Source organism: Notechis scutatus, chromosome 6 (assembly GCF_049901735.1).
Source record: "Notechis scutatus isolate UNSWTSFEM ecotype Mainland chromosome 6, rNotScu1.2, whole genome shotgun sequence".
In the NCBI taxonomy this organism is placed as follows: domain Eukaryota; kingdom Metazoa; phylum Chordata; class Lepidosauria; order Squamata; family Elapidae; genus Notechis; species Notechis scutatus.
In genome coordinates, this window is record NC_142014.1 from 63,865,720 (window position 1) to 63,937,808 (window position 72,089).

The 72,089-nt window shown below is 39.4% G+C and overlaps 1 protein-coding gene across 1 annotated transcript; it reads left to right on the plus strand.

The window, feature by feature from the left end:
* Nucleotides 1-6,028: 6,028 nt before the first annotated feature.
* SYT10 (synaptotagmin 10) lies at nt 6,029-53,547 on the plus strand. The gene is made up of 7 exons (XM_026693481.2): nt 6,029-6,320; nt 24,580-24,940; nt 36,981-37,545; nt 47,587-47,707; nt 47,945-48,116; nt 50,583-50,712; nt 52,060-53,547. Exons 1-7 carry the CDS (start codon nt 6,029-6,031, stop codon nt 52,129-52,131), a joined length of 1,713 nt encoding a protein of 570 aa, XP_026549266.2. The 3' UTR covers nt 52,132-53,547.
* The last annotated feature ends 18,542 nt before the right edge of the window (nt 53,548-72,089 follow it).

The following is a 72,089-nucleotide window of genomic DNA, read 5'->3' on the forward strand; positions in this document are numbered from 1 at the left end:
GGAGTTGAGGTCCACACATCTTCAAACTGCCAAGATTGAGAAATACTGCCCTAGAGAAAGTAGGCTCACATAGTTACCTAGTAGCATTAATCACTCATGCCTTTTGTCAGCTAACTTGGGTCCAGGAGAACCTCAGAAAAGGGAGAGGTGTCTTCTTTTTGATGAAGCAGTAAATACAGATTCGGTAGCCTACTGCCCCTTCCTGTCATCCTACTAGAATAGAGTAACAGAGTTGGAAGGGACCTTGGAGGTCTTCTAGTCCAACCCCCTGCTTAGGCAGAAACCCTACACCATTTCAGACAAATGGTTATCTAACATCTTCTTAAAAACTTCCAGGGTTGGAGCATTCGCAACTTCTGGAGGCAAGTTGTTCCACCGATTAATTGTTCTGTCAGGAAATTTCTCCTTAGTTCTAGGTTGCTTCTCTTCTTGATTAGTTTCCACCCGTTGCTTTTTGTCCTACCGTCAGGTGCTTTGAAGAATAGCTTGACTCCCCCTTCTTTGTGGCAGCCCCTGAGATATCGGAACACTGCTATCATGTCCCTAGACCTTTTTTTCATCAAACTAGACCAGGGATCAGCAACCTGCAGCTCTGGAGCCACATGTGGCTCTTTCATCCCTCTGCTGTGGCTCCCTGTTGCCATTGGCTCCACAATTGATAGAGTTTTTGGTTAGGACAGATAGAGGAAAAAGGGTGTCATGCTAGGAGACTATAGAGTCTGGTCAGCTCCAGAATTGAATGGGGTGCTTCCGGTTAGGACTTTTGTGGCTCTTTGAGTGTTTCAGATTGCTGACCCCTGAACTAGACATACCCAATTCCACCAACCATTCTTTATATCTGCAGCTGGAAAATTAAGAAGATCATCATGAAACTTTTGGCAGGGTATAAAATTCACTTTTTAACAAATTGATAACAAACCCCTGAAGAATCTTAGCTGAAATCCTAAAAAGATGGAACTAGCCAGAGATTCCTTCAAGATGAGGAACTACAGCTCTCTAATATTGGAAAACTATAGCTCCTGGCAACCCATGTTAGAATGGTGAAATATGTTAAGAAGTACAATTAAGGAACATCTGAAGAGCTACTGTACTACAGGTAACAGTAATCTAGGTAAAGCAATTATGAATCTGACCCAGTGCAATGTAGCATTATATATTCTTTCCTAATTTAATCTAATCCATCCCATGACATTTCCTTATTACAAAGCAAGTTCTGCAACCTATCAAAAGCTCCATGATCACTTGATTTTCTAGCTACGGAAGACAAGAGGAGGTAATAGGGCACCAAAATCTTTATTTGCTTGTTCCAGTAGTTTGCAGATATACATTCTAAGTCTTGGTCATTTTGCAATTAAAACTGGTTGTGCAACCCAATATTGAAAGTCATGTTGACAGTCTCCAGAGCACCTTCAAACATTCCAACCTAATGCTAATTTTTAATATCACTGTAATGTTTAATATTTTTTTAATATCACTGTAGGGCAGGGGTATCAAACTCACGTCATCACGGTCTCATCACGTGATATATCGTGACTTTTTCCCCTTCGCTAAACTGGGTGTGGGCGTGGCCAGTACATGACACATCCAGCTCGGAGGTTGCAAGTTTGACAGCCCTGCTGTAGGTGAATAGAACTGTACTGTAAATGCAACTCAATTGTTTTCCTTGGGGAAGACATTTCACTTCTCATCCAAGAAGCTTCATCAGTTCTGACAGGATGTGAGGAGGCAGAATCGAGGAAGCTTCTTGGATGAGAAGCAAAATGTCTTCTTCAAGGAAAAAGCAGTCCAGTTGCCTTTTGAAAAAGCACCTTTGAGACAACTATGCCCTGGATGACTGAAAATCTCCTGGATGACTGAAAATCTCCAATTGTGAAAATCTCCGCAATTGCGTTTACTTTCATTTAACAGTACTTTTCATACTGTTCGTATCATTTGGGATGGGGGGGAAGATAAGGACCTCCAATCACTTTTTGGTCCATAACTCAAAAATATTGCTTGTCTTTACACAAAATATGTTTAATAGAAGGACTCAGACAGCCTTGCATAATGATCTGCAAAGATGCCGAAAACAGTGGTCAGCTGGGCTTTTTTCCTTATCAGGCCCTGCCTTCTCCACATAGTATTTTTAGTGTCACTGAATGCAGAACCTCACAACGGTCTTCTTGTGTTCTCTGGTATTTTTGGAATGTTTCCATTCCAGCAGTTCCAAATCTTCTCTTTAGCAGGGATGCAAATTACTAGTAAGTAAAAGAAATTGACGGATGATCTCAGTGGTATACCATTATGCGTAAGAATCCCCTAGAGATATTTGTCATGATTCACTTGATAAATTGCTGTTTTATGTCGTGTTAAACACAGGGATGGTCCATGAAATTAAAAAGTGAGGACACAGTTCAAATCTGTTCAAAATCATCCAAGTTCACACAACATACTAAACTGCAAGTCTTCTTTTCTCCAAGCTGAAGATCCCACATTGGTCCTCATGGGGTGTCTTCCAGCATCTCTTTGGGCAAAAAGGCAAGATATCAATAAAAATATTAATAATCTATAACCCAGCCACTTGCAATGCGCTGAATACATGATAGTTAAACAGTTATGCAATACATGTGAATCAGGGCTTAGTATTTCAGTCTGTGTTTCAGGGGGTGACAGTAATAAACCCCTCTTCTAATGATCACAATGTAATGAATTAGATACTTAATTACATATTCCCTAAGCAAAAGCACAAGCTTTATCAAAATCAAATGACAAAGCAACAACTAACACAAGCACATTCTAAACAGAAGTCTGAACCTAATTGCAGCCACATTTTTTTACAAATCTTATGAAACCTTAGTTCTAAGAAAAGTTAATTTAGAATATCCTACAAAATGTATGAGCTAGTTTGGTGCAATGGTTAAGCTACCAGGGAAGGAACTGGGAAAATGTGAGTCCTGTTCCAGCCTTTGACAGGAAGCCAGCTGGGTGACTTGGGCCAGTCCAAAGCGGCAGAATTCACCTTTACTACACCTTTATGAGTTGACAAAAGTGCATTAGGGGGGGGGGGGGGGGGGGGGGGGGGGGGGGGGGGGGGGGGGGGGGGGGGGGGGGGGGGGGGGGGGGGGGGGGGGGGGGGGGGGGGGGGGGGCAACTAATAATTCACAGCTCAAACTTGGACAGCCTACATTCATAGCAAGTATGAAATTTAATATAAGAAGTAGGAGCAAACAATATGGCAGAGGAGTGTTACAACTATGTCCTGCTCACAGGTATCTGATGAGGATACCTATGCTGTATTTTGCTGTATTTTATTGCCTCCTAGACCTTGGTCCGTACATCACAGCTGTGGTTTTCTTAACCACGTTGTTCAATAAGCCAAAGCGGCAGAATTCATACTTAAACTACCCAAAGATCATACCTGTGATTATGAAAATGCATATTCTTTCCCTTGGAGATATTTAGAACTTCATATTTAGCCCAGGCTGTCACAAATGCAACCTGGGGGCTTTGCTCTGAGACTGCTTATAATTTCACACAGTTGTATCTGTTCAGTCGGTTCCTGAGAAGAATCAGCTTGTGAATTATCCATGTTCATCTAGTCTTCTCTAACAATGTCTCTGAGATACGTGAATTTCAGTTCCTATCATCCCATCCAGGACAGCCTTTAAAAAAAAAAAAAGGACTGTCTTTTGAAAACAACAGCTCTCCCTCCCTCTCTCTCTCTCTCTCTCTCTCTCTCTCTCTCTCTCTCTATCTATCTATCTATCTATCTATCTCTCTCTATCTATCTATCTATCTGTCTGTCTGTCTGTCTGTCTGTCTGTCTGTGTGTGTGTGTGTGTTTATCCATCCTGAATGTCCTTATAAAGTCCTATCAAGTCACGGTTAGGTTGCACGATGTCCTTCAGAGACTTTGGACTAAAGTACAGTTAATTATAAAGGACTCTAGAGATTGTATTCCAAAATATTTAATGGCATTTCAAATTGTTTAGTTTTGTAATTTATATCTTTATTCAACAGTTCCAGTATTATGATAGAGGAAGGAGGAAACCAGACAGACAGGCAGGAAAGGAGGCAGGCGGCAGGCAGGCCAGAAGAGATGTAGATAAAGATGATAGATAGATAGATAGATAGATAGAAGATAGATAGATAGATAGACAGGCAGGCAGGCAGGATGGATAGATAGATAGATAGATAGATAGATAGATAGATAGATAGATAGATAGATAGATAGATAGATAGATAGATAGATAGATAGATAGATAGATGGATGGATGGATGGTGGATGGATGGATGGATAGATAGATAGATAGATAGATAGATAGATAGATAGATAGATAGATAGATAGATAGATAGATAGATAGATAGATAAAAAGCTGACTAGCACTGATGATGTTACCTAGTCTGGGTAATAAAACATCTACAAGAAAACAAGCTAGCTCAGAGAGCACCAAGAGCCCCTCATGTCAACCTTGAGCTACAAATATTCTCCTTTATTAAAAAAAAAACAACGTTTTCAATCAGCTCTGATTAAATCTGTCAAATGTAGAGGCATCTGAATCCAAATGAGTAGCTGAATCTCCACCCATAGATATAGCTGCATCATTTAACCTGGCAAACTCTCCCAAACTGTTGACTCTGTTTCAGAATGGAAGTGTGTAATCAATACAACAAGGGAAAAAATGACAGTGCTGTCAAATCATTGACTTTAGCCTTCGCTAGGCATTAGAGGCAATAAAGGAAGAAAAAACATCTGTTGAATATGTTCCTCACTCACAGCTCCTCCTGAAGCAATATTTGCTTTCTCAACCTTGCACCCCACAAGGATCCGGGTCTCCAAATCCCACTACCATAACCAACTTAGCTCTGAAAAAACACCACATTGGGGAGAGTTATGGGCTTCATATCTCCCTGTCTCTTTTTTCCCTCTTTCTCTCTCTTTCTCTGTCTCTGTCTCTGTCTCTCTCTCATCTCTCTTTCTCCCTCTCTTTTCCTCTCTCTTTCATCTCTCTTTCTTCTTCTCTCTCTCATCTCTTTTTCTCCCTCTCTCATCTCTCTTTCTCCCTCTCTTTTCCTCTCTCTCTCTCTCCTTCTCTTTCCCCTCTCTCAACTCTCCTTCTCTTTCTCATCTCTCTTTCTTCCTCTCTCTTTCTCATCTCTTTCTCCCTCTCTTTCCCTCTCTCCCTCTTTCTCCTTCTCTTTCTCCCTCTCTCATCTCTCTCCTTCTCTTTCTCATCTCTCTTTCTTCCTCTCTCTTTCTCATCTCTTTCTCCCTCTCTTTCCCTCTCTCTCTCTTTCTCCTTCTCTTTCCCCCTCTCTCATCTCTCTCTCTCTCTCATCTCTCTTTCTCCCTCTCTCATCTCTCTCCTTCTCTCTTTCATCTCTCTTTCTCCCTCTCTTCCCCTCCTCTCTTCCAGCCACGCAGTCACTGATATAAGATGCCGCCTTTCTGCCAGCCCTCGGCAATTCCCACTGCCCATGTCCACCCCGGCGCCACGAGTTGCATCTCAGGCTTTCCAGAGACCGGATCGTCTCGAGAGGCTAAGCTGGACCAGCCGCTCGCTTCCACCGCGATGGGCTTCATCATCTCCCCCCAGCATTGCATGGCTCCTCCCTCCCCGATCCTCGGTCTCCCCAAGCGGATCCCATGCGACGGGCTTCCCAGGACCGGGCGCCGCGCTCATCACCTGTACTCCTCCCAAGCACCCGCGCTCTGCTGCCATTGGACCAACTGCCTACCTATGCCCTCGAGGCACAAAAGGCGTTGCTAAGTGCTGTGAGATTCCCCCCTCCCTCTGTGGCTTTTTTTTTTTTTAAAGCCTTTCCACCCGTTAGGCGTCCTTGTTCTTCGGAGGTGAATCTTGACTCACTTTGCAACGTGCGGATCGGGCTGTTCTTTCCTCTGCTGCTAAGCTCATCTCTGCTCCTCGTCCCTCCTCCTCCTCCTCCTCCTCCTCCTCCTCCCGCTCCTTTCGCACTGATGACTTGAAAGCTGGAACTCTCCCGGTTTCGCGGGGTGGGGAGGTGAGATGCCTCTTCTTCCCGGTCATGCCGCGGGTGGTGGTGGCCATCCAAGAGCAAGAAGGTGGAGCCGTCCTTTGCCCGTCGGGTGAACCATGGCTCAGATCGAGAGGAGAAAAGAGAAGGCTTAAAAAGAGAGAGAGGGAGAGTGGAAGAGCGCTCAAGAAGATGAGTTTCCCCAAGGAAGACGGGGTGAGCGGCTTGTGCCACAAAGCTCTGCAGATCATCTCCGAGCTGTGCTTGGGAGGCCAAGTGGAACTGGAGAAATGTTCGGGCATTTTTCCTCTGGAGACCTCCAACCAAGGTATTAGCCGCACAGGTAGAGTAAGCAGCTCCTTCGCTCGTCCCGGCTTCTTCTTCTTCTTCTTCCTCCTTGGTGCTTGCTCGCGTCTCCTCTCGTCCGCCTTCTGGGCGAGCGCTGCGCGGTTTGCTGACAAAAGGCAGGGGGACTCGCAGAGAGAGGCGTGGGGGGAAGAGAGCGAGAGCGAGCCAGGTTTCCTCCACTAATGGCATCGGGGTTGTGTGGGCGTTGGGAAAGTTGAAGTTTTCCCCCCTCTTTCCTGCCTTTTCTTCTCCCTGGAGAGGAAAAGGCAAAAAGGCGAAGCGCCTCTTTTTTTTTTTTTTTTTCCGGCTGGACTTGGATCGCGGGCAGGGACCGGGAAATCCCGGAGTCAGCCTGAAGCGTGTTGGCCGGCGAGAGGTCTTCACTTTCCAAGTCGGAAACTCTAACGATCGCGGGGAGAAACAAAGGGGAAAGACTTGATGCGGACGTTATGCTCCGGGTTTTTTTTACCCTGGACTAGTTAGTCCATTTCTACTGTCTTTTGGCCCTCTTGGAAGCACGCTTTATGTGCCCAGAAACATTGTTTAGGGATACTTTGGGCGAATTCCTGCTTGGGCATGGCGTTGGACTAGATGACCTACAAGGTCCCTTCCAACTCTGTTACTCTGTTATCTGTTATCAAACCGAGTAAGAAACGATAAACCTTGGCTTGTCTTTCTCCGCGGTGCTAACAATCGCTCAGCCGCCAGACAGTAAGCCTTGAGCAAGGTAGCAACATAGGTTAAACCTGCGTCTTCTACCTTACGTTTTTCCGTTTTTCTCCGGCTCTGCCTCTTGCTAACCCACTCTAAAAAGAATCACTGCTGCGAGTTTGTGTGTTTACAGTCCGACATATTTTTGTGGTAATCTCTCCCCCTTAGTTTCAAATAAGTGAGGATCAAAGCGTTTTATTGCAAAAGAGGAGACACTGCTTTTAAATTAAACTTCTGCTGTTGCATTTTGTTGTTGTTGTTGTTGTTGTTGTTGTTGTTGTTGTTGTTGTTGTTGTTGTTGTTGAAAGCTGTATAAGATCATTCCAACTAGGTTAGAGAGACATGAATATATAGGAATGGGAATGTTCCTATGCATTTAGTCTCTCTGCCCTTTTCATCCAGAGATCCTCCAAGCAGGGCTGTCCAAACTTAGGTGCAAGGCAACAGGTGGCAGGAATCAGTAGAATGCTTCAGAGGTGTTATTGGAAGAAAAATGTTTTGTGGGATAGGGAGGAGAGAGGAGGGAGAAAGAAAGAAAGAGAGAGAGAGAGAGAGAGAGAGAGAGAGAGAGAGAGAGAGAGAGAGAGCGCATTGGTCTGTGCAGATAGGATTTGTGTGTCCTTGCCCTCCTCTCAAAAGAAGGAGGGGGTATTTTCTTTTGTTTCCCATTGCATCTCATAAGGTCAGAATAATAGCATTGATTAATCAGGCAGCAATCTATCTTGTCCAGTATTTTGCTTCCAGCAGTGGCCAGCCAGATGCCTCCCCAATCTTGAGCAGGGAGGGCATAGATCTGAGGCAGGACACATGCTTTGCACGTAGAATGTTCCAGTTCCGGTAGCTTGCTTTTTTAAAAGCTAGGAAAGGGCCTGTCTCTGTTTGTTGCTAATTGGAATACATTAAAGTGAGCTATAGGTAGTTTTGGGGTAGGAGGGGAGCATACGAGCTAAATCTGGAACCAGATAAGACAGAGATGTTATAGCTAAAGGGTCAACTGCTCTAGGTGGATTTCCATTCATAGATAAGTTTGTATTTCCTCTGAAAGTTACCATATGCTTTATGGAGTTCTTAGGAACTCTATTCAGGCATTATCAGGGATTGTGTCTTACTTACGTGTATATGAAAGTGAGTGGACCTCTCTTCAGATTTGCTATTCAGTGTCGCCACACTGTTGGACATGCATGCCGAGGATGTAACATTGCCCAGATTAGAGATTTAATTTTATAACTCTTCCCAGTTTCAAATAGTCACACATTCCGGTGAATACTCATAATGAATAAACGGGGACAGCTCAGAACACTTTGGTCAAGTTAAACTCTTCCAATGATGTAGACTTACTTTAAACTTCTTTCGCTGGTTGTCTATTTTCTAGAGCAGTGCTTCTCAACCTTGGAAATTCTAAGATGTGTGGACTCCAAGAAGTGCAGTTTTGGAAATTGAAGCCCACACATCTGAGAGTTACTAAAGTTGAGGCACACTGTTTTAGAGAAATCAAGACTTTTTTCATGGCAAGAATTTTGGAAGTGATTTGCTATTGTCTTCTTCCTAGGGTTCACACAGCTTACCTAAAGCTCACAATCTCTCAGTTTCTAGCATGGTGCCTTAAATCTCTACAGCAAGCAGGATCTCAATAAAAGAAGACTAGAAAACTGAAAATCCTTTATGTTGAGCTACCATGAATGAAGTGCAAAGAGCAATTGGCTAAGGTCTAGGACAGTGTTTCTCAAACTTGGCAATTCTTAAGATGTCGGCACTTCAATTCTCAGAATTCCCTAGGCAGCACTGAAGTCCACACTTCTTAGAGTTGCTAATGTTGAGAAATGCTGAACTATTGTTGCCTCTATATTGGTTGCCAATTTGTTTCCAGGCCCAGTTTAAAATTTGGATTTGCTCTTTAAAAACTGACATTTATTTATTTACTCTCAATAAATTAGGTCTTTGTTATGAGTCTGTTGATTGAAAAACAGTCAGTTTTGTGGGTATGGGAAAAAAAAGTCTGTTTTGATGGTGACTTTATGACTCTATCATTCAGTTGGGTACTATTCAATCCATGGTTTTATGCAGAAGTAATATATTTGAACATGGGTGGTAATTCAGTGATGGATTCTTCAAGAAAGAAAGTATGTTAAAACTATCCTATCCTTAATTATATAGTAACTGCTTCCAAAATTCCTATTATAACCTAAGTTCTGTCAGACTTCACTAACCATTAGTAAATTCATAATTCATCATAAGTCATTAGACAAGGAACTTAGAGAGTTCTGTAAAGCATTATGAAGTGGTATGTAAATCTAAGTTCTATTGCTATTTGATGAATCCAGTTCTAAAAAAAAAATAGGCCACAATCCTGCAGACGTTCATTTTATCTTTAGTAATATCCTCAAGTATGCTCAAAATGAAAACCTATCAATAATAGGCCAGTATGAATGAATTGATCTTAATTGGAATTTCAGGATTCAAAGAATTTGTAATTCCAACATCTCCAAGATTTAAAAAGTTTCATTCCTAGCCTAAAATAGGGAAGCATCAAAACATATGCATATCAGTGGTGGGATTCAAATATTTTTACTACCAGCTCTGTGGGCATGGCTTGGTGGGCGTGACAGGGGAATGATACTGTAAAATCTCCAGTCAGAGGTGGTATTTTCCGGTTCTCTGAACTACTCAAAATTTCTGCTACCGGTTCTCCAGAACTGGTCAGAACCTGCTGAATAGCACCTCTGATGCATATGCTCACTTTTGCATGTAGATGGAAAAAAACAGCAGGAATGATAGCTCCCTTAGAAATTATTAACCTAGATTTGATTTGGTGAATAGTTTTGAAAACAACCACCTCTGCCCATTCTTTTAATGCAGAAATGCAAAATAGTACATCTGTAAGTTATCCAAATTTGTACTAAGCCAATCAAAAAAACAAAAAGGAAAAAAAGAGCTAGTTTGGGCTAGTGGTTAAAAAACAAGCTAGAAATCAGGAGACTGTGAGTTCAAGTCCCTTCTTAGCCATGAAAGCCAGCTGGGTGACTTTGGGCAAGTCACTCTCAACCCATTCTACTTCATAGGGTTGTTGTTGTGAGGAAAATAGGAAGAAGAAAGAATGTGCTATGTTTGCCACATTGAGTTATTTGTAAAAAATAATAAAGGTGGGATATAAATCAGTGAATAAATAAATGAAGTGCCCAAACTCAATTGAAAAAGAAACACTTTAAAATATTTTTTTGGTTGCTTTTCTAAGATATTGTTCTTGGCATGGCACTGAAATATTTTTATATCGCCATGATGTAAAAATGATGTTGAGACTAGAAAGTGTGCAGAGAAGGGCAACAAAGATGATTAGGGGAGTGAAGGCTAAAACATAATGAATGGTTGCAAGGACTGGATATGTCTCGTCTAATGAAAAGAAAGACTAGGGGTGACATGATAGCTGTGTTCCAATATCTCAGAGGCTGCCACAAAGAAGAGGGAGTCAAGCTATTCTCCAAAGCACCTGAGGGCAGGACAAGCAGCAATGGATGGAAACTAATGAAAGAGAGAAGCAACCTAGAACTAAGGAGATATTTTATGACAGTTAGAACAATTAATCAGTGGAACCACTTGTCTCCAGAAGTTATGAATACTCCAACACTGGAAGTTTTTAAGAAAAGATTGGACAACCATTTGTCTGAAATGATATAGGGTTTCCTACCTGAAGAGGGGGTTGGACTAGAAGACCTCCAAGGTCCCTTCCAACTCTGTTATTTTGTTCTGTTATTCTGTTAAATATAGTCAATTGTCCCTAAAATGCAACTTTCTTTGCTGCCTGTCATCACTAGGTTTTCTGGTCCAAAAGGTTGGCATATTGGTCAACTGGCTTGCCTCCCTTTCCTCAGAGACTGAGTGATATGCATTCGTAACATTTGATGTCTTTGGGGCAAAAGTAAGAATGACCACTCACTTTCCCTATGGGATAGTATAACAACATTGTTGCATGTGGCCACTGGAAAATGAGAGGAATATAATATAATTTATCAGAAAATTTCTTCCTAAAAGGACTTCCTCCCCGGGTATGGGATTTGACAATAACTTATGTTAATTAGCAAAGGCATCAGTGGGACTTGTGGTTGGCCATGCTGAAGCTGACAGCTGAGAAGCCAAATAGCAATAGACTTATATACTGCTTTACAGTATTTTACAGCCCTCCTTAAACAGTTTACAGAGTCAGCATATTGCCTGCAACAATCTGGGTCTTCATTTTACCCACCTCGAAAGGATGAAAGGATGAGACAATCTTGGGCCTGGTGAGATTCGAACTGCCAAATTGCAGGCAGCTGGCACTCAGCAGAAGTAGCATGCAGTACCGCACTCCAGCCACTGCGCCACCATGGCTCATGAAGCCTGAAGACTTGCTGGACACTCCCAACTTCTGTCTACAGAAATTCTCAATCAACCAGCTCATGGTTGTCCCAAAGGTGCTTTTCAAAAGGCAAATGGACTTTCTTGGTTGTTGTTTTTTTCTTGAAAATATTTCACTTCTCATCCAAGAAGCTTCTTCAGAATACTTGTTGGTGTCAGACAGTCTATCATACCCTCAGCTTTCCCCTCAGGGTTCTCCATATATGAAAGTAAAATTGTGTGGAATTGCATCTGTAAGCTTCCCAGAAGGACTCCAGAATTTTCACACAGCTACAAAAATTACAGAGCAATTTGAAATCACATGATTCAACGTGCAGGTTTCTGCCTTGATTTACAAACCTGTTACTCTGTTTCAGTCAGGTAGCTAGATCAAACTTCAGTTGCTTGTATGAAAGTCTAATATGATCAAGGTAGAAACAATTTTTACTTAAAGTATCCATCTGCTGAACTACTGATCTTGACAACAACATCCTGTCAAGCTTCTGACAGCATAACTTTGGTGGCTGTCATTGTACAGAGTCAGAAGTAAAAGTTATTTTCCATCCCTCCCCTGCCCCCATTCATTATTCCCACTTCACTTCTGTAAAAATGTTATGTCCCAATCATTAATACCACAGGATAACCTACAAGTAGATCATCTTTCAGCATTTAGGATAAAATCCAGGCAATTTTCTGTCACATTTGAGGTAACATTTGAGACACACTCATGATTGTCACTGTGACTTAAAACATATTAAATTGCCTCCTACATTTTAGGAGCTATTTTGACATGAATGAGAATGTTTTCCAGGACTTTAAGCATAAGAGAGTCCTCCTCATCAGCCCTGAAATTCTGATAAGCGATTTGGAAAATGGACATTGACCAAAATTGTCTAGCTGTAGTCCAAACTGTATTCACAAAGCTTCAAGAGAAATAATATACAATCCTTCATGACTGCGCCTTGGAAAAGCCTAATAAAACTTATTCAAAACTTATTATTGTAGCAGTTACAATGGTAGATTGGGAATAAGTAACCGAGAGGTTTAAGCTGGCTTTCCACTATGGAGTTCACTGGGTGACATTGGGACATTAACCCATCTACCTCTCAAAATTTTATTCATCTGGATAAAATGAAGAAAAGGGAAGACTCCTGTCTAACTGCCTTGAGCGCCCCACAAAAAGATGAAATATAAGCACAGTTATACAAAAAGCATTCAACTAAAAGCAATCCAGATTGCAGGCTATCTCTCCATTTTCTAAAGATTAATATTCATTTAGTATGCTCCTCTTTCCTGGGAAAAAGGATGGAGGCTAATGTGTCTAATATTTGCAATCACTAGCTGTCCATGTGTCAGTAAAGTTACAGATAGAAGAATACCATTTAAGTTATAAACACACAAAAACATCCAAAAATACTATGTGAGCAAAATACAAGTATTTTGATAGGTTCGGCACAATATTTCCGCTCACCATCCTTTCCCATTAGTATATTGTAGTTGCTAAGAAACCAAAGTGTGTTACAGGTAGTCCTGTTTCAAAATCATGTCTCTCTTCTTTAAATTCATTTTATTTGGGGAGGAATCGTAGCTTAGCTTTGATGCAAACATACCTTGTTTTCCAACATTTGTTTGTTTGTGTTGAAGGATTGTTGGGCTAAAACTCTGAAGATTAATTGCAAGACTGAAATATACTTTATTACTTTTTCTGGTCCCATATGTGATCTGGCAAAATGGCTTTTTTTTTCTAGACTCTCCATGATCATCCTTGAGATTTCAAAAAATTCACAAAACCTCTCACAAATTCTGAGATTTTTAACATTATTTCATTATCATGCAGGAGACAGGCACCACTTGGAGTTATGAAGCATTGCCAATTGTTTACACAGTTAATCCTGGAATAGATAGATAACATTTATGATCTGATACAAACAAAAGGCAGCTTTATTTTGTTATTATGTGGCTTCAATTAAAATGCCACTTTACTTCTGCTTTATTGTACCTTTCAGAGTTAGAGGGGGAAAATGTTTGTGAAGTCCTTTGATAATTCTAAAGCAACACATCAACATTTATTTGTTATTATTCTTATCCTCAACGTCCCCAAACAATGGAAGATGATATGTACATAAAAGAAAGATAAAGCAATTCTCCTCCCCCAAATAATTACCTTGTAATTATAGTTATTGTTTTTGTTGTTAGTTGCAAAGTCATGTCCAACCCATCGTGACCTCATGGGCAATATTTCTCCAGGCCTTCCTGCCCACTACCATCTTCTGGAGTCCATTTAAGCTCACACCGATTGCTTCAGTGACTCCATCCAGCCACCTCCTTCTCTGCCGTCCCCTTCTTCTATTGCCCTCAATCTTTCCCAGCATTATGCTCTTCTCCAGTAAGTCCTTCCTTCTCATTAGGTGGTTAAAGTATTTGAGTTTCATCTTCAGGATCTGGTCTTCTAAAGAGCAGTCAGGGTTGATCTAGGACTGACTGGTTGGATCGCCTTGCAGTCCAAGGGACTCACAGGAGTCTTCTCCAGCACCGGTTCAAAGGCCTCAATTCTTTGGCGCTCAGCCTTACTTACAGTCCAACTTCCACAGCCATACATTGCAACTGGGAAAACCATAACCTTGACTATACACATTTTTTCTGGCAGTGGTGATGTCTCTGCTTTTTAGTATGCTGTCTAGATTTGCCATAGCTTTCCTCCCCAGGAGCAAGCGTCTTTTAATTTCTTGGCTGCAGTCCCCTTCTGCTGTGATCTTGGAGCCCAGGAAAATAAAATCTATCACTACCTCCATTTCTTCCCCATCTATTTGCCAGGAATTGAGAGAGCAGGATGCCCTGATCTTAGTTTGCTTAATGTTGAGTTTCAAGCCAACGTTTGCACTCTCCTTCTTCACCCGCATCAAGAGGCTCTATAGTTCCTCTTCACTTTCTGCCATTAGAGTGGTATCATCTGCATATCTAAGGTTGTTGATATTTCTCCCAGCAATCTTAATAGCAACTTTTGATTCATCTAGCCCTGCCTTTCTCATGATGTGCTCTGCATATAAGTTAAATAGGCAGGGTGACAGTATATAGCTTTGCAGGAGTCCTTTCCCAATTTTGAACCAATCAGTGGTTCCGTGTCCAGTTCTCACTGTTGCTTCATCACCCGCATATAGGATTCTCAAGAGACAAATAAGATGGCCTGGTACTGGCATCTCTTTAAGAACTTGCCACAATTTGTTGTGATCCACACAATCAAAGGCTCCATTGACTATGGTCAATGAAGCAGAAGTAGATGTTTTTCTGGAACTCCCTAGTAGTGTAGCCCGAAGTCCGTGCAGGTGGATTGTTGGGAAAACTGCTTGAAAGCATCCTTTGACACACACAACCGCAGCATCTTATTTCTCAAGGACTCAGCACAACCAAGGACCTCTCCATGCATTTGAGTAGACCTGCCCATTCAGAAGGCACTTCCACCAGGATTACTTCCTAAATGAAAGTCTTCTCCCAATATCAGCGCACAGAACATTTATGCCCACGTATAAAAATGGGTCACATGTCCATGTTTATTGGAGGAGAGAACTTCTCCAGGAATTGTTTAAATGAGAGTTGTTAAATGAGAGTTGTCAACCCTAACTGACAAGGTAGGGAAACTGAGCAATATATTGAATCATTGGTTGTGTTTTAGATAATTTTCTGGCTAGATTCTTTATTTGGGGGAGGAATTGTCTTAAAGTAATCTCTCTTATTCTCGCAGAGCAAGGGTCTATGTTAGTCAGCAAGCTATGGAACAGATTTGTAAAAAAAAAAAACCTCTTTTCATGAATGGGAAGACCTTTTAATCCACAAGAGTTTGATTCTGGTTTAGTTTCTTTGTATATTTATAATTTCTACTGCATTCATTAGGATCTATTGATGCTTAGGCTTCATGACCTTAGAAGATTTATAACCATCAAGATGAGAAAAGCCTAATTGTAGTTTCAGGACAAGAGAAATATAAATCTACTCTAACTGTTAAGGATGGCTTCTGACTAAACTCTATAATTATTCCAATTCAGCACACATTAATCAGGCACACTGAGAACATACATTGCCCTTTAAGTATTTTGGATGTATTAACCCTAACCACTAGAAATCTTGTCATCCATATCCTGGTTGTCCCAAAGGTGCTTTTTCAGGAGGCAACTGGACTTTCTTGGGGTTTTTTTTTCTTTTGAAGACATTTAGCTTCTCATCCAAGAAGCTTCTTCAGCTCTGACAGAATGGTGGGGAATGGAAGGATTTATATTCCTTGCAGGCAGCTGGTAATCAGCATCCTTTTAGAGGTCCTCAGGGTCACTCAGTAGTGCTCCTGGTTCCTGCAGCCTTTCATTTTTCCTCTGGAAATCCATTCCTACTCTCATACAATTCAAAGGGTGTTCATCCTAAATTGTATAGCTAAAAGTCTGTAGAAATTGCCTCTAGTTGCCTCCTGAAAAAGCACCTTTGGGCCTAACCCCTAGACCAAGGTGGCTCTGGTTTCCTGGTAAAAAGTATAATTTATTCTCTTTGCAATACTGAATGAGAGCTTCCATCGCTTTTCTAAATCCTATACAAGTCCTAGAAAGAATGACAATATCCTCTGTATACAGAGTTAGTTAAGGCTCACCATCCAGAACCACAAGACAGCATTTCAAATTTTGATGAACATCACCTAAAATAGCCTTATTAACAAGCAACCTAAAACAAAGTAAGTTAATCAGCGGTGGGATTCATTTTTTTTTACTACCAGTTCTGTGGTGTGGCTTGATGGGCATGTCTTATGGGCATGGCAGGGGAAGGATACTGTAAAATCTCCATTCCCTCCCCACCCCACTAACCTGATTTCCAGCTCCGTTCTCCTGTGCAAGGCAACCAAAGAAGACCCAGCCGATCAGCTGGGACCCGGGAGGCAGAGAAAAGATGGGGGCAGAGCCAGTCAGAGGTGGTATTTGCCGGTTCTCTGAACTACTCAAAATTTCCACTACTGGTTCTCCAGAACCGGTCAGAACCTGCTGAATACCACCTCTGAAGTAAATGTTTTCACCATTACTAGTTTGTTGATTGTATAATGAACTCTTCTACTGTCATATAAAGGAGAACAGGAGAAGGCATTATTCCACAGTGTGTTAGCATAACTATTATCAGAGCTCATCAAGTTTTGACAGCCGATGTCCACATGAGAAGGCAGTGCTCCTTCACACCAAAGTTGAGTGCATAATATTCCCCCCTTAACTCCCCCCATCCCCTTTTCTTTGTTTCCATTACTTTTTACTAGTCTTTGGCTTGCTTTTATTGTCCTCTGCTGAGCATGAAACATGATTTACTTGTTGTTAGAAAACAGTTTGTGCCATTATTGCATTATCATTCACTTTGGTATCATGTGGAGGGATGAACTGTTGTTTCCTGTTGTGTGCCAGCTGCTCTGTACTCCTGACCAATGTGCTCAGCTAGAAGGAAATGACCTGTGAAGCGAGGATACCTTTTCCCCTATAAAGCAGCGCAGGATTTATGGCCATTATTTCTTGGGTTAAGCTCTTATATAACTTTAAAAGGAGCAAGAAAGCATCTGAAGCATCTGGGACAGATTTTATCACCACTCTACTATAGGAAAGCATCGTCTATTGATTCTATACATTCTCAGCACATTAATTAAAAACAAGACTCCATGGCTGATTCTGCTTCTTGGAATCTTGGAGTCATATAATATATGTGGGTGTATGCATAATTTTGTATTTATTTATTTTGTCATGTTTATATAGTGTATATTGGAAGGGGTGACCCTTTGAGAGCTGCATGCAATGAAATTTCATTTTAAGGTATGCCAATTAGTATACATTCAAGGTGACAATAAAGTCTATCTATCTATCTATCTATCTATCTATCTATCTATCTATCTATCTATCTATCTATCTATCTATCTATCTATATCTATCATCTATATCTATCATCTATATCTATATCTATCTTCTATCTTCTATCTATAGTATCTATCTATCTATCCATCCATCCATCCATCCATTTATGTATCTATCTTCTATCTACTGTATTTATCTATCCATCCATCCATCTATCTATTATCTATCTATCTATCTATCTATCTATCTATCTATCTATCTATCTATCTATCTATCATATCTATCATATCTATCTATCTATCTATCTATCTATCTATCTATCTATCTATCTATCCATTTCTATCTATCCATCTACCTATTTCTATCTATCTATCTATCTGTCTGTCTGTCTGTCTGTCTGTCTGTCTGTCTATCAATATCTATCTATCTAAGTGCTTCATTCACTCATATTTTAGAGATGTCCATATTCCACTGACACTTACAGGTATGCCCCACTCCTCAACTTACAACAGTCACTTAGAAACCATTCAACATTTAAAAAAGATTAACAGAGTTGGAAGGGACCTTGGAGGTCTTCTTGTCCAACTCCCTGCTCAAGCAGGAGATTGTATAACATTTCAGGCAAAAGGTGGTCCAATTAACAAACCTACTTTAGGGTGAATTATGACTTGGATTTAAAGTTCCAATGCTCCCTGCATAGTCATGTGACCAAACTTCAGGTGCTTGATAACACAGCCACAATCTCTGTTTACAGCATTCCACAGTCACATGACCACATTTTATGACATTTTATGATAGTTTTGCAGAAAACTGGTGCTTCCAGTTTTGGACAAAACTCACAACATTTGCTTATTGGCTGCTGTAAAAAAGGGTAGTAAAACCAAGTCAGTCATGTGATCAACCAGTTTTATGACTATCATGACTTATGACTATGATGGGCAGGCTCCATTACAGTTGTAATTTGAGGACTACCTGTACTTATAATTCATTACATAAGTCCTCGACTTATGTGGCTAAGTGAGAAATTTGTTGAGTGAGTTTTTGCCCCATTTTACAACTTTTCTTGCCACATTTCTTAACTGAATCACTGCGGTTGTTAAATTAGTAACACAGTTGTTAAGTGAATCAGGTTTCCCCTTTGGCTTTGCTTGTGGGAAGGTTGCAAAAGGGGATCATATGACCCCGGGACATGGAAACCATCATAAACATGAGTCGCTTGTCAAGCATCTGAATGTAAATGCTGTGGTTAGCTGGCAGCAGCTGTGGACGGCTGAGGAGACCAAGGACTCAGATGAGGGGCCAGGACCATTAGGAAGCGGATTGCTGTCTTCAGAGCTTGTGGGGGCTGGCAGCAGCAATGGGGAGGTTCCCAAGGAGCCTGTGCCAAGTGCACATGCGTGCAGGGTTGCTCGCAGGAAAGAACAGCTGCAGCAGCACGGGTGACTCAGGAGTAAGGCTGCAAGGTAATGGCCCCTCCTTCAAGAAGATAAAAGCCAGCTGTGAAGAGAAGCTTCTTTGCAGGAAGCAAAGACGTTTTGAAACTCAGTCTTGTGGACATTGCAGTATGTTAAATTGGTTTTTGAAGACTCTTGTGTTGTGAAATATTTCTTATCTGTCATTCTTGGCAGTCTCGTACAGTTTTGGCAAGGTTTGTGTTTATCAAAGTTAATTAGTTTGCAGCAGCCTTTTAACTGGGGATTCGTAAGACTCATTAAAAGGTTTCTGTTCCCTTTGGTTATTGTTTGTTTTATTGGAAAAGGGTTTGAGTCAGAATAGTAAATCACGTGACCATGGGGATGCTGCAACTGCCATAAGTATGAAAAATGGTCATAAGTCACTTTTTTCGTAACTTCGAATGGTCACTAAGCGAACTGTTGTAAGTCGAGGACTACTTGTATTAGTTCTTGATGACCATTAAATGGAAGCAAAGAGGGATGTGTTCAGAGTATTGCATCGTATATTCAGTGCCATAAAAGTAAACACAGATGGCTGAGGCTTCACTTAACTTATTTATAAACATATAAAGTAAATTTTACAAACCTGTTGTAGATTTCTCCAACATGAAGCAAACTCAAACAGAAGCAGACATGTTACAGGTTCAAAGCAGAACTCTAGTTTTCAGCAAGCAAGTTAGTTTATCTTTCAATAGACAGACTAGAGCTTAACATAGCTTCAGAGCTGCAGAGCTCAATATATAGAGCCATGCCTAGCTACTTCTAGTTTCAGTTTCCGAACAGTCCTCATTGGCTGACTTAGTTGCTATGTCCATTCATTGGCTGACTTCGTTACCATGCTCTATTCCAGTTCATGAATATATTTTGACAGGATGGAAAATTGTGGTGTTTTGTGGCTATTTAATTGGGCATTTTGTAATCCAACTATAGTAACTCTACATTTCATCATTTTTCTTATTGAAGAAAAACAGAGTTTTTGGATAGAAGAGAAGAATTGCACAAGCTTCATTGATATGGTAGCATCGCTCTTATTTATTTTAAGAGGTCAAAGGCAGGCAACGATGCATTGGACAAGATAAACATGTTATGCCTCTGCAATCATCCTTTAGAATTCTCACGATTGAAACCTTTTCATCTTCTTGTAATTCTACTTTTTTCAAAAGCCAAAAAATTGCTTTTCTCCCTGAAATACTGATCTGGGCACCATTTTAGCAACATTTCCGCTGTAATAAAATACCTCCTCTCTTACTTTCAAGGCAAAATGGGCAATCACAAATATCATTGTGTTTATTTATTAGTTTCTGAATTGTATACTGCCAACTTGAAAATAATGCTCAGCCACTTACAGCAGTAAAAAATAGAAAATAAAATCGTAACCGTAAACTATCATAAAGCAATAAAAATGAAGTAAACATGCCATTAAAGAATACCAACCACCAATTCCATCCTAGATAATAGTGCTGCGAGCAGGCCACTAGTACCCAAAGGTCTAAAAATTGGTTTTTATCAACTTTCTGAATGATGGCAAGAGAAAACATCCAATGCAGTCGCCTAGAGGTGGAGCTCTTGTCTCACAATCAGGATGCTGTGAGTTTGATTCTAGGTAGGGGCTAATATTTGGAATAGACTCTCCTGCTCATGTAGGGGGTTGGACTAGATGACCTCCAAGGTCCCTTCCAACTCTGTTATTCTATGTCTATATTGCAAAGGAACCATTTGGACAGGGGAAGTTACCAAGGAACTCTGCCTCCAGACCTCCCCATAATTTGAGAAACATTAGGGAAGGAAATCTCAAATTATCCTCTTTTAAGATGAATGATCAAAACTAGTCCCATTCAGAAGAGATGGTCCTGAAATCTCTGGTCCACAAGCCAATTTTCTCCCCTAACTTTCCACCAGTTAAAATGAAAGATGTCTTAGAATGGGTGGAAGCATGCTAAAGAGAGATACAACTGAGGAGGAAGGAGAAATCTTCTGGCAGTGACAATAATTAATCCATGGAACAGCTTGTCTCCTGGAGTTATGGGTGCTCCATCACTGAAGGTTTTCAAAAATAGACTGGATAACCATTTGACTGTGTTGGAAGAAATATTCATCTGGTTCAGTTCCAAATGGGGAGAAAGACATTGGAAACATGGAGGCTGATTGGAAAGAGGGTTTAATAGTGAAGCAGAACCAGAGGTGGTATTCAGCAGGTTCTGACCAGTTCTGGAGAACCGGTAGTGGAAAATTTGAGTAGTTTGGAGAACCGACAAATCCCACCTCTGACTGGAGATTTTACAGTATCCTTCTCCTGCCATGCCCACCAAGCCACACCCACAGTAGTAAAAAAAATTTGAATCCCACCACTGAGCAGAACCATCAAACACATCATTCTGGGCAGCAGATCACATGGAGGAGAGAGAGGGAGGGAGGGAGAGGGGGAAGTATTTATAGACTCTATTGGGTTTTGCACTTAAACTTCCTGTTCCTGTGCAAGAACATGTATTCTATTGGTTATTGTAGGGGTCACAGCTAACTTTGTAGGCTGTCTGAGCCAAGCTTGGTTGAAGCTTGCTGATGCAATGAAGGGCTTGTTGGGTAATTCCTACCATGGCTGAATGGCTTTGCCCTGAAGTATAATCCCATCATCCTGGTCCTTTGTTTTGTAGATAGGCTGTCCCATTCTTTCCTGATGGGCGCCAAATATCTGCTGGGGGCAGGGAACTGTTTTTTGCCTTTAAAACATGTTTTTTATTTTATCATCAAGTAAAATATAATAGGCTGTTATGTCTCACCTGTACCAACGAGGTGAGAAGTCCAAATTCCCAACTGAAAACAAACAAGCAAGCAAGTCCAGTAATTACAGGGTTAAATTCCTTAAGCTGATAAGGTTCTTGGCAGTCTCACACAAGCTGTCTGCCAAGTCTGACAATAAAGCAGGAATATAAATCACAAGCCGTCACCGCACACAGGATACTTGAAGCTTCTCTCACTAAATTAACACGTTGTCCCGAACAAGTTCTCAGAGCAAACACACCCACTTTTATTCCCTGTGGGGCGTGTCAGTCCCTCATCTCAGTCTCTGATTCGTCCTTTCTTTCTGCGTTGCAACTCGCACTTTTTCCTGCACCGTTGCCTCGCATCAAGCCAGCATTCCTTGGCTTGATCTTCAGTCAGAGACTCTGATACGCTCTCCTGATTATCTGCCGACACCTGAGGCACAATCAGGGAGGAAGGTCTTGCCGAAGAGGAAAGTCCTGGGGAGGAAGGCAACTCCAAATCCTCTAACAAAGCAGGCTCAAACCTCAGAGCCAAATCCTCCTCTTCCTCATTGTCCAAGTCCTTGACCTCTGACAAAGCAGGCTCAAACCTCCGAGCCACAACAATAGCCTGTCTTTTTAAATATTTCCTAAAATATTTCATTCTTCTGGGAAGGAAGTGGCTTCCCACCACTGGAATGGTATAAAGTCTTCTGCTTTGAGCAGGGAGTTGGAGTAGAAAACCTCCAGCTCTGTGTTCTTAGTTTTGTTTTTATAATTTTTGATATTTTTCAACGGTTATTATATACAGGGAGTTCTCATCTTAGAACCATTCATTTAATGACTGTTGAGAGTTACAACGGCACTGAAAAAAAGTTACTTGGGACCATTTTCCCCACTGCCGCAAGAATTCCAAGCATCCCCAGAGTCCCGTGATCAAAATTTGGATGTTTGGCAACTGGTTCGTATTTATGACAGTTGCTATAATATCCCGGGGTTCGTGTACAACTTTCTCAGTCAACGAGGAAGCCAGATTCACTTAACAATCATGTTCCTATCTTAATAACAGCAATGATTCAGTTAACAACTGTGTTAAGAAAAGTGGTACAATGGGGCAAAACTTGCATAACAATGGTCTCTCTTAGCTCAGTTGTGGTCATAAATTTATGTAATGGTTTTAGATAGTGACAATTTTATATTTCTACTGTTTTATTGGGTTGTTGTATGCTGTCCAGAGTCACTTTCTGTGAGATGGACGGCCATATAAATTTGATTAATAAAATAAATAAATACACAAAATAAATACACTGTACTTTGGAATAAAGAATAATGGCTTTTCAGCAGTTTTTATGTTGCCTTTTTTGCTAAAACAGTGAGAGTGGTGAATAAAAAGAAATCTTATAATAAACAAAGATGCATAAAAAAACCTCCAATGGAAATATAAAAGTATATTGAAATATTAAAAACTTAATCTTATGGGTTTTTTGAAGTCCTGTATCTTAAGAAGCAGAGGTGGTGTTCAGCAGGTTCTGACCAGTTCTGGAGAACCGGTTTTGAGTAGTTCAGAGAACCGGCAAATACCACCTCTGACTGGCCCCGCCCCTATCTATTCTCTGCCTTCTGTGTCCCAGCTGATCAGCTGGGTCTTCTTTTGTTGCCCTGCACAGGAGAATGGAGCTGGAAAGCAGGTTAGTGGAGTGGGGAGGGAATGGGATTTTGCAATGTCCTTCCCCCAGGAATGGGGAGGGAATGGGGATTTTACAGTACCCTTCCCCTGCCACGCCCACCAAGCCATGCCCACAGAACTGGTAGTAAAAAAAAATTGAATCCCACCATTATTAAAAAGTCTGTTTGTTTTTGTTTTAAAAAGGGCAGAAAGTTTATATCAGGTCCTTTTTTAAAGTCTGGAAGACTGGGGACAACTCACCCCCATATTTTCTTCTTGCACTTCAAAGTTGGTGTAATATTCGGTTATATGCTTGAGCAGCACATCATCAGGATCTTGTTGCTTTCCATCATAAATGTGAAAACAGTATGATGAAAGTGCCAATGATGTGATATTTCTTCTTCTTCTTCTTCCTAGTATATTCCCGCAAGTGCAGGGTCCACTTTTCAGATCACTGAACACCACTTTGCACAGTCAGCTGCATCTCCAGGGCACAGGCCCACGGCTTGCATGTCTTTGTTGATGGTGCCTTGCTATCTTTGTTTTGGGTGCCCGTGAAGTCGCCGGCCGTTGACTTCTAGTTGGTAGGCAGTCATGGCAACAGTGGAAGCTGCTGCTCTCAGTGTCAACTCATAAAATATTTCTATGGTCTTTTTAGAGTTGCCAACAGGAAGGGAGGGGGGAGCAGTGCAGCAGCTTGCAAAACTGAAACTGCATTCCATAAATGTTTTCAAAGATAGTAACTTGGTGACTGAAGTTTCTGCCACGCAAAATTCTAACTGGAGAGCATGATTGATTACTCTTGGCTATGGATGTGTTCCATTGGAGAATATGAATTACGATACACCCAGGGGGTGGATGGAAAACCAGGGTCAAGGGTGACAATGAATCATGTGCCTCAGAGTCGGCTACACACAGGCAGTGCCGGCATATTAACTCCCAATAAATCCTTTTTAAGTTTTGGAAGTTTGGCTCGAGACTCATGATTTAAATGGGGGTAACTGCCGGAATCCTGACACTTAGGACATGTCCATGCCAATGGAGTCAGCCTTCTTTCATCTTCTCTATAATTGGTGCCACACAAAAATGTTGTTGAATGGTGTCATTTGTGATGTGGTCAAGAAGAGAGATGTGTGTGATGTGATGTGATGTATGCAGAAAAAAAAAAAAGGAAGCGCTTGTTTGTGACACCATGGTTTCCATCAGCTAGATCACAGGTCCCCAATCCCAGGGCCATGACCCATTAATGGGCTGTGGACTATTCCCAAGAGGGCCGTGTGAGCAACAGGCAGGCATGCAAATAGATGAGCACAGCTCAACTTGCAGTTAATTAAATCAGCACTCAGATTGCATTATAACATGACTAATCTACTAATTGACCCAATTACATTTTGAATTAATCTACCAATTCAAAGAAATTAAAGCCACTCAAATGCCTTTCCTCCCTTGTTTGCAGACATTTCTGTCAGCTTGCTTGCAGTTGTCGTCAGCTTCTGTGGGCTCGCCTTGCTGCTAGTCTCACTCTTTGTCTTCTGGAAGTTGTGTTGGCCATGGTGGCGAAGCAAACCCACTGCTTTAGACACAACAAGCATCCCTCAGAGCACCACCACTGTTCCCCCTGAGTTTTTGGAAACCAACGAGAAAAAGGAAAGCCTTAAAGAAAACAGGAAGCCCCCAACCAATATCCTGGAAGCAGCGATGAAAATCAGCCACACTTCCCCGGACATTCCAGCAGAAGTCCAAAATGCTTTAAAAGAACATCTCATCAAACATGCTCGAATGCAAAGGCAGATTACAGAGCCTACATCGTCGTCCAGGTAAGAGAAAATTAAACAAACTTTTACAGAAACTCACTCAAAATAGACCATCTAGTTGACATTGAAAAATGAATGGGGGCTGTGTAATTCTTAAACAAAAGCTGTCCAGTAGTGGTTTTCAAACTGTGTTCTTTGGATTCTTGGGGACTTGCGATGTTGTCACAGGGTGTCCACAAAGGCTTGAAGAAATAGTATGATTTAAGTCTTGAATTAAGTCTTGGTGATTCGTGGCCATGGGCCATTGCCACAAAAGGTATTCAAAGGAGATTGGTGATAAAGAATAGAATGGAATGGAATAATAAAGTTGGAAGGGACCCTATAGGTCATCTAGTTCAATCTCCTAGGCCATTTTTGACAGATGGCTGTCCAGTCTCTTCTTGAAAGCTTCCAGTGAGGAAGCTCCCATAACTTCTGAAGGCAAGCACTGGTTGATTGTTCTCACTGTCAGAAAATTTCTCCTTATTTCTGGGTTGAATCTCTCCTTGATCAGTTTCCATCCATTATTCCTTGTCTGGCCTTTGGGTGCTTTGGAAAATAGGTTGACCCCTTCCTCTCTGTGGTAGCCCCTCAAGTATTGGAACACTGCTATCATGTCTCTCCTGGTCCTTCTCTTCACTAGATCAGCCATGCCCAGTTCCTGCAACGGTTCTTAATATGTTTTAGCCTCCACCCCCATAATCATCTTTGTTTGTCTTCTCTGCACTCTTTCTAGAGTCTCAACATCATTTTTATGGTGTGATGACCAAGGTTGAGAACCACTGCTGCACAGTAATAAATTCAACAGTATAATGATAAGCATTGATTTGAATTAATGATATTCAATTCAACTTTAATATACTGTATATTATGTACATCATTCTATGATTGTTTTAAATTACATTTAAATCCAGGGTTAAATGCACTGTTGTGTGGGTCTCCATATGCAGTATATTTTGATTAAGGGAAGAAATTTAACAGCAAGAAAAGCTGCTTAAAAGGGACTGATCTAGATCTACACTCCAGTCTGTATCTAGTTTTTATTCTCAAACATGAGTGTTTATTTAGCAAGTGATAAATCACAGCAGTGTACATAACATCTGACCACAAGGAAAATGAGACTTGTAGTTTCCTGCTAAGTGCTTAGAGAATATTATGGCACTTTTTCAACACTTGATCTAAGAGCTTAAAGTGTCTACAAAACATTGAAAAGTTTCACCATCTTAAGGCAGAACAATGCACAGGGTTGGCATAACAGTTATACTTCATGAAATGAAACCCTTTCTGTACTAAGACCTTTCCAGTGGGGATGCAAAATACCTATTTTTGCCATTTGTTTGATTGATTAAATTTGGAAAAAATAATCTAAAGTTTATTTAATTAAAATTAAATTAAAGACACTGATTCTAAATGACTCCAGGCAACTCAGCGTAATCAAGGACAATTAAACTAGGAACAGGTCACAGACATTCAGAATAGATGAAAACCCAATAGAATATCTCAAAAGCAATCTACAGGAGCCTTTTTATGATAGAGGAATATGAAGAGCACAGGTAGTCCTCAACTTACAACCAAAACTGAGTCCAAAATTTCCATTGATGAGCCAGACAGTTGTCAAGTGAGTTTTGCTCCATTTTAGGACCTTTCTTACCACACTTGTTACACGAATCACTGCACTTTTTAAGTTACTAACACCGTCATTAAGTGAATCTGCTTCCCTATTGACTTTGCATGTCAAAAGGTCACAAAAGTTGATCATGTGTCCCCAGGACACTACAACCATCGTCCATACATGCCAATTGTCAAGTATATGAATTTTGATCACATGACCATGAGGATGCTGCAATGATTATAAGTGTCGAGCTCAACAGCTTACTCAGGTCCCGGAGCCCAATATTACAGCCGGAAGCCTCATGGAGCTCATCTGCAGGTCCAGTGTTACAGCTTCGGCTGCGGAATGGGGACATTATGATGCCGGCGTCTGGGGGGGTCGGCTCGATCGGCTGTGGCACGGGTGTGTGGCAGCCCATTAATTGTTACTTTGTATAACACAAGGAAGGCGTTTAGGGGGGAGGAACGAGGAAGCTGGATTGCTGGATGGGTGTGGTTAATTAGGCACAGGGTGGTGGCGGGGGAATTAGGAAAGGGCCGGATGCTAGGTAAATGGGCAGGGGTGGATAAAACGGTGTTGGGAGTTACCCACTCTCAACACTGACTTTGCACGGAAATCCATTGTTGTTGCTACTAGCCACGATTGGGAATACAGCAATAAACTCTACCATTCCATAGCTGCAATCATGAGAAACGTGGTTTATTGGTAAAATTACCCAGTTCTTGGCAATAAGTATGAAACATGGTCATAAGTCACAGGGATGTTATAACTGTGAACAGTCACTAAATGAACAATTGTAAGTTGAGAAGTCCCTGTACATGAACAAAACACGAGGGCTGGGATGAGTAAGGATGTGTATCTCTGGGATTATAATAGCTGAGGCACACAATAAGTTAAAGTAAGAAGTAACACAAAGCTATTTCAAAATGTACTAGCTATTAAATTATTTTTTATTTAAAAAAAACAATTTATTCTTTTCCATTAGCAGTTCACGTCCATCCTCATCCAACAATCAGAATTCTACCAGGACATAACTGAGAATAATATGCTAGTACTTAGCACTTAGCTGTCACATCAACTGAGAAATAATTTAAGAAGATGGTGATTAGACGCATCTCATTTTAATGCATTAAGAAACTTTAAGTTATTGAAGTTATTGAAAGAATACTTCCTTGAACAGAAAATTCTGGGCAAAAAAGTAGAAAAATTATGTGTATCGTGTTTTGCAAATTATGGCCAGTGTTGCATGTATGCAATGTTGATTGATTGATTCATTATGTGCCATCAAGTCATTTTTGACACCTAGCAACCACAGAGATAACTCTTCTCCACAAAACAAACTATCCTTAATCTGTTCTTTCAAATCTTCCAACAGTGCACTCGGTACCCCTGTAACTCAGTTCATCCATCTTGCTGCTGGTCATTCTCTTTTCTTTCCTTCTATCTTTCCCAATATTAGAGCCTTTTCCAGAGAGCTGGGTCTTCACAGAACAAGTTTGAAGTAGGATAATTTCAGCTAGGTCATTTGTGTCACACATCCCAGACATAAACTGTTTCAACACCTTCCCTCAAAATGACACTATAGAGCACTGCACACAGAACAACTAGACACAAGGACAGTTTTTTCCTGAAAGCCATCACTCTGCTAAACAAATAATTCCCTCAACACTGTTCAACTATTTACAAAATCTGCAGTACTAATCTTCTCATCACTCCTTATCACCCATCCCCTCCCAGTTGTGACTGTATGACTGTAACTTTGTCGCTTGTATCCTTACAATTTTTATTGACTGTTTCCTAGTATGATATGATTGCTTATTGTACACTATGACTATCATTAAGTGTCGTATCTTATGATTCTCAACTCCTGATGAATGTATCTTTCTTTTATGTATACTGAGAGTATTTATACCAAGACAAATTCCTTGTGTGTCCAATCACACTTGGCCAATAAAGAATTCTATTCTATTCTATTCTATTCTATTCTATTCTATTCTATTCTATTCTATTCTATTCTATTCTATTCTATTCTATTCTATTCAATGATCCATCAATTTGTTTTCTTGGCTGTCACTGGTATTCGTAGGAGTCTTATCTGATACCCAAGTTCAAAGGTGTCAATATACTTCCTATTCTAGGAGGAAGTTAAAGACCAACTTTTCCTCCCAAAGAGCGTCACATGGAATTTAATTTTACTGTCATTTTTCTCATTTGACTTTTAGTAGAGGGTTTGAAAATCCTTTGCATTTTCAGCTATCAAAGTAGTGTTATCAACATAGTATATGCTATTGATGTTTCAGTCCGTTTTGCTAAGTTCTGGCCATACAATGACTTCCTGACCCATATATTAGTTTCTCATGAGAACAATGGGTTCCCCTTTTTCTTATCATTTTCCCTTGCTTGACATGATTGACAAAATCAGAGTCTTTTCTATAATCGATGAAGCCCAATCTGACTTCTTTTTGATATTCTTTGGCTTTCTCAGCTGTCCTGTGTGCATCAGCAATATAGTATAATGTTCCTTTTCTAAAGCTAACTTGAATACCTACCATTTCTTTTTTCTCTGTAGGGCTCTAATCTGCATTGGATGATCATAACCATTATTTTGCTACCATGTAAAATTAAGTATATTGTCTGATAATTTGCAGGCCCTGTTAAATATCATTGGTTTTATATGGAATATAAATTGACATCTTCCAATTGGCTGGCCGTTGTGTCATTCTCCAGATTTGTTGACATAGCTTGGTTAGAATCTTAACTGACTTTTTTCTGTTGCTTACCATATTTTCAGTGGGTAGTCCATCACTACCTTCCAGCTTGGTAATGAATTGAGTGTTGATCTAATTCCATCTTCTAATTCTAGTCACTCTTGTAACTAAGGAATATCTTCTTGGATATTGACATCTCTACTATATTCTTTAGTATACTTCTATGATATTTCTTCATCTCGTTTGAATTGGTTACTGGTGTCCTTTAGCATATCAATTAAAGGTTGGCACCTACTTCTAAGACAGAGGTCTCCAAACTTGGCAACTTTAAGACTTGTGGACTTCAACTCCCAGAATTCTGGAAGTTAAAGTCCACAAGTCTTAAAGTTGCCAAGTTTGGGGACCCATGGTCTAGGATCAGAGATCTTTTGAAAGACTTTCCTTTTTTTCTATGTCTGTTTACATCTATATTGTCTCTACAATTGTTGTTATACTACTTCTTGTCTCTTCTAACAGCTGCCTGAAACTCTTGGTTAAATTCCTTTCTGACATGTTTGTCTTTCTTGGCTTTGTTTTTTTTTTCTTGGCAATTTCCATGGTTTGCTCTGACATTCATTTCTTTTCTTCCCTTTCTAATGTGCTCCTTAAAAATGGTGAGCATATGTTCAAGACTATGAGATCACATCATATATGTAATAAATGCTCCTTTTCAATTTTGCAGAAAAATGCAACAGTATATGTGTTCCCTGGGAAATAGTTACCACAAGCTTTGATGTCCATTTCATGGATGTATACATAATCTGTGGTCTTCAGAAAATTCCTTCAGATTTGTTGAAATCGTACAGATATTCCATGCTGTTCCTAATTTAGTTCCAAAAATGTATTGGGAAGGACCGAGGAAAGGGAATAGATATATTTCCAGAAATATTTCACAAGAAAAGATCTCCATTCCTCTACTCGTTATAGAATACCTTATGCCACCAGATTTGAAATTCTAGACCTAAAAAACCTTGAATTACGCCATCTTCAGTCTGATCTAAGTATGGTATATAAAATTATACATTGCAATGTCCTACCTGTCAATGAATACTTCAGCTTCAACCATAACAATACAAGATCAAACAATAGATACAAACTCAGGGTTAACCGCACCAAACTTGATTGTAGGAAATACGACTTCAGCAACAGAGTGGTCAATGTCTGGAATACTCTACCTGACTCTGTGGTTTCTTCCCCAAACCCCAAAAACTTTAACCTTAGACTTTCTACTATTGACCTCACCCCTTTCCTAAGAAGTCTGTAGGGGGCATGCATAAGTGCACCAATGTGCCTACCATCCCTGTCCTATTGTTTCTTTTATTTTTCTTATATGTACCCATTTCATGTAATCATAACTATGCATATACTTATGCCTATTATCTTGTAAGCGATTGACAAATCAAATAAATAAATAAAAATAAAATGAATATGGCTGGGACAGATGTTGTGGACAGCAGAAGTAGCGGTGAGACATCATTCCATTTCAGGAAATGGTATGACTAGTACATCTGCTGTCAACTTCACTCCAAATATTCTCTAATGAGTTATATTGTTTCCCTCCACAGGAAATTTTCATTGAGTCACTGTATAGTTCATTGTTAGAAACTGAACTGTTACACAGATGTGAGCCTCAGTATTCTGGATTCCCTTAATCCTATGCTTTTGTGCTAGGAATGTGAATATACATCAGTGCTGGAATAGTCCTTTGACCTATATTCTCTTCCATGTTTCTATCCATAAAGAGTGCAGTTTCTGTTTTCCATTTCTATGCATTAATAATAAAACTATCAGAGTTTAAATGATTCTTCAGAAAGGAATACTATCTAGGATAATCTAGAATCTAAAGACTCATTGCATAGGAAGGGGAAGCAATGCAATGAACCTTGATTAAATATTTTACAGTCTCCTATTTTGTACTATTTTATAAGAGACCTGCGTATAAAAAGGGTCTTTATGTCTTGATTCCTGGCAACAATAAATGACATGCAAAGAAGCAGTTTTGTGTTACTGTCTGTTTACCTCCAGAGTGCAATTTCACTTCACTTGGAAGCTCATGAAAAGCATTCTTGTTGATGGGAAAGAGGAGGGGAAAAAACCCAATTCCTACAAATACTTTATGAGTGAAAAAAAAGCTTATGATGCTGTTTAGTCTGATCATTTCACCACCTCGTATTTACAAAGTTTTCCCAAGACCTGAAATTAGGAATAAGACTTTGACTGTAAATTTTATTTCATGATTCCAAAGTAGATAATGAAAAATATACTTCATTCATTCTAGCTGTAATTCAAATTTTAATTTTAAAAAATTAGACTTTGTCACACTTTGTTGTGCTTTTGCTGGTCTCTATGAACTCTGTAAAAAAAAAATCTCACATTTGCTACATTCATTTTCAATATCCTGTAGATTTTTTGTTTGCATTTTTAGACTTTCATTATCATTGATCAGAAGAGAAGTTGGCTTCTTTCAAAATGTAACATTTTATCAAGTAATGGGAAAAAAATCTGGGACTACAGCTCTTATAACTGGACACAACAAGATAATGGATTTTTTTTCCTTTTTTCTTTTGCTTTTAATTACAGAAAACATGCCACTAAGATTAGATTCAATTCCTTTTTTTTCCCAGCTAGAAGATGGCAAGGCTGCACTTAACCATATGATCTTTGTACCTGAGGGATTCTTGCTCATAATGAGGGTTTCAGAGATTAAAGGAGAGGAGACGTGGTAAATTTCTTACAACCTCTCCATTACTCTTGCTGGTTTCCTTATTTATTCAAGGTTACAATAATGTTTTCTTATAAATTTAACATTCTTACTATGCAGGGACATAAGAAATTTATTTAGGCTGGGTATAGATTCTAAGTCACTATACCCAAACTTGTAACTGAATAAAGATAAACTATATTGTTTCATCTTCTTTCTTTTAATGACCCCATAATCTCTTGTAGGGTGGAGTCTGGGCAACTGAATGGAGCTGAGTATGTACTGACCGGATGCCCTTCCTGTCACCAACACATAGTTTTGTTCAGCAGATATATTCTCATTGTGCCCAGAGAGAGAAATATCTGCCTCTACCTAAGATTGAATTCACAGCCTCCTGATTGTGAGGCAAGAGCTCCACCTCTAGGCTACTGCATCACTCATAAAAATATTATTTGCAGCCATAAAATACAAGGTTCAACTCCTGGCATCCACTGGTAGAACTTAGATTCTTGAACTTGGTCGACACATCTCACTGTGAATTCAAGCATAGGAATAAAGTGAAGCAAATTCACAGACTTACAAGTCTTGTTTTTCAAATATTAGAATCTAACTATTGGCTTAGGATGTAGACCTCAGGTAATTTTCCAGATCAGCACTGAGGTGTTAGTAAGTCACACATTCAATCCTACCAAGATAACTGCAATTTTCAGGACAGATATTAAATGAATGTAATAAGTTCCTGCACTGGACAGGCAATTTGTATAGATCTCCAAGTTCCCATGAATCTACAAGCCATGTATGACTTACCTGAAGAAAAAAAATTGTAAGTGATGTACATCTTAGTTCTTTCAGCAATACATGGTTTCTGCTCTTAAGGCTTCATTGAATGGTTGTCTTGCAAATAGTTGAATAAATGCAAAATAAGACATTTATTTAAACATGGATAGTGTTTCCATCAGTCACCACAGTCAAAACCAATAATCACTTACTGAAATTTTTATATAAGTTCCAATTTTCCAGTTAATCATCTAGTCCAACATTCTATGCAACAGAAACTCAGAAGCATGGAGAAGAGAGTATTAGCTTTCTTTCAATGCTATTCTCTATCAAATGGGCTTATTTCAGAAGTTACCATATAGTCATCAGAAGTGTCACTGATATACCTTCTTACATGATACTACACTTTGCAGTTATGGGCTCCATTCCTGGAAACAATCACCTGAATGGTTGCTCTCTTCTTGAGTTACTTCATGATCTTAAGGGATCCTGCCTAATCTACCATTTAGGTGGTAAAATGTATTGTGTTACTTATTCAAAAACCTACTAAATAATTTCTGTTGAATTTGAGTATTTTTCTATTCCTGATCTCTGTCAAGTGCAACCCTAATTTGTGGCCCAAGGTCTCCACAGCATTTTGGTTTCTGCTGCCACCAAATGAATGAAAGAAACCAGCATTTAAGTTAAGATTAAGACTTGCCTGTTTATCAACTGATGTCTCATTACTTGCTTTAAAAAATTGACTTGTAGCTGAATACATGAAACTGAGCCATTGTGTCAGTGTTGTTCTGATTTTGTTTTTCTCTGATACTGGATTTGGAATATTGTGCATAACCAGGCAGGAATCTGATGCTAGAAAGAACCTGTAGCTGTGGCCTGGGCAAGCAGAGAGTAGAGTAGAGGTCTTAAAGATGACATCTAGGGAAGAAGGATAGGAAGTGGATAGGACAGGAAAGCAGTGGTGGGCTGCAACTGGTTTAACAACTGGTTTTGTGAGTGTGCAGCATTCAAAATACAGCTGTTCAAATGCTTACCTTCTAGGGCAGCTGTGAAAATCAACTGTGCCGCATGAATCAACTAAGCCAGAAAGAAGGAAATAAAGGACAGGATAGAGTGGGGTGGGTGAGTGAGGCCAGATGATGATCAGAACTACCGGTTCAAACCAGCAGCATTCTACCACTGCAAGAAAGTCTTGGTTCAGAAGAAAGTAGAATGAGAGTAGGATCCTCTGTAGGATGATAGCACAGGTGGTAATTCTTGGATAGGAAAAGCTAACAGCACATATCCTCGAGCAAAACTGGAGCCATGCCAGATGACAGTAACTCCATGCAAGAGTTGGACTGAAACGTAAATTGTTTCAATAAATTGATTTGCTCTTTCCTCTGCATTTTCTGGAATTGGCTGCTCTTGTCTGAAAGAGGCATGGACTTCAGGTATTTTGAAGTGTCCCATTCCAGGAAAGGAGAGAAATTAAATGCATTTAATGTCATTTAAATTTTAAAAGCTGGGAATCCCCTAAATCTGCAAGAGCAATTCATTTGGCAACTTTCAGCTGCTTTGGTTCCAGGTGCACACATTCCCACTGGCCAATTTCAGTGGATCGGTGGATACTGATCTGATGAGATCCTACTGAGAATTTGCATATTTAAATTTACTAGGATGTGAAGGACCATTTTTGGCTTACCTTCAAGGCTCCAAAGAACAAAGATGAGTCCAGGCAGAACAACAAATCAAAGTGCAGAGACATGGCAGTAGAAGGAACAGCATAGCAGATGTGAGCTGTTAAGTGTGTACTTTCTAATTAGCTGTGCTCCTGACCCCTTTGTAGGGTAATCATACAAATCCCATAGTTTCTTTGATTCAGAAAAGCATTCCCACGTTGCTATGGGAACAAAACACATTTGAATAATTAACACATCAATCAGCTGTCTCCCTGAAATTTTGGGATTCAGAAACTGACGCAAACCACTGTGTCATTAGAGCATTGGCTTCCTCAAGCACAAATATCTTTGAATATGATAATATTATATCATCTAGGGAATAACTCTCTCTGTAGCATCCAACCTTGGCAAGCTATGAAGTTGCTAACAATAGAAGCCAAGGGAACAATGTTATGTATTCAGTACAGGTGTTTTAAATAGAGCTGCGCAGAAGAATTCTGCATATACTTTTTTTTCTAGCACATCTCCATCCATTTAATGAAATGGCATTTGTTTCAAGATTTTCTTTTCCAAATGAGAGAAGAATTTCATTAAAACTCTCGTGTCCATTCACTTAGTCATAAGGTCACCTATGGATGTCTGTGAAGATCCATAGTACATGATACAATCATCTACTAGCTATCAACAGCTTCCAAGCTTCTGTCAAGTTTCAAAAGAAGATGAATCTAAGCAGAGGTGGGATTCAAAAATTTTAACAACCGGTTCTGTGGGTGTGGCTTAGGTGGTGGGCATGGCTTGGTGGTCATGTGACTGGGTGGACATGGCTTGGTGGTCATGTTATTGGCTGGGTGTGGCCAACTCAATATCACTCACATCGAGGGACGCATCTCCTCGCCTGGCCTCTCATGACTATGGGGATGCTGCAACAGTCATAACTGTGAAAAATGGTCATAAGTCACTTTTTTCATTGCCATTGTAACTTTGAATGGTCACTCCACACAAGCAAAGTACCAGCAAAGGAGGGGGGGGGAAACTCCAGAGACAGGAAGTCTAGTCCTGCCAAGAATGTAGTAAGGGTTAACAGAGAGGCGGTTTCTGTAAGCAACACCAGAATGTTTCCTTCCTGCCTTCCTTACAGGATTAGGCCAGAAATTTCTTCTAACAACCGGTTCTCCGAACTGCTTAGAATGTTAACAACTGGTTTTAGCAAATAGGTGCGAACTGGTAGAATCCCACCTCTGAATCTAGGGGCTTCTTCAGATTAGGAAATAGCAGAACCAGAGAGTAGAACTGTACAAATCTTTTGAACGATGCTTAAGAATGCATGGAGCACCCTATGAAGCACCTCTTTTTGCATTATTAAGCAGCCACATGCGGTGCTTCAAAAAGATGCTGCTGGGAGCTGTACAGAAAGATATTTTGCTTCAGTGTTCAAAGCAATGTAACCAGGAAATGAAACAGATAGAACATGCCAATGCTTCGTGGCTCCTCTTCAGGCTGGCATTTTTGTTCAAGAGGCAGAAGTTGGAAGTCTGGAGAGAAATAGTAATTCAAAAAAAAAATCTGCCTCATGTTTGATCCAACCATATTCTATTTATGAGGCAAGTATTATGACCATTGCTCTATTACAACATTCTTGATGAAATGAGCTGTAATTGTGTTAAAAAGCAAAACAAGCACTGATTCAGTTGATGGTGCACTCCTGCCTTGATGAAGTAGCAATGAAATGTAGTATTCAGCCAACAACAGGGCTATCAAACTCCCGCCCCGCAGGCCAGATGCATCACACACTGGTCATGCCCATGCCCGGTTTAGTGAAGGGGAGGGAAGTTCCGATACATCACGTGATGCTGCCGTGATGTGAGTTTGACACCCCTGGCCAACAACAATCCCAAATGCTCTAACTCCATCTAGCTATTTCCCCCCCTCCCTGTCCCTTCTGCTTTGTGGCAACTCTGAAGCCTCCAAGATGCCCTCAGCCAGGTTCACTTCAGGATTGACACCAGGGTCATGTGATCTCCACAAAGACAATGGGAAAGCCAGATTCACTTATCAACTTAGTTATTACTAATTTAACAACTACGTGATTAACTTCAAAATTGTGGCAAAAAAAGGTTGTAAAATGGTACAAGCTACAACCTTCACTGAAGTTTGGGCTCAGTTGTGATCGTAAGTCAAGGACTACTGCTTGAATGATGATTACTGGGGTGCAACTGGGAGATGAGTTTTCCTCTCTCATTTCTTGTAAGTTTAGGCTATTGTCACCTTTCCTTACCCTCTCCCTGGTTTATTCTCCATTTCTGCCTCCCCCCCCCCCCATCTACTTAATTCTCCATTTCCTGTTTTCTGAATTATCATTATTCTTCTTGAACTGAATTATTGAATTATCTTCCTGGATAATCTAGTATTGTTAATAACTGTTCCCTCATGAGAGTTATAACAATAACATTGAAAACTTGTTAAATGTGAAATGCTGATTGACTTTTTTCATTTTTAATGTATCCAAGTTATTTTTCTTTCCCTTCAAGATAATCTAAGCTAAATTTCTTTCTGTTTTTAAATGCAGGCACAATTCTTTCAGGAGACATTTGCCAAGGCAAATGCAGGTGTCTAGCATTGATTTTAACATGGGTCCAGAATCAGTTTTACAAAGAGGGGAGACCACAACCAGCATTGGACGGATAAAACCTGAGCTTTACAAGCAAAAGTCTGTGGATTCCGAAGGCAAGAAAGAAGATGTGAAAACGTGTGGAAAACTCAATTTTACCCTCAAATATGATTATGAAAACGAATTGCTTTTGGTCACCATCATTAAAGCTCTGGAGTTACCAGCTAAAGATTTTACAGGAACCTCAGACCCGTATGTGAAAATCTACCTTCTTCCAGACAGGAAAAAAAAGTTTCAGACAAGGGTTCATAGGAAGACTTTAAACCCTGTCTTTAATGAAACTTTTCAGTTTCCTGTGGCCTACGATCAACTTTGTAACAGGAAGCTACATTTCAGCATGTATGATTTTGACAGGTTTTCTAGACATGATATGATTGGGGAAGTTATTCTTGATAACTTTTTTGAAGTTTCTGATCTCTCTAGAGAGGCTACAGTATGGAAAGACATCCATTGTGCCACTACAGTAAGTATCCTGTCTTTTAAAAAACGGTTTTAAGCAATTTCAAAATAAGAAAGTCTTGTACCTTCATACTTAAATTCCTCCAGGTGATATCTTTTCTTTCTGTAGCTATAGGACAACAATGGATTTTTAAAGCACATCCTTTCAAGACTTTTATGAACATATTAACGGATAGCCTTCCAAATACTGGGCTCCACTTTTTCAGAAGTGTACATGAACTTTTCTTTCTTCTAAAGAGAGAAAAATAAAGCTTTGGGTGTTGACTCTTAGGAAGACATTAATTCTGTATCCAATTAACCTTTTCATTTTCCTATAGTCTACATTTCATTGAAATACACCTCAGTTCCCTTATTGCCATTTATTATTCTCACTTCCTTTATGTCAGATCAGATGTTGAAGATGGCTAATATTAACAAAAACAAGAACTTAATGATAGAATTATAAGTGTCAGTAGATCCATACCAAATCAACTCATAATTGAACCCATAACTTACTAATATTAGATAATGGTGCTTACATTAAATCAGGGATGAGCCTGGGGTGTCACAGAGTTGAGTTTTATGATGTCTTTAAGGCAAGTGGAAATATGGACTAGTGTCTCATTGATTTCATTCTTAAGTCAATCTATTAGTGATGATACATCTTATTCTTGTTCATATGGATAGAGTTGTGGAAAAATTACTTCTGAGGCTGTAGAAAACACACACTCTCTGCAAATACAGAAACAGGTTGTGTTTGCAATCTATACTATCTTAGCCATGACCACGGCTAGCTTTTATTTAACAAGAAGTTGCTCCTTAAAAAAAACCACAAATGCCTACAGGAACCCAAATAGTGTCAAAGCCTAGACAAGTACTGATGATAGTACCTAGTTTGGGTAATGAAACGTTGACACCCCCCCCCCCAAAATAGCCAAGCTCAAAGGATCCCTCATTTCAACCCTGAGCTACCAATATTCTTTTTTATTAGTGTCAAAGGCATTACACATGGAACACATGGGGAATAATACATTATAGTCCCTTGGATTTAGTTTTTAAAAGCACCCCACAGATGATGTTATAACTTTTATTTTTTTATTTGATTTGTCAATTGCTTACAAGATAATAGGTATAAGTATAAACATGAGTAAGAAGAGTCAGGTAGTGCATTCCAGGCATTGACCATTCTGTTGCTTTAGTCGTACTTTCATCAAGTTTGCAGTGGTTTACAATGAGTTTGTATCTGTTGTGTGTGCTCTTGTATTGTTGTGGTTAAAGCTGAAGTAGTCATTGACTGGTAGTTCAGAAGTTGCAATGTTCTTATGGTCACATGTGGAAACAATCAAAGTTAGCTTTGAAGAGGAAGGTTTTTAAGACTTATCTAAAAACAACTGGAAACATGCAGAATGATTGGAATTAAGTTCCAAAGATCCATAATCCTATACAAGAAGACTCTGTCTTCGTTGAATGTCATGGTGGCTTGGGAATTCTAGGAGTTGAGGGCCAAACATTTTAAAGCTGCTGAGGTTGACAAACACTGTCCTAGGAAATCAAGTCTTCAGGACACCATCCTAAGAACTAGTAGTATAACCTGGACAACTGAATAACTGGATAGAAGCATTCCTGTCAAACAGACAACAAATGGTCAAAATAGGGAGCGTCCTATCAAATCCAGTACCTGTCAATAGTGGTGTCCCCCAAGGCAGTGTTCTAGGACCAACTCTCTTCATACTCTACATAAACGACCTCTGTGATCATATTAAGAGCAATTGCGTTCTCTTCGCTGATGATATAAAGCTGTTCAATACCACAGACAATACTGCTACCCTACAAAAAGATCTTGACTATGTATCTGAATGGTCAAACAAATGGCAACTTCAAATCTCAACAAATAAATGCTCTGTCTTACATATTGGCAAAAAAAAATCAGAAAATAAAATACAAGCTGAATAGTCAAGATCTTGTTGATGACCCAAGCTCTGTAAAGGACCTTGGAATACTCACCTCTAATGATCTAAGTGCTAGAGCCCACTGCAACTACATAGCCAAAAAGGCATTAAGAGTTGTTAACCTAATCCTACATAGCTTTTTCTCTGGTAATATCACACTACTAACCAGAGTATACAAAACATTTGCTAGACCAATACTCGAATACAGTTCATCAGTCTGGAACCCTCATTACGTATCTGATATTAGCACAATTGAGAAAGTCCAGAAATATTTCACAAGAAGAGTTCTCCACTCTTCTACTCGTTGTAGAATACCTTATGCCACCAGACTTGAAATTCTAGAACTAGAAAACCTTGAATTACGCCGTCTTCGGTCTGACTTAAGCATGGTATATAAAATCATACATTGCAATGTCCTACCTGTCAATGAATACTTCAGCTTCAACCATAACAACACAAGAGCACACAATAGATACAAACTCAAAGTAAATCGCACCAAACTTGATTGCAGGAAATACGACTTCAGCAATAGAGTGGTCAATGTCTGGAATACTCTACCCGACTCTGTAGTCTCTTCCCCAAACCCCAAAAACTTTAACCTTAGACTGTCTACTATTGACCTCACCCCTTTCCTAAGAGGTCTGTAGGGGGCGTGCATAAGCACACCAACGTGCCTACCGTCCCTGTCCTATTGTTTCTTTTTATTTCTCTTATATGTATCCATTTCATGCATTCACAACTATGTATACACTTATACTTATTATCTTGTAAACAATTGGCAAATCAAATCAAATAAATAAATAAATAAACCTATTTGTCATCAAACATTGATCCAACATTGATCATGGATTGGGGTGGGATGGTTGTAGAAGAAATGAGCCAATGGGGGAGACAAATTCTATTATACATTTGGCTCTGCTTAGACTAAGTATAACCTTTAGTGATCAAGATATAAAGAGCTCCAGCAGCATGCAATTAGTTAGCATTTAAAGAGAGACGGTTTTTTAAATATATTATCGTAGTTCACTGTTACACGGGGGGGGGGGGGAGGAAGATTTTTCACTTTTAAAACTCAGCATGGCCATAGAAATTCGGTGCTTATGACTGGTTCTTTTGAATGAGAGGCTTTTAATATGAGTAAGATTTCCTAATATAGGCAGCATAACAGTCTGACTTTAACAGGAACATTTTCAGCTCTCTGAGGCACACAAAGCCAATTATATTGTCCAGCTTAGTGTGCCTGTTTCCTGATGTGGTGCTAATGAACAAGGGTTTCTTTCTTTTTCTTTCTTTTTCTTTTTTTTTATTAGAATTCTAAATCACAAGCTTTCTTCTTCACAAGGGTGAAGTGAGAGAGTGCAGATCTTGCATTGAGAGATCCATAATCCAGCTGTAAAGCTCCTGAATGCAGTGAGCTGGGCTTTAATTAAAGCTTTAGAAACATGCATTCGGCCCACAAATCAAGCTAAACCCAATGGAATTTAGACTTGGTGTAATATAATGAGTGAATACTATCCCTTTGGACTGTATGTCTATGGAGACTCTCAATCATCAAATCATCTTATTAATTATCCTGGCCATGGTTGTCCCAAAGGTGCTTTTCCAAAAGCCAACTGGACTTTCTTGGGTTTTTCCCTTGAAGATGTTTAACTTCTCATCCAAGAAGCTTCTTCAATTCTGAACAGAAGAAGCTTCTTGGATGAGAAGTGAGACATTTTCAAGGGGAAAAAAAACCCAGAAAATCCACCTTGGTCTGGACTAAGTTCTGCTAAAGCCTGCATTCAGTGTGGAGTGGGCCAATGCTTAGAATTCATTCAAAGTAGACCAGGCTTTTTTGGATGGTCTGATCATATTCAGAAACTTCTGACTGACTGTATCTGGTACAAGGTTTGGGAGATCTTCCACATTGCATAGAGCAGCACAGAATTAAGTAATGGGGAGAACAGAGGTGATATTCAGTAGGTTCTGACCAGTTCTGGAGAACCAGTAGCGGAAATTTTGAGTAGTTCTGATAACTGGTAAATACTACCTCTGGTTGGCTCTGCCCCATCTATTCTCTGCCTCCTGAGTCCCAGCTGATCGGATGGGTCTTCTTTTGTTGCCCTGCACAGGAGAATGGAGTTGGAAAGCTGGTTAGTGGGGTAGGAAAGGAATGGGATTTTGCAGTAACCTCCTTCCCCCAGAAGTGGGGAGGGAATGGAAATTTTACAGTATCCTTCCCCTGGAGTGGGGAGTGAATGGAGATTTTGCAGTATCCTTCCCCTGCCACGCCCACCAAGCCATGCCCACCAAACCACACCATGCCCACCAAGCCACACCCACAGAACCGGTAGTAAAAAAAATATGAATCCCACCACTGGGGGAGAGGTATAAACATCTGTTAGCATTTGGGAAGATAAGAGCCAGGTTCAGGGTATTGGATATGTGATTGATAGGTTTACCTTCTGATCAGAGTGACCCTTTGCAATTAGACCAGCATAAATTCTTTCCAATGACAGTTTTTAGGATGGCTGATGATAATGGGAGCAGCCTGAGGCACTGAGCAAGAGGAAGACATGTTGGGTTTAATGATAAGGAGGACTAGGGGTAACATGATAGCAGTCTTCCGATATCCAAAGGGAAAGTCAACACAGAAGGGGAAGTCAACCTATTTTCCAAAGCACTTGAAAGCAGAACAAGAAGCAATGGATGGAAACTAATCAAGGAGAGAATCAACCTAGAACTAAGTTAAAATTTCCTTAATTAGAAATTAATCAGTGGAACAACTTGCCCCCAGAAGTTGTGAATGCTCCAACACGGGAGGTTTTTAAGAAGAGATTGGACAACCATTTGTCTGAAATGGTATAGGGGTTCCTGTCTGAGCAGGGGATAGAAGACTATCCAGCATCTCTTCCAACTCTGTTATTCTGTTGTTAAAGACAGAAATTTAGCTTAGCAAACAGTCACAACGTTGCCTTAAATCAGGGGTGTCAAACTCACGACGTCATGGTGGCATCACATGATGTATCTGGACTTTGCTATACTGGACATGGGTGTGACCAGTGCATGATGCATCCGGGCCACAGTTTGTTTGATAGCTCTGCTTTAGACTCTCATCTCGAGTTTCTGTACAATAGTGCTCTCTCTTGAAAAACCCCTTCAAATGTAGCCAATTGATTTGTTCTTTAAATTGTTCTCATTTCCATTCTCACTTGGCCTATCCTTATAAACACTCCATCAGTTTTTTCTTTCTATTCTAACTTTCCTTCCCATTCTATTTTTGCTATTCTCATCTTTGTCTTCCTTCCTTTTTATTACAACTCATCATTATTGCATGTGATGTTTTATTTAGCTTAAGCCCAATAATTGTTCAGTTACAGCATTTTTAATTTTTAATTCTTTTTGCCTTTATTACATGATCCAATTTATTCATTTTCATCTGTCTCATAGGAGGCAAAAATATATAATCCTTTTGGTGTTTATTTTTCTTATGCTAATTATTTGAGAGTGGGGGATTTTGTCAGAGAGTTTAATAACTTGAAAAAGAATAGCAAGAGCAAGAGCACTTAGACTTATATACCACTTCACAGTGCTTTACAGACCTCTCTAAGTGATTTTACAGAGTCGGCATATTGCCTCCAACAATCAGAGTCCTCGTTTTACCGACTGTGGTATGATGGAAGGCTGAGTCAACATTGAGCCGATGTGAATTGAACTCCTAGCAGTGGACTGAATTACCCTACAATACTGCATTCTAATCACTGCACCAGCGTGGCTCATGCAAATGGGCTACCACTTAGCAAATGTGAGGTTGAAGTAGCTACTTCTAAAGCCTAGGATTCAATTGTGAGGAATGTTAAGTGATGCCTGCATAGGCCTAGAACAGTATCTTGACATATTCAACAGACCATGATGAAGAAAAATATAGCATAGTGCAAGAATGCGTAGTGTGCCTTGGCTGATTTCAGTTTTGGTCCAGCATCTTGATAGTGTATTTGAAAAGAGAATGTTAGCAGGTTGTACTTTGAAAGGGAAATACTAGATTTTTAAGGCTGAAATAAGTGCATTATGCCGTTTTCCCCCCTTAAACGCTCTCAATCTCCAACCCAAATGAAAAGAAAGCCCCCAAATGTTAGCCTCACTCATTCTGGGAATGCTTCAAGAGCCCAAAATAGAGACACTGGCATGCCACTTGTATTCTTAGTCATCACGTTTTGCAACTCTGTCTGAGGGTGTGATATGAGATCCCTTAAACTTTTCAGGTAAAATGATCTATCCCAGTGTTTTTCCAAACTTGACAACTTGAAGATGTCTGGACTTCAACTCTCAGAATTCCCATGCCAATTTGCTGTCATAAACACTTCTTGTCCTGAATTAATAAAACTAGCCAAAATTCAGCTACTTTGCCATCAGCTTCAGAGATACAATTTCCCCTTAACTATTCCATTTTGGCTGGTGCTGCTAAACCATCCTGATTGTAAGAAAATTTAGGCCTCCAATTCAAACCTCTAATGACTTCTGCTCCTCTAGATTGTGAAACCCCATGACACATTCTGTAGGATTCATCTGAACCATGGTTTCTCCGACCGCCATCATTAAACCTGATCAAATACATACTCTGGAAGGTGCTAGAGCCCATCTGGATTCTTTGATAGCTGTATTAAATGCAGCCCATGTTCTAGGCATGTTATGCAAGATATTTAAAAACAAAAGAAAATCATACATAACAAAGCATACTTTTGTATTGTTTTTACTCCACATAGCCATAAAAAGTGTTGCTTTCTGTCATCTCCCATAAAAAATAATTTACAAATACATCAATGCAGTTTTGCATGGTTTATGAGCTAAGCATTAGTTTGAGGATTCTTTTTGACCTTTGACTAAAAATCCATAAAATTTAATGCAATATAGCATAAAATGAGAATAATTAACATTAGTAGGCTCTGGGCATTGCTACTGTATGTACCACTCATGAATCTGTATATGTTCATCATGGTTAATTTCTTCTACGCCAGCATTTATCAATCTGGGCAACCTAAAAGGCATGTGGATTCCAGCTCCCAGGATTCCCCACTCAGCACCCAGCATGACTGACTGTGGAATTCTGGGAGATGAAGTCCACACATCTTCAAGTTGCCGAACTGGAGAAACATCTGCTTTAAATCCAATTTTATGCCAGCATTGTTCACATTAATACATAGAAGAATCAGAGTCAGAAACCTCTATCTAACATATTAATGGATGATCAGGGTAGCTACCAGTTGAGTCTCCAGCAACTTAAATAGACAGTTTTCCAAAGAAGTAGTTCTCTTCCTGACTCATCTTGTTCTGTATCCTGGTGTGTTTGCAAAAATCATTGTGGATTGTGGTGCTACTTACTGGAATGAAGATCCAATTAAATCTTACAGCCCCTTGCTGGATGTGCTCCTCAGATCGCAGCAGTTTCCCAGTTTTCAAGTTGTTTTACTGCCAGATTCAAAGTAAATAGTTTCCTTTCCCACATCTGTTTGCCTTTCACATGAATCTGACGCAACAAAACCTAAGTGTTCCTGAATGTGACAATGGCATCATTGTCACCAGCCACCCAGCCATGAACACATAGTTATTCATATTAATATTTTAATCTCTTAATTAGACTAACATAGTGGCCTAGTGATGAAGACACTTGCCTCCCACTCAGAAGATCAAGAGTTCAATCCGAAATAGCAGGAGATGTTTCTCTTTTAGGTCACAGATTAAAATTGTGTGCTGCGAACTCCACATAGGCATCAGGAAAGGCACCCAGCCAATAAACACTCAGCTCCATCCAGTCACCCTGATTCTACCCTGAATTAAGGGATCACAGGGTCAGGAAAAGAGAGAGAAATATTTTTTAGGTAAAAATATCGCTCATCAATGCATTTTTGTACTATAAAATGAATGAATGCATTCAATAGTTAAAATGAGGAAGACAATTACTGGCATCGTAGAAATATAGCCAACATTAACCACAACCTCTTGATCAGGGGTCTTCAACTTGACAGCTTTAAGACTTGTGGACCAGTCATGTTAGCTCAGGAATTCTGGGAGTTGAAGTCCACAGGTCTTAAAACTTGCCAAGTTTGAAGACCCTTGCTCTTAGTGCTCTCTCCATAAGGGGAGGTGGGTGAGTTTAAAAAATCTGCATGATCAGAGCCCTTCATCATGACATATGTTCCATATATGTTACATATACAAAAGGGCAGGGCTTTAGTTGTGCAGTTGTGCCACGTTGACTTTTTTAAAAACCTTCTCCACACGGACACCCTGTCTTTTGAACAAGTTCTCTTAAAGAATTATATCCAAAGCTATAAAGATCCTCTTTATTGAAAAGCAGAATTAGTGTCTCACACCCAAATGTCAGGATATAGCTGTAATTATAGATGCATTTAACTGGAAATAACTCCCATCAAAATTATTGGTACTTCTGTAAAAATGTTTATAAGAATGGATCAACGAGTCTCTTATTTCTAAAATGAAACTACATTTTCAGACCAAAGCAGAGTCCTTTTTTAAAAAATGGAAATTTTTATCCCTATCATTTCAGTTTATGAAAGACAGAAATCTAATACAATGGAAATCTAATACGAAGGTTGAAATAAGGTTATTTTTTTAAATTAAGTATTTTTTAAAAATGAATGCCTGAATTAATTCATTCAGCCAAACTATAGCCTGCTGAATATTGACATATTTCCCATAATATCTGACCTTCAGTAGTGCTGACAGCAAATAGTACTGGAGAGCTATAGATTTCCTAAGCTTTTGATCTGCTTCACGGCAGGCTATTTAGTTATTTAATAAATAAACATGCACACACACACACACATGCACACAGATCTATATCATCTATATTTATATCATCTATATCTATCTATCTATCTACCTATCTACCGTGTTTCTCATATAATAAGGCTGGGTCTTATTTTATTTTGAGCCCCGAAAAAATGGCTAGGCCATCTTTTCGGGGGTGACTTAATTCCCCCCCCACCTTGCATCTTCGGGCGGGCGGTGACGGCTTGGATGTTGACCTCGGCGTTGGTGGGGCACTTCGTATCGGGGTCAACGCAGGCAGCACCATATCCGGGTGTGCAACAAAAGTACTTCCTAACGGCAAGCCCCCCCACCATTCCCCCCCATTTCGCATGTTTTAATATAGGCCTTAATTTGGGGGAAGGGGCTTAATTTCATTTCATGCCTATAAAACATGCTGGGACTTCCTATTGGGGGAGGCCGTATTGTTGGAGAAACAGGGTATCTATCTATCTATCTATCTATCGATCTATCTATCTATCTATCTATCTATCTATCGATCTATCGATCTATCGATCTATCGATCTATATTCCCTTCTATTGTTGATCTATTGTTGTAGTACGAGCCTGAATTTGAACCCTGCTCTTCCTTGTCAAAGGCAGTCTAACCACTACCCTAACCAGGCACTCTATTTCTTTCCTTGGTACTTTTTTTCTCCACTTACTACTTTCCTTTACTTTCTATATATGGAAGGGCTACATTTCCTATTACATACCAAAGTTCAAATAATATCAGTTTAGGGAAAATTCCCAGCGAGAACAAGGTGAGATAAAAGTAAGATCCTATATATGTATTTTAACAAGTGTATTCTTCTGGAATAAGTTTGTAAAGCCATGTTTCATTTCTAGTACAGTATTGATAAGCAAGAGCAACCAAGATGATTAGGGGACTGGAGGCTAAAAAATACGGTGAACAGTTACAGGAACTGGGCATGGCTAATCTAGTGAAGAGAAGGACCAGGGGCGATATGATAGCAATGTTCCAATATTTGGGGGGCTATCACAAAGAGGAAGGGGTCAAGCTATTTTCCAAAGCACCCAAAGGCCAGACAAGGAATAATGGATGGAAACTGAACAAGGAGAGATTCAACCTGGAAATATGGAGAAATTTTCTGACCATGAGAGCAATCAACCAATGGAATAGCTTGCCTTCAGAATTTGTGGGAGCTTCGTCACTGGAAGCTTTCAAGAAGAGACTGGACTGCCATCTGTCGCAAATGGTGTAGGGTCTCCTGCTTGGGTGGGGGTTGGACTCGATGACCTACAAGATCTCTTCCAACTCTATTAATCTGTATCTTTTCCCTTTACAGGAAAGCATTGATCTGGGGGAAATCATGTTTTCCCTCTGCTACTTGCCTACTGCAGGGAGGATGACCCTCACAGTCATTAAATGCCGAAATCTCAAAGCAATGGATATCACTGGTTCATCAGGTGAGTAGGTGCCTTTCCATTTAGCCCACCTGGGTGGCGTTGATGGGGAAATAGAGCCTTACCAGGATTTTAAGACCCTGGTGCTGAATTTCTCAAAGAGCTGTTCAAGCATGATCAAAGAGGTTACAGCCAACCATTATGGTACCTAGGTGGACCTGGCTGCTTACTTTAATTTTTGTCTGCTGGCAAAGTTGTCTGTGCACTTCTAGTTGTTCAGTTCCCTTCCTGTTATCTCAGATCCCTATGTCAAGGTATCTCTGATGTGTGATGGTCGACGCCTGAAAAAGAGGAAAACAACCACAAAGAAGAACACTCTCAACCCGGTATATAGTGAAGCTATAGTTTTTGACATTCCCCCTGAAAACGTGGATCAAGTCAGCCTCTCCATTGCTGTCATGGACTATGACCGGTAGTAATGTTGCATTTTCTTCTTTCCAAAGAAATGAATAAATATATTTGAGTGAGTGTGTATAACAGTGGTGGGATTCAAATTGTTTTACCACCGGTTTGGTGGGTGTGTTTGTGTGTGCCACGTGTACTTTGTGCGTGTGTGCATGGAGAGACTTTCCTACTGACCTTCTCCTGCACTCCTGCACTCTCCCTGTGTCTTCAACAGCTGATGCGCGGCAATCTGCTGTGCCGTGTGATACAGCTGAGCTTCAAAAGCAGGAAATAAAGGTCAGTATGGAGCCAAGGCAGGTGGGTGGGCCCAGCAGCTGATCATCGGAGTGAGCCAGTTCACTCCCAGATGACCTTTGAAGCTACCAGTTCAGCCAAACTGGGCTGAACGAGTAGAATCTCACTCCTGGTGTATAATATATACAAATATATTAACATGGGACCTACAGCTTAAGGTCATTGCCTGGACTCCTATCTACTGCTCTGTGTGATCTTCTACCATGCCTTTTATCGAAATACTTATCATTCCTTCCTTACCTATCATAAACTCTCTTCGTTAGATTATTTTGGACTGTGAAAGGTCCAAATTCAGAGGCCAAAATATGCTTTGGAGCACACAGGGGTGTGCATGTTGCTTCTACCTTTAAAGCATCTGTATCTTTCCCTGGGTTTGTACAGCTGTCCTTCACAGCTTCTGAATGATCTCCGAAAAAGCCTCATTGTCTTTTTGTCAAGTGTTCTCAACAGGTGCTACCTGTATGTCTCCACACAAACCAAAAGATATTTTGCTCTTTCCTTCCTTCCCTCAAACTCAGATTTCTCAAATCTCTAAGCAGCATTTGAGGGTTGTAATTTGCATATATGATCTCAATAAAATTAGTACATAAGCAAGAATTTAGCTGGTAACTGTGACAGTCTGCAGCAATCTTTCTACGACCAAGTTCTCCACCAGGAATGGTGTGTGGGATCATCCAGAGCATGGCATCCGATGACAATTTCAGGAGTCAGACAGGAAGGCAAATTACAGCTTTAAAGGAAAAAGCAAAAATATGTATTATTTGATCAACATCATCAATTGCTGTTTTGGTCATGTATGGTTTATATGTGGATATCCTACCATGAAAAAACGTGTTGGTTTTCATAACTTTCAAATAACATAAACACAAAGATTGCCAACTCCAGATTCTGGCCCTTAGAAACAACTTTAGTTTCTATCACCAGGTCCAAAATAAATCTACTTCTCATAGTTAATAGATTATTTGATAAACGTTCAAATAATTTGAAATGGTCCCTAACAACAGATGCTACAGTAAATCCCCAAAATGCACTGCTCTAGTGCAGTAGTGGCTAACCTTTATGGGCTCCTGTGCCCAAATTGTGCACACGTGCCAGCACCCAAAAGGCAATGTGCACCCCCCCATGATCCCTGTGCATGCACTGCCACCCCCTTACTGCATTATGCATGTGCACGCCTCCCAGCTGATTTCTGGCCCATTTGAGGCCTTTTTCGGCCTCCCAAAGGCTCAAGGGAATCCTCTGCAGCCTTTGGAGGCCGAAAAATGGGCCTGTTTAGTCACTTCCGGTATTTCCGGAAATACCAGAAGTGACAAAACGGGCCGAAAATCAGCTGGGAGGCGTGCACATGCGCAGTACAGGTAAGTTTGGCTGGGGCTCATGGGCCCACACAAATGGCTCTGTGTGCCATCTGTGGCACGAGTGCCATAGGTTCGCCATCATGGCTCTAGTGGATGCATACAGATATGAGGACTTCAATTGAATAGGGGGGAACAAAACCAAGCTGCAGTAACTTCAACTCTTTTATTGTAGATTTTAAAATACCTTTCTAGACTGTATAAAGGCACTCTTATCTTCTGAAGCATTTTTATTCTCACATCTAAAAAGCCTAGAAAGATTTGATGAAATCTTAGAACCTGAAAGAATTCAATGAATAACATTTCCAGGTGCCATAGGTAAGACAATGTCCTATATCTATTTGACCTTCTCCAGTCACCGTAGAAGAAAAAAAATATAAAACAAGAAAATTGCATTTTTCTTTATTTGTTCAACTCATGCAACTCACAAATTCTACTTACTCTTGATACAAAAGATAGTTATTCCATTTGCAGCTCTTATTGTTTTACTTCAGAACAGTGTCAGGCCGAGCCCAAGAACCACTAGAATAATCTAGCCAAAGTTCAGTTCTTATTTGTTCATGCAACTAGACAGAATCTTGCTACACTAAACTCTTATCCTAATGGATGTAACCTGGGAGATTCTAGGGAGTAACTATTCTAATGCTTTTTTTCTGTCTCCTTTCCAACCCTGGTTATGTTGTCTTTTGCCTCCACCTCTGGCCACTTCATTATAGTAACCTGGAAGAGAGGGGGGCAGCATAACATTTAAAAACAAATAAAAATATAGTCCATCACAAGTATATACAGTTCTGTGGACAAATTTTCCCTCTCTTTAATCCTAGAGTAGGGCACAATGAAGTGATCGGAGTATGTAGGACTGGACTTGATGCAGAAGGACTTGGAAGAGACCACTGGAATGAAATGCTGGCATATCCGCGCAAACCAATAACTCACTGGCATCCATTAGTAGAGGTAAGGATAAAAAATATTTCCATAAAGTAGCTAACTCCCATGGTTTTACCCCACCTCCTCCCCATATAGATTCTCCTGCAATTTGTTTTCTCCTTTAATTCTCCTTCAGTCTGATAAAAGAACAATTGCTTTGGCAATGTCTTTTAAAGAAGAGAAGCTCAGCTAGAATGTGTTCTTGTCCTTATTTAGTGGTAAAATGCCAATATATGTGCATGAATATCATGCCTTTCCATGTAACACACTTTCTTGTGTTCTGCCTCCTCCCTGCCTCAAATGCATTCATTATATCTTAAAATACATTGATGGGGTCTCTCTCCATAGACTTTTTTTTAGATTGGGAGCTACCCTGAGAGCCACCAAGGCAGCTTCAGAAAACAGATACAGGAAAACATGCAGAATGATAGTCCTTGCCTACTGACCATTGCTTCAGCAACCATTCAACATTACAACAGTGCTGAACAAGGACACCTGATCTTATGACTGATCCTTGAAGTTGTGGCCTTCACAGTGATCACAATTTAGATACTTGGCAACTAGCAATTATCTCAATCAAAGTCATGTAATTGCAATTTGTAACCTTCACAGCTGACTTCCAACAAAGTCAATAGGGAAGCCAGCAGGACATTGCAAGTCACGGTCATGTGACCTGTGGAGATTCACTTAATGACTGCAGCCAGAACTGACTAACTTCAATTGTAAGTCAGATGCAATCTCATGGTTTTTCATTTTACAACCATGTTTCTTAGTGATGGACTTGCCAGTCTAATTGTGGTCAGTGAGTGAGGACTACCTGTTATGAAACTTAACCACACTGATACCAGCACCTTCTATGGCTTCTAAGTAGAAAATCAGCTGCAGGAGAGATTTGAAAATAATTTTCAAATATCTAAGACTAAGTTGGGAGAACAGCAATCTCTTCCATGAGCAACAGTCAGCAAATGGCTGATTACAAAAGTCCACTGAGTTTAACTCCCAATGTTTCATTTGTGTTTTAAGAAAATTAAGCAATGACAGCACTGGGACAAAACTATTTTAAAATCCTTTCAGCACCAATACAGGGTACCCAATCTCTTTCTACACATTAAATGGCTTTCTGAATATACTATCCAGGTAGAGAGTTGAAACGATTGATGCCTAAAATTCCTGATGCTTATATGTAGATACAGTTTATTCAGGGTACAGTGAGAGTGGAGCAATGAGTGGGTGAGGGTCATTGCCTTGGTATTCTGCTTGTAGGCTTCCTGGAGGCATCAAATTGGCCAAAGTGAGAAGCAGGATGCAGGACTTCGCGGACTTTGATTCAGTAGGTCTTTTTCTTATTTTCTTAAAATGTATCATCTGTTCCAGTTGCCAGGCCAAGCAACCAGCTTTGACAGTCAAGGATCCTGTTCATCACCAAAACCACCACTTACACCCTAGACTGAACAGCGGTGTAACATTCGCACCATAACCATGTACAACTGGAGGTTTGGGTCTAAGTCATGACCTGCATCATCATCATTGTTATTATCTGCTGTGCCTCTACAGTATCATGCCATTATTTCTTATTTTTTACTTCCAGTTGTGCTTCATTGGCGGACAGGATTCTGTCTTCTCTCTATATATATATGGGTTAAAAGTCTATCCAGGCACATTTATAAAGTTTGGAGATCCATTTCACGAAAGCCCAAATTAAATCAACTTTATGCTTCCTTTTAAAAAAAGTATTTTAATTATGTTTACATACCACAAAGGCCAAGGTAGGTTGCCAATGAATCTTCAAGGAACCAGTTTTCTGATATCCATTGATATTAAAGATTTTTAATGTTCACTAGTTTACTTGGAATGTAAGCAAACTCAGTCGACAAAGGAAATGTAATTGCTCACTAACAATGCAAAAAAGTAAAGGAAGGCAGCCTTAGAATGCCATATTAAATCAAAGTCCTGATATTCACAGGATGGTTTTTTTCCTTACCAAATTCACAGGCATAAATATCATATCATAAGGAATTTCAGGACAGGGAGTAAATGTGATTTATTTGTTTTTATTTTTGTTTTTGGGTTTGTTTGTTTGTTTGTTTTTAATATGAACTGTAATTGCTTTCTTCATAAATTTTACCTTTTTTTAATTTTTATTCAAAACATTAAAATACAAACTTCAAAAAAGGGAAAAATGCAAAAACAAAATGAAATTAAATTAAACAAGACTACATAAAATAGTGCAAAAAAACAAAAAACAAAGTGTGTGTGTGTATGTGTGTGTATGTATATTCCCCTCTAGCTGAATATAGATAATGATTAGTTTCTCTCCCCTTGCAAAGCATGCACACAATTTATAAATTTCTATAACAGTGCTTACCCAACCCACTAAGCCTAATATATTTCTGCAAAATATAAACATAGTTAACAGGTAAAACCAACAGCTACATAAAACTTCAAAACCTTCTGTTAAGAATCTATTTATTGTATTTCACTCGCAGAAAGTCCTCAATGGCTTCTAGTCTAAAATAAGTCACCAAAATCATTGTCCCTGATCCAACCAGGATCAAATATCTTTGATTGATTCTTAACAAGACTTTCCTTTAAAATATTAATCAGGATCTTTTGGGTGGGATCTAAATATCTGATCACGCAGAACCACATATTTGCTTACTACTCCATGATTAGGCAACTATTTAGTAGGTAAAAGAATATACAATGTGAAAAAGGAAAATTACACATTGTTGTACACTTACGCTTTCTGAAGAGTGCCTTCTAAGGGGGAAAAAAATCAAAAGACGAGATCTCAATTTTTCTGGCAGCCTGAATTTCAGGTGGAATTTTGCTTCCTTTTTCTTAAACCTCATTTCACTTTCATTTCCCTCCCTTCACAAATAGATAATTCACTTTCATTTCTCTCCCTTCACAAATAGATAATTCACTTTCATTTCCCTCCCTTCACAAATAGATATGAAGTTAAAGCAGAATAAAAATTCAGCCCAACAGTCAAATAGACAGGAAGGTTTTGTCCCTTCCATGTGACAATTTTACAGTGAAAGTAACTCCTCAGACAAAAGATATTACATCTGGGTAGCCACTGATTGTCATAATGGGCATGCTTGATTCTCTCCAATACATTTCCAATGTTTAAAACAACTCGACTGCACTAAGACCTCTTAGGAATAACTTGAAAAGTCCAGTTTGTACAGTAATACTTTTCTGGGCAAACTGCAGAGGAGAGCAATAAGAATAGCACTTCATATGCCACTCCATGGTGCTTTAGCCTCTCTAAGCGGTTTACAGTATCAGCATATTGCCCCCCCAACAATCCAGTCCTGATTTTACCAACTTCGTACGGATGGAAGGATGAGTCAACCTTGAGCCAGTCAGGATTGAACTCCTGACAGTCAGAAGTGAATTAGTTTGCAATATTGCAATCTAACCACTGCACCACCATGGCTCTTAAATACACTTGCATCCTCCTCCTCCTCCTACTCTGAATGGCAACTCTTGAAGAACGTAATCATTTTGGAAACAGAAGCTCATAGGTGGTGAGCGTGGGGTTAGCCCATTCCTCTTGCAGTCCTGATGAAAATTATACCACCAGATAATATGTACAGAAAGTGTGTTGAAAGAGGCTCAGCTTTCCAGTATTATATTAGTCTTGCTGGAGAAATTTGCCAAAGTACAGGACTTGTAATAAATTGAATTCAATTCATCCTCAGATGTTGTAGAGGGGGAAAAAGAGGGAAGAGATAAGCAAGTTTATGCTGTCACTTATCCTTGTCTAGCTCTGTTAAAGGTAGAGGTGGAGACAATGATTCACTTCTTCCCATAGAAGTGAATCCCACCCCTCCATTATTCACAATTCCAAAAATCATCCTCATTTCTTGGCCAAATGCCCATAAAGGGTTTCCAGAATTTTATAAAAATATCTATTTTAGTCCTGGTCAAACAAGCCAACTTTATATTCTTTTTTTTCCTTCTTTTTTCAACTTCTAACTATCTCAATCTTTAATTTATCAAGTTGCTTCAGGATTGAATCTCCATTCAGACTTTCCTTTTCTCATCTCAAAGATTTCTTCGAGGTGTTAGGAACCCCAAGTCAGTCAATAATTTATTGATGATTTCATTGCATTACGTATGTCATATTGAGTACTTATAAAAGGGGAAAACTAAATGGTAATTAATATGGCTCTATTCAGGCTTTCAGAAAATTCCAGCATATGAAGAGACATAATAATACATAATCAAACTCTCATTTAAACATTCCTGCTACTTCTTGCACATGGAGTTCATGAGCAATAGGCCATACAAACCTTTTAAAAATTGTCATCTATTTAATATATTTAATTTATATATATATGGTATTCAGCTTTGTTCGGGTATTTTCCCACATCATTATAGTTGTGCTTTTAAAGTACCCGTGAAAACTTAAGAATACACACACACACACACACACACACACACACACTACAACATAAAACACCAAACTATGTTATAATTGTTATGATGTTGACCTGAAGCCAAGGAGACCCAAGGAGATGCTAGTCTAATCATAAACCACTCAATGACTTTGGGACAATCATTCTCTCAAGCTAATCTGCTTATTAAATTGTTGTAGGAGAAAAATTAGAGGAAAGAGCACTGTGTATGCCACTTAGACAGGGTGGGATTCAGCCGGTTTGGTCCGTTTGACTGAACCTGATGTTAAATTTACATCTGGTTCACCGAACCGGCAGGTGAACCAACTGGCTGGTCCTGCTCACCCCACCCCACCCTCCCAGGAGTCTCCACATGGACCGTTTTGGAAGCAGGTAAGTGCAGGGTCCACCTGGAGGCTCTGGGAGGGCGAACAATGGCTTTTTCAAAGGGCAACTTGGACTTTCTGGTTTTTCTTTGAAGACATTTTGCTTCTCATCTAAGAAGCTTTGAAGAAATGTCTTCAAAGAAAAACCAGAAAGTCCAGTTGCCTCTTGAAAAAGCACTTTTGGGACAACCATGATCTGGATGACTAAGAATCTCCATAAACATGTACTTGGAAGAATTTAGAGCCTACAGCGATACTTCCAACACCATGAATTATCATCTGCCTATCCCTTGGGAAGGCCTAAATAGGTAGATAAAGATGTCAAATGCAGTCTAAACATCTGGTTGACTGTGCCACCTACCAACCTTATTTATTTAGTATTATTTATTTACTTATCTACTTATCTACTTATTTATTTATTTATTTATTTATTTATTTATTTATTTATGCATTCTCCATTCATGCATATAAACCTACATTCTAGGAGCTCTGGCTTTAAATACCCATCCAAATATTTCCAATCAACTATTTGAAGAGAAAAACTGAAGATTTTTTTTTTCTTCTGCTCCTTATAAAAGAGTTGCACAGAAAATCACAATGACATAACTCAAGATTGGGGAGGGGAGCTCATTGAAAATGTTTCCATGTTCAATCATTGCTAACAATTTCTGATTTTTACTGGCCAAAAGCATAATGAAAATACGTTTGGCCCCAATACATCACAGAAATAAATGTTCACGTGATTATTTAATCCTAGTACAAAACACTTCTGTTTTACTTTTGAAAACATATTTTTGGATATTTGAATAAACATTTAAATATTTTGCATTGGCACAGAGCTATTACAATCTGGAATATATTTCCAATATGTAAAAACTGTAAGATTGCTTTGAAATGCTGGAATTTAAAGTCTCTTTGCTTGTGTGCTTTCTCTTATTTGTACTAATTGTACCTGTGGTAGATTAAAATGAGATCCTTAAAAACTGTTTAGATATAATAGATTATTTAAATGTACTGTTTCTTGTTTCAGGCAGAAATGGGCACATTGTGTATGACCAAACAATGGACATTTATCAGTTTTTAAATTTCTAAGAGTTTTTGTGTTGAAAAGTGTAACATAGCCCAACATTTCTAAGCTTTGCGAGAATGTTTTTCTGAGAAGGCAAGGTCAGAAGAGGCTGCATTCATACCATGATAAGCCAAAAATATGGTTCCTCTGGTTTTAGTTTAATATATATATTATATGAATCTTGGCATTATGTTTTGTAAACCATGAATTGTGGCTTAGCATGTTAGGTGAACCCAGCCAATTTTGACTGATTAAATCAAGCTCGGTTAAGCAAACCATAGCTTCCTGCACTATATGAACTCAGACACAGAGTTAAAACTGCTTTTATATACCTAAGAAATGCGTCATGAATTAAGGAATGTCTCTGATAATATGTTGTTAATATTTATATTTAACTTTGTAAAATCTGTTCCTATGCAGCACTTGTTCATTTAATAGAGTTTTTTTGGGGGGTGGGGACATTTGTGTGAGCATTGCTGATATGAAAGAGGCTTGGTTAGCAATTCATAGCAGATTATTCTTCCAATGCTTGCTTCCATATTGATGCTAACCATTCGTACTGGAGTGAGACCTTCTTGCCTTCACGGGGATGAATGAAATGCTTTTACAGGCAGAAAGATGCTATGGTAGAACCACCTTGAAGGTCTAGAGCAGGGGTCTCCAAACTTGGAAACTTTAAGATTTGTGGACTTCAACTCCCAGAATTCCTCAGCTAGCCATGCTGGCTGTGCAATTCTGGGAGTTGAAGTCCACAAGTCTTAAAAGTTGCCAAGTCTAGAGACTCCTGGTTTTGAGAATGCTAGTTATTGCTTCTCTGTTGTGCAATGATGCGATGAGACAGGACAGTTTGAATTGAAACAGTAGGTCAGGAAAAAAAAATATCCCTGATTCTTCCCCATTTTTGAAATATTTGAAGAAAAATGAGTCAAGAGACACATGAAATATTAGGAAGCTGCTTATATTATTAAGTGTGATTTTGATCCAGTTATATACATAGCTTTTCTATGATCTGTTTATGAGATCCATGTACCTTCTGTGAGCAAAACATGACTTTTTCACTAACTACAATCCTTACTTTGCTCGCAGAGGGAGAAAAATGCTTAAACACCCTATTCAAATTGCACAAGTATACCGTTTTGCAGTGGACAAATGTCAACTAGAGTTTCCTGACATGTTTGTTGCAATAGTTCTGACTTGTGTATTCAGGGTTTGGTCGCCATTTTCTGCATCAGATCTCTACTTGTAATATGATCTTGTGCGAAAGTAATATGCATTCATCACAACTTGTAAGACACAGGCTCATCTGGGTTGTCTAAAATGGAAATGATATGATTAGATCACTCAAGTACTGAACAATTCGATATATTATGTTATGAATGCTTTTGGCAATTTTCTACAAGTTGTTCAGTTGGTAGGGCAACTTGTTTGCATTCAAAGTTATGCATTTCTTGTTTGCATTAAAAGATGTGTATTTCTAAGCACTTATATTGCCCCCTTGCACATGATATATTTATATATTTGTATGAAGGTTGAAGAAATATAGTTTACTTTTGATAATGATGAGAATGAAATTGTTTATCAATTTAATATACATATATAAAAACTATATATATATTTCATACAAAACAAATTATTCTATTTTCTTCTAAATTGCTGGCCATATTTTGTCCACTTCAAAAGGCCATGCTATCAGAAATAACCACAGATCACATCATACAATACAGTGGCCTTGACTGCATGGTCCAGTTTTCCATTATCATCTACAGCCAATGAATTTTTTTTTGTTTTATGCTTAGCAACATCTTATTTTAGTGATGAGACTTTCTTAAAGCACTGAGTTTCTCGATCAAGGCCATTCAACTAAAATAAAACCATATTTACTGTCCCTCATATTTTCTGGTCTGATCTACTGAGTTGGTAGATAAAAATTCAGGGAAGAGAAATAAAATGTTCATGCAGGCACTGTCTATTTTTAATTGTCTCATTCTATTTTTTAACTTTGTTCTAAACCACAGAACACAAAAATACTTGCTGTTTATCAAGTATGAGTGGTACATGCATGCATTCATTGTCATTTTCCAACATTAAATACACATGCAGGGTTCATTCATTTGCATGAATATATCTGAGCTGAAATATACATTTATTTCCAAACTAGATAAATTATCTTCATACGGATGCAGTGAAAAAGGGCAATAAGTACAGGGGATAAGGAAAGATTTACAGGTTCTTAAGAATAATAAACATTATTTTCTATTTTTACTGTTATATTCAGGAAATCTACCCCATGGGAATGAGGTGGACAGAATTTGACCTTTGATACTTTAATCACCAGAGCCTTTTGCATATAAACAGAGAAATATAGAATAAATATTTTTTTTGTTTGTAAAACAATTTCACAAGTTCATTGTATGAAAACTAAATTGTATAAATAATAATGATGTCAAGCAATGGGATTCTACTAATTGGGAATAGTGCACTATTTTTTTAAAAAATGAAATTCATTATTAAATCCGAAATATTCAAAATAAAGACGGATGACTACAGAGTGTAGAGCATCAGATAGGTAGCCTGATACTTTCTTGGACTGCATTCTCCATCAGCCCAAATCAGAAAGGCCAGTCCAAAACCTCTGGAAAGCACCAGGATTCTTGGACCTGCTTTTGAGATAAATTACAAATGCTGTTGATAATTGTAAGCATCCTTCCAATGCTTCAGTAGGCATTTGGATTTCTATTTTCCTTCCAGTACTACCAACAAAGATAATAAAGAACCTTGTAAGAGCCAAGGTTGCACAGTGGTTAGAGTGCAGTACTGCAGTCTACTTCTACTGACTGCTGACTGTCTGCAATTTGGCAGACCAAATTTCACCAGGCTCAAGGTTGACTCAGCCTTCCATCCTTCCAAGGTGGGTAAAATGAGGACCCAGATTGTTGGGGGCAATATGCTGACTCTGTAAACCGCTTAGAGAGGACTGTGAAGCACTGTGAAGCAGTATACAAGTCTAAATGCTATTGTTAGTGTAAAAAAATGTACTGGCATTTCCCAGCATTGATATTTATTTGCAGAAAGACCATCCATTTAGAACTGGTTATGGAAACCAGAAGAGTCCTGACAGCTTTCCCATAGCTTGTAAGAGGTTTGGACAAGGTTCAGTCTTGCTGAATTTTGCACCGTTCAAGCACTTCTTCCATGCAATGGTCCTTGCTTACTGCGGAGCTAGGGAGTAAAACAACCACGCTCCTAGTTTTGCGTGTGAATGTGCCTCAGCAGTCCAAATTTAAGTTAACTGCCTGTTTGTAGAATAATGTAAGTCATAAGGCCAAGTCAGTGTATAGCCTATGGAATACAACAGTGTAGTCTTTGGTATTTGATGTCAGCTGAATGAGGTTTTGTTTTGTACTTTTTCTGCCGTGTTAAGTATGTGCCTTTTTCAAGCCAGTTTGTGATTTGGCCCTTAGCCATTGTTCACATTGGTATCTCGGGCTTCTGTATTTAACAGACAGTTTTTAAAAGCACATTTTTCTCCCTAAAACATGTTCTGGGCTTTTTGTATGTGCTAACCAGCCGTTTGTGGAAATCTAAAAGTATATGATTGTTATTACTAATATAGTAACTGTTTTTCTTTTATTTAGGTTTTTTTTTTTTTTTTGCACTAGCTCTTAAGAAATGTACATTGCTGTACTTTTACAATCAACTGTCTCAAAAGTATACAAATCTATTTGTCGGTAGAGAGAAATATCAAGATACGTAAGGGCACCTCAAATGTATGTCATGAAAATGTACAGTTTGTGATAATTTTATATTGAAAAAGACAAAAACAAGAAACATTTGATATAATTTTATTCTATTTGTTTCATATGTATTTTGAACAAGAAATAAAGTGATCAAACATCTTATTTGTATTTCTTCAAATCATTTAAGATTATTTTATTAATGCAACTGCCAAGATCTAGATCATAGCCATGAATATTATCAAAATATAAATTAATAACCATTATTAAACATCAGAAACATTATGTTTTCTCCCAAAATATGTTAGACTGAAAAGAAGCTGCCATACATTCTGATTTCTACCTACCAGTTATACAAACATGGCTGACTTCCTACAGTATCTAAAAATAATTAAAAACACTACAGATCTCCAAACCAAGCAAGGGATTACAACCATCTATGTAATAGATACCTACCAGTGAAATGGGCATGGCTAATATATTAGAGTCTTTTACCCATAAAAGTAAAGGTAAAGGAGCCCCTGCAGATTTTACTTCACTCATTGTACTCATCTCTGTATCAAGGTCATTGAGCCGATCCTGTCTAAATACTTTTCTGCAATCATGTGACCAGCATAACATCACAAAGCAATGTTATCTTCCCACCGAAGTGCTGCCTATTTATCTACTTGCATTTGCATGCTTTCGAACTGCTAGGTTGGCAGAAGCTGGGGTGAGGACAGGAGCGCATCCCATTGCATGGTGCTCAATTTAAAGAGATACAAGAATCATTTTTATTTGATAAGCAAGTGGTAGATATTCCAAATTGAGAACCAGGGATGGACATTTGATTCTGCTTCCTCTTTGGTAATCCTGATCCAGAAAGGGTATATATTTCCATTCCTGTTCATGAGAGGAAATACCTTTCATTTGCATAAATAAACTTTCCTCTATTGCAAAGAGCAAGTACAGAGCCTCTATCGCAGTGAGGAGGCAAACAGCACACCTATCAGAGCCACAATTGCGACAGCAGAGGCATCTACTGGGGGAGAAGTCAAAAATATGAAGATGGCACCCATAATCATGTGTTCCAAGCCCCACCCCTTCTATTGTGTCATACATAAAGGTATCAGGATTTCAGTCACACTGAAATTGCAACTGCCATCTTGAATGTTTGGTTCCATGCTTCCCCTCTTGATCCCCTCCCCCTCCATCACAGAGCTTCCCTGATGGTCATTTATTTTCAGATAAATATTTCAAATGTTAATTCCTTTGCAGGGTGATGTACAAAATGGCCAGTTGGAATGAAAATAATAAAGTGGGGGAGGAGAAATCCAAGGAAAATGCCCTAACAGGTCTCAATTTTAGTCAGCTGAAATGACCCCTGATTTACAGCCATTCAATTTTTTTTTGGCCAAACCAACACCATCAACAACATGCATCATTTGTGTTTATTCAATTTAAGCAGGTAACAAATAGTCCCACAGTGTGCTCATTCAATGGTAAAATCAAGAGCACTGAGACACATTGGTTTGGATTTCTATTCTAATCATGCCTCTAATCTCCAATGGCACCAATATTAATCTGCTCCCACCAAACTGCCCACTTAAGAAACAAAATACAATTTGTTTCGAAGATCTATTGCAGACATTCATCCTGCCTTGGAGAAACCAATGATGCTTTTTGCTGAAAGATTTACAATAACATTCCAGGATAATGAGAAGACACGAATTGGTTGCAACCCAAGCACTAAGCTTTCAACTTTCTACATTTCATGAACCTAGTCAATTGTGGCTTTTTCACAAAACACAATAACAAACCATGATTAATGTGCTTTAGGAATGGAGTCATTGCATTTATTGTGATGACAGGTAGTCCTCGCTTAATGACAACAATTGGGACCAGCAACTCTGTCACTAAGCAGCACCTTCCTAAAGCACAATGTTATGTGACTGCATCAATTACAGTGGCAGTTGTGGAAATCCCAGTTGCTGCTTTTAGATGATTCCCACGCATTCACAGCATCGCTTAGTCACGTAAACACCATTTGCAACTTCTTTTTGCTTCCCTGTTGCCTTTGCTTATCAGAAGCCAGCAGTGAAGATTGCAAACAGTCATTACATAACTGCAGGACACTGCAACTGTCAAAATTGAGAGCCAGTTGCCAAGCATCCGAATCACAATCACATGACCATAAGGACACTGCAGTGCAGAGGCATCAACTGTGAGGAATAGTGGTAAGTCCTTCTCACTTAGCACTCTCATATATTCTAAGAGTGACTGAACAAGCAGTCCATGAATGAGAACTATCTATAATGTGTTGAAATATTTCATCATTCGCGCACGCAGTGATTCAGAAAATATTTTTAATTAATTTACAGGTGTTCCTAAACTTCTGTTTTCACTTTGTCATTATGGGGTACTGAGCGTAGATTAATGAGGAAAAAACCAATCAGAATCAATCAGAATACAGCTAGAAGGTCTTCCAGTCCAACTCCAGCTCAAGCAGGAGATCCTATACCATTTCAGACAAGTGACTGTCCAGTCTCTTCTTAAAAACCTCCACTGGTGAAGCACCCACAACTTCTGAAGTTGTTGAAATGAATTTCAACAACTGCAGAATCACTCTGCAGCATGACAAAATTGACAAAAATGAAGGGGGCCTGAATACTTTCTGAACGTGGTGATGTTCTTGTACACAAGAAAAATAGTACAAAGTAAAGATAATCAAGCAAATACTAAACTTAAGAGAATTTCCTAGTCAGTCTGAAATGTTTAGGATTACCATCCATGGAATCCTCCTTAGTTTTCCCCTGTGGCTATTGAAGCCAGCTCTCTTGAAGCCTAAAATATGATACTAACTTCAGATAGTCTAAAACATACCTTCTGAGTATTACTGTTCAGGGACTTCATGCAGAAAAATAATGTCATGGCCATGTCCTACTGTTCTGACCTAGGCTTCACAAAATCACGAAGCAGACTCCTTGTCCCGACAAAACCCTTTTTATTAGGCTAATGTGAATTCCTATCATTCACATCCAACAAAGTCCCGGCAAACAGTCTTTTAAGGGTGAATTACAACCACAGACCTTATCAGGCTTGGAGAGCTGCCTGGCTGATAGCTTCCAAGTGCAAAGCTGTACAAGAAAATATTTGGCAAGGAGTCTCTGAGAGTCATGAACAAATCTTCGCGCTAATTAAATGAACTAATTGTCTCCTGCAAACACCACTCCCCTTTTGCTCCTCTTTATTCCCTATGGGAGGGGCCATTCACCGTCCATCTATGCCTTTACTCCCTAGTCGACCCTTGTTCCTTAACTGCTTCCTTCTCCTGGCAGCTCTGCGCCTGCGCACACTGGGAACAGGCTCCAGATGTTCTTCTGCCCCACTGATCTCTGACTCTGAAGGCAGCTGATAACTAATGGACAGCCCTGGCCCCATCTCTGCCACTGATGCAGAGCACTCATCAGAGCCTTCCCCAGACTCCAGGACTGGCCCGTGTCCCTCCTCACTGTCTGAGTCTGCCATCAGCTCCACTGGCCACTGGCAGGCCACAACACCTTCTTGTTTGTTTGTTATAGGCATGAGGGGTTCTTGGTGCTCTCTGAGCTTGGTTGTTTTCTTAACCCAATCTAGGTAACATCACCAGTGCTAGTGATTTGCATTGATTATGTTAGCTTGGGTAATGAAACAACTACAAGCAAACAACCAAGCTCAGAGAGTACCAAGGACATCTGAGCTATAAATATTCTCTTTTATTGTTATAACTATTCCTATGCGCAAGAGGATGCTAGTCTAGATAAACTTTGATCTGATCCACCAGCAAGCTCCTAATTCCATCTTCAGAGAAAGTCATTACAGGGGAAGTTCCTTGTGAGTCAGATTCCCTTAAATGAGCATCAATAATATGTGAATATTGATTTTATAAGAAAAAATATCCAAACATCTTCATTGAATGAGAACGTAATGAGGAATTTCTCATCTTACGCCAAACAGTGTGGATCTCTGGAAATGCAACTTCTGATAGCTCTTACTAATGTCAGCAGCCATTATTAATGTTCAATATACCTACCTTTGGTCCTGCTAAACCTGTCAGATAGCTTTTTTCTTTAAAATATAGTTTGATATATCTAGAGAAAGTAGCAGGCCCAGAAGGAATTTAAAAAAAATTCTAGAAGAAAGGAGAAACACAGTTAAAGGAGATTGTACTCCTATGAAGCAAATATCCCCTTTCCTCCTTAATTTCATCTACTGTAATCTCTTAAAATTCAGAAAGGGCTTTCATGAATAATATCTTCAGATGGACAAAACTACTAAAAGAAATCAGCTTCCAAGGAAGGTAAAAACTAATTTACTCACCAGAGAGGAAATGATCTTATTAGTTTCTCGTTGCAATCTTTTTTTCCAACCCAATAGGTTGCCCTTCAGATATATTAGAATGGCATCTATTCACATCTTCCAATCCTCAGGAGGTTATCAATTTGCAGAAAGTTGGAAAAATAAACAAATTCAATGATAATCTCCTGGTAATAAGTAGTATGGTTTTTTTCCCTAGTTTTTGTTTTTGGTGAGCTCTCTGTTGTTATAGTAGTTGTTGTTTTACATATTTTAGCTCATTAGAAATGGGAGCTAAGGAATTTCCATAAAACAAGGACAATCACATCTGGGGCTGTGATTGGGACGGAAATTAAGATGAAAGAGGTACAGAAAATCAGAAATATCAGGTTAAATTTAATAGATGTAAAATTACCTGTGCGCAGGACAAGAAGTAGCATGGAAGATCATTAAAGAGAGATCCAACCTAGAACTAAGGAGAAATTTCCTGACAGTGAGAACAATTAATCAATGGAATGGCTTGCCTCCAGAAGTTGGGCTTCTGTTCCATCACTGGGGCTTTTCAAAATGAGACTGGATACTTATTTATACAGAATTGTATACAGTCTCCTGCTAGAAGACCAAAGTCCTGTCCAACCCAGAGGTGGCATTCAGCAGGTTCTGACCAGCTCTGGAGAACCAGTAGCGGAAATTTTGAGTAGTTCAGAAAACCGGCAAATACCACCTCTGACTGGAGATTTTACAGTATGCCACGCCCACCAAGCCACGCCCACAGAACCGGTAGTAAAAAAAATTGAATCCCACCACTGGTCCAACCCTATTATTCTACATTCTCTTTCACAACTTTAGTACTCTCTTTCCCATTTTCCCCCATGACAAGAACCCCATGAAGTAAGTTGGGCTATGAGAAAAGAAGAGGAACAACTTTGATATGGAGAGAACTTGTATTAATTGTGTTTCTCCATTCTATTCTTTTGTTTTGCTGTTGTTGTTGCACCTGTTGCTTTGCTGCTGCTGCTGTTGTTGTTGTTGTTGTTGTTGTTGTCACTTTTTCTTTTGCTTTGTTTTGCCTGACACTTCTCTTACTACCTTTTCACATTGGGAAATATTTCTGGAATCAAGCAGCTACTATTTGATTATTAATGTCTCTCTAAACAAAAAGTCTATCTTCTTACATGATTTGAGAAAATTGTTCCATTACTTGTGTAGACCTGAGAAATGTATCCAAGCTTTGAGTCAATAAACTTGTGCAATTTTTGAACTGTAAACTGTTGCCCTCTTTAGTGCTTGCAATTATTGGAGACAGGAGTTCATTGGAAGGGAAGATATAACTTCTATACACTTTTCTCCTCATCACAATTGCCCTTCCAGAAAATAAAAGAATCACTGTCAAGCTTCCTTCAGCTTTCAGCACAAAAGTCTTCAAGAATAGATTTCCAAGGACACAAAAGCTTAGATAATTAGGTTTATTGTAGAAAAAGCTATGAAGCCATTACCACAGAGATCCAGTGACAATTATGTCTTTGAGGTAAACTATACCAAGAAGTTATGCCTCATTTTTCAGACTGAATGTTGCAACAGGGTTCAAGTTTGAGGTGGGATGGTCAGTTTCTATCTATCTTATCTTATACTTTCATAAAAGAAAGATCTGGTATCAGGCTATTCATTTTTGGCTGTGTGAATAGTCACCTCCATGGGTTGAAATGCCCCAGTGAAGTAAATTTGAGCTCACCTACATCTCAAAATGAAATGTTAATAGGATTGTAGTGCTTTAGGTGATGATGGTGGTGATGATTTTACAATCAGCTTTCCCTGCAAAGCTTCCCATCATAGCAACCTTATTTTTCAACAAATAAATGTACTTAAATACATTTATTGTAAGGAACAGATGGCAGGTTAATTACAATTATTTCCTTTCTTTGTGGAGTGGAAGGGGGGTTTAAAAGATTTTTGTTATTTCAGGAACAATAGTAACTTATAAGAGAGAATGCTGATAGAGTAGTGTTTACACTTTTCTCTTGGAGAAGGTTGGAATAAGAATGAGCATTGAATCTATATATTACTAAAACTGAAATTAGGCATCAAAGGGCAATCATTTTTGAACCAATGTATCTGAAATGGGCTAACGTATAGAATGTGTCCAAAATCCAAGATCCCCATGACTGCCATGGGGTTGAAACTTGGCAAAGCTTGGCAAAGTGTTGCTGTGACATGGTTACCACTCCCAAGGCTCCCTGCCAGCTTCTGACAAGTAAAGTCAAGGGGGAAGTTGGCACGAAATTAGATGTCGCTCCCATTCACATTGCTTTTTTATCCACTCATAGTCATTCTGTTTCTCTGTTTAGGACACAATCACCTAAAACCATGATGGTGAACCTATGCCACACGTGCCACAAGTGGCACGCAGAGCCATTTGTGCCGGCACATGAGCCGCAGGCAAACTTACCTCACTGCACATGCACGTACCTCCCAGCTGATTTTTGGCTGGTTTGAGGCCCTTTTCGGCCTTCCAGAGGCTTGAGGAAAGTTTCTGCAGCCTTTGCAGGCTGAAAAATAGGCCCGTTTTATCACTTCCTGTATTTCCGAAAATACTGGAAGTGACAAAACGGGCCTATTTTTCAGCCTGCAAAGGCTGCAGAAGCTTTCCTCAAGCCTCTGGGAGGCCAAAAAAGGCCTCAAACCAGCCAAAAATCAGCTGGGAGGCACAGTGCAAGTAAGGGGATGGTGTGGAGGGGGGATTGCGTGCACATTGCCTTCTGGGTGCTAGCATGCAAGCACGAGTGCATGCAAGTACATGCACAATGTTTGGCACGGTGTTAGGGATATACACCCTAGCAGAACGTGCAACGGCAGTCTAGCAGGCAGGCAGATATGTGAGACAAAACGTTGTAGTAGCTTACACTCAGTAAGACAGATACACTGTGCAAGTTAAATAGTTTTTATTCCAGCAAGAGTTATAGCATAGTCCATATGTCATACACTAAGTTCAGTCAGTCCAGGGTTTAATCAGTTTGCAAAGTCCAGTGTCGAAAAAGAGTTTGTTTAAACTTACAATCAATCAGTCCAGTGATATATCTCTTTTGCAGTCAGAGATATGAAGAAAAATCAAACCCCTTTTCTTCTCTCAGCAAACACGCAGTTATCACCATCAATCTATCATTGTCAGCATTCCAGTAAAAGCCAGGCAAACAGTGAGCTCTCTTGCTCCCTCTTATGGTGATTTTACAACCGCACCCAAAAACTTGTTTTACAGTTTAAAGTGATACATACACTTAAACTCACTAACATAGTTTATATATTATTTTACCCAAACTAAGTTAGGTAACCAATGTTATCCCTAACACACGGGACCCAAAAAAGGTTAGCCACCACTGACCAAGAACATCACTAATGATTCTCTAATGGTTAATAATCTTCTATCTATGTCCTTGAGGTCTGTAGATAAATATGGGTTGGTTTCAAAATGATTTGTGAGTTATTGTGGGGTAGAAACTGTAATGCTGTAGCCAGTGTCCTTGGATTACTAGCCCAGATAGCTATTTCTATAATCATTGAAAGCATATCTTCAATGCATCTTGTAAAGTTCAACAGGAGAAGAGTCTCATTACCCTCCTGTCCACATTTGTAAAGTTGCCACTAACTGGTTGATCATTTTGTCCCAAGGCACTCCACCTGTGATGTTTATGCCATGGACAGATATTTCCACATCCCTGTGATCAGGACTTATCTATTATCATCTCTATTTTTATCTCCATTTGCATCTCAGCAATTCTGGGTCAGCATAAATGGCTCTGATGGCACTTTCAGCTGGAAATGAAAGTAGTGGAGGAGGGCTGTTTCCATATCAGAACAATTCTCCCCTCACCCTCTTCACTGCCAGCTATTAGAGCTGGCAAGTCCTATAAGGGAAGGCTGGTATGGCAGCTTCACTACCTTAGTAGTTCAAGCAAATCAAGTGTTGCCTTGAAACTTGGCCACCAAGTGGCAAGGAGTTGAAAAGAACATCGTCCCTGAATCTGAGGGAGAATCAATATCTTTGCAAAGTGGCTTCCCCTCTCCCCTCCACCTACAATATATAAATCAAAAGTATTTCAGGCAATGAAAAGTATTTATTAAGAGGGGGCTAATGTATATATCTGTAGGATGCAGTGGCTCAGTGGCTAAGACACTGAGCTTGTTGATCAGAAAGGGCGGCAGTTCGGCGGTTCAAATCCCTAGCACTGCATAATGGAGTGAGCTCCCATTACTTGTCTCAGCTTCTGCCAACCTAGCAATTCGAAAGCATGTAAAAATGCAAATAGAAAAATAGGGACCACTTTGGTGGGAAGGTAACAGCGTTCCGTGCGCCTTCGGTGTTTAGTCATGCCGGCCACATGATCATGGAGACATCTTTGTACAGCACTGGCTCTTCGACTTTGAAATGGAGATGAGCACCGCCCCCGAAAGCCAGAAACGACTAGTGCGTATGTGCAAGGGGAACCTTTACCTTTAATGTGTATGTCAAACTACATACATTTGATATTTTTGTTAGATGCAAAATGAAGCAATGAATCAAACAATAGAAGATGTTGATTCTAGATAACTTTCAACAAGGGGCAAATTTATGAATTACAATCCCTTTCTCATCCGGACGCAGAGTTCTTTTTTTTTAACTTGCAAATATATTCAAGGACTTCAGAATACATTCCCATTGTCTAGTTTTTGAAAAGGCTACTTAGTTCTTTGCACTTCAAAAGAAATGGCCTTGGCTCAGAGGAAAAACCCAATCTCCTAAAAAAAAAAAAAAAAAGGAGGCAGACTGCCATGTTTAAATGCTAATATCACCTTTTTAAAATGTTAATAATGAAGCTTAAGATTCCAGGGTATCACAAGGCAAAATGAAATTGACACAGTCCGGTCTGATTCCCCCATTTCTTTCACTAATGATCAGACAATGCCTGAGTTACCATGGCTTCTTTTTTTGAGTGCCAGTCTTCCAAAAATTCAGCAGAGGCTTATACGTTTCAGAAATTACATGTTCATCCTTAGCACATAATTCAGTTTCAAGTTTTGTCTTTTATTGTTCAATTCCAAATGCCTTTTTTATCTTCTTTAAATCTTTCTTGCAACCGTATATGTCAGAACCACTGGAAACCAAATCCTTCTTCAATCAGTTGCTCTTTTGACTTCATCTTATATTCCCCAGATGGGTGGTTTATTCTGTGGGAGTGTGTGATCTTAGCAAAAGTAATGTCATTTTAGAACAGAAGGAGGAGAAACACCATTTGAACAATGCAAGAGGAACACATGGATGTAAGATAAAGAAACAAGTACTGTAATCAGTCAAAAAGTAGGCCAAGACATTCCTAAGCAACCCCGTGCCCGGTGTTATGTGCATGCTAAATAAATTCCAAGTAAAGCATAAAGTTTATTTGATAGTAGTTATGTATCTCTGTTGGCCAACCTTGCTTACTCACTCAGCTTGGGTTCTTTTAATAAAGAAAAACCTGGTTTTCCACAAGTGTCATATGGAATCTTCTTTCCTAGTTTGGAATTAACAGTGACTGTTAGGTTCTTCAGGAAGTACCACCCAAAAATGTAGGGTGGACCTTTGGCCTAATCCAACAGAATTTGTCTTATGTTTTTGATCAGGACACCATGGCTCAACAGTTAAAGACACTGAACTTGTCAGCTGGAAATCTGACAGCCCAGGTTCAAGACCTGAGCACCGCACGATGGGGTGAGCTTCCATTCCTACCCCAACTCTTGCCCTCCTAGCAGTTCAAAAGCATGGAAATGCAAGTAGATAAATAGGTACCACTTCAACTGGAAGGTAACTGTCAACTCAAAAAATATTTTTCTGGTCTTTTAGAGTTGCCAACAGAAAGGGAGGGGGAGTAGTGTAACAACTGCAAAATAGAAACTGCATTCCATGGATGCTTTCATAGATAGTTTCCAGGTGATCAAAGTTTCTGCCATGCAAAATGCTAACTGGAGAGTATGATTGATGACCCTTGGCTATGGATGTGTCCCATTGGAGAATATGAATTATAATACACCCAGGGGGTGGGGGAAAACCAGGGTCAAGGGTGACAATGAATGATGTGTCTCAGAGTAGGCTACACCCAGGCAGCACTGGCATGTCTTCTCCTAATAAATCTTCTTTGAGCTTTGAAAATCAGGCTAGAGACTCATAATTTAAATGGGGGTTGAGCCCTGACAGTAACAGTGTTCCATGTGCCTCAGTGTATAATCATGCTGGTCACATGATCAAGGAAAAGTCTTCAGACAATGTTGGCTCCCTTGGCTAAGAAATGGAGATGAACACCACCTACTAGAATCAGACACGACTGGACAAGAGGAAAGCTTTACCATTTTTTAACTCTCATTGCTCCCTTCACATCCATCCTGGTATTTCAAAATTCAACTCATCAGAAGAAGGAGGCATTTCTCCTAATGGTTTTACAACAAGGGGTTGGCTGAGGAAACATAAATCAAGAGTCCAGTGCAGTGGTGGGATTCAAATATGGTTGCTACCAGTTCGGTGGGCATGGCTTGGTGGGCATGCTTTGCACTCATGCACACACTTTATGTGCACGCACGTGCCAAGTGTGCACTTTGCACAGGCGCAGAGGCATTCTAACTTACCTCCTGCAAGCCTGCATGATCCCGGTCGCTTCAGCAGCTGTTGCATGGCACTATTCTGTGCCGCACAAAGCAGCCGCGCTTCAAATTCAGCAGATAAAAGTGAGTATGGGAGCCTGTGAGGGTGGGTGGGCCCAACAGCAGAGTGGCCAAGAGAACCAGTTCAGTCTCCGCTGCTCATTTCTCCTACCAGCTCGCCAGAACCAGGCCGAACCGATCGAATACCACCACTGGTCCAGTGGAATACAAAAGCACAGATATATTTTCTGCCAGCTGCTCTCCCAAGGCAGAAGAAAATTCAATGAGTTTTCTCATCCATCTTCAACAGCAATACTGGAAAACTGTAGCCATGAGGATGATTTTATTCAACAATCTGGGTCACATATTATTTAAATATCATAAAGCAACAAGACTTTAAAATGTAGGCTTTTCTCTCCTGATGTCTCTGGAATATAAAAGAAAGGATTATTCTACATATACAAATATTCATGAATTAAGTTAATTTGATGTTTACTATTCCTTCTTGGTTATAGATAGGTAAACACAATGAAATCCAGCCTCTTTTACTGTCTACATTTGTAGGGTAATATTTTGGGTCTTATTAGAGGTTTTCTTTCTAAAACAAAAATATGGTTTACAAGATGGAACAACTGGACTTGCATATATAACATTAATTCATGGTTTATAAAATGAGCCATGATGGTTGAGTTCAGATATTGCTTTAAGTAAAAATAAACCATACCATGACTTAGTCAAATGTGCAGACTAAGTCTATAGCTTAATATAATGTCACAAATACTTTCAATATGCTTAAGATTATGTTATAAAATTAATTCAACAAATAAAAAAACATTTTAGAAGTTACATC

Coding starts and splice junctions, on each gene's coding strand:
- SYT10 (XM_026693481.2), top strand. CDS start 6,029: ATGCCGCGGGTGGTGGTGGCCATCCAAGAGCAAGAAGGTGGAGCCGTC. Junction 24,941..36,980: donor GAGCCTACATCGTCGTCCAG/GTAAGAGAAAAT, acceptor TTTTAAATGCAG/GCACAATTCTTTCAGGAGAC. Junction 50,713..52,059: donor ACTGGCATCCATTAGTAGAG/GTAAGGATAAAA, acceptor CATCTGTTCCAG/TTGCCAGGCCAAGCAACCAG.